This window comes from Centruroides sculpturatus, unplaced genomic scaffold (assembly GCF_000671375.1).
Source record: "Centruroides sculpturatus isolate CEXI.00-Female unplaced genomic scaffold, Cexi_2.0 scaffold1218, whole genome shotgun sequence".
Taxonomy (NCBI): domain Eukaryota; kingdom Metazoa; phylum Arthropoda; class Arachnida; order Scorpiones; family Buthidae; genus Centruroides; species Centruroides sculpturatus.
Window position 1 is genome coordinate 107770 of NW_019385458.1, and position 72089 is coordinate 179858.

General features: G+C 38.9%; 1 protein-coding gene, 1 long non-coding RNA gene and 2 pseudogenes across 2 annotated transcripts in view; 3 read left to right on the forward strand and 1 right to left on the reverse strand.

Moving 5' to 3' along the window:
- Positions 1–893, reverse strand: part of LOC111639190 (E3 ubiquitin-protein ligase Siah1-like) — a 1570-nt gene extending 677 nt beyond the window's left edge. Inside the window, exon 1 of the mRNA XM_023384990.1 lies at positions 1–893. This exon is cut by the window's left edge and continues 677 nt beyond it. Within this exon, the coding sequence (XP_023240758.1) occupies positions 1–621 (621 nt within the window). The 5' untranslated portion in view covers positions 622–893.
- A 22266-nt stretch (positions 894–23159) lies between these two features.
- On the forward strand, positions 23160–25727 carry LOC111639195 (annotated as a pseudogene).
- Positions 25728–27943: 2216 nt separating this feature from the next.
- On the forward strand, positions 27944–29774 carry LOC111639196 (annotated as a pseudogene).
- Positions 29775–61262: 31488 nt separating this feature from the next.
- LOC111639198 overlaps positions 61263–72089 on the forward strand; it is a 22031-nt gene continuing 11204 nt past the window's right edge. The window contains exon 1 of the long non-coding RNA XR_002759026.1: positions 61263–67900. This is a non-coding gene — a long non-coding RNA (uncharacterized LOC111639198). The remainder of the gene's footprint in view (positions 67901–72089) is intronic.

Below are 72089 nucleotides of genomic sequence, written 5' to 3' on the forward strand. Positions count from 1 at the left end.
TAAGGAAATGTCCCCTTTACGGAATTTAATGTTGTATTCCAGTTTGAAGGGATTAATTCGAGTGAAGTTGTGGAATTTTATAATGTAATTCGGTCTGGTAGTATGTTGCTTTCGAACAGTTATTAGCAGTTGTTGATCGTAGCATTCCATTATAGCCGCCCAAGTTACGGGAGCGGAGATTCGAGAATCAATCCCGAGGAAAAGGAAGCTGGTTTTATTTATGAGGGGAACTTGAGGGTGAGCTTGAATCAAATGGGATTTGAACTCAGAATTTCTTCCATTCCAGTTGCAATGGTCGTCAAAAAGAGGACAAGTAATAGGTCTGAAGGGACAACGTTGTTCATGTTCATGTCGTGTGTCCGTTCGCAGGGTTTTTGGACATCCCAACGATTGGTTGGAACAAGGTGTAGTCAAGGTCGAGGCAAGTTGCTCGAGGATGAAACAACGAATATATCCGAGGGGTTCACGGCATGAGTGACAAACCTCAATTTGTTCTCGGCATCTTGAACAAACAATGTGCCCGTTGGTGCACTGATACACCGGAGGCTGGACTAGAGTGAAGCAGATGGGACACGTTGAAAGGTTCACCATTGAAGGGTCGGAGGGCGTAGCAGTGGCCATGATAAAAGTTCGAATGGGTAAGCCTGTAAGAAGAGAGTTTAGTTCAAATGGGTTGGAAGCAACACAACAAAAATTTCAGAAATAAGATGAGGTTAGGATAGTCAGTTGATATGTTGATTTCCTTAGTTCGATAGTCCTTACATAATTGGGAATCGACTTATCGATGGGGTAGGTGTGGTTGATTGTTGGTGTTGTTGAGGCTCGGGAGGAATCTCGGTCAGATTTATAGTTGGATGTCGTTGGAAACTAGGTGATTGATACATTCTTCGCCAAAATCGGTAGATAACTACAGTAAACCCTATGATTCCTATAACGGAGATAATCACAATGATAATCATTTTGGTTGGAGATTGGGTACTTGGTGGATGATTTACATTAAGGTGGGTTGGAAGGAGTTGTTCCAAATCGAGTTCCATTCGAGTTAAGGAACTGTCGGCTTGTAAAATATCTTTGTCGGATTGAAGATTAGTTGAATCGGAAACGAATTTCCCCATTAATTGATTTTGGATTATTTGTAGTTCGGTTTCGTTGACAATATTCCTTATAGGAGGTATAACAAAATGATGTATATTTTTAATTTGAATAGTAGTTTTTCTTTGGAAGTGAGATGTCAATATGATTCCTGGAAGATATCCTGTACAAGTTTCTGGAAGGACTAAGATACCAGTATTGTTTATTTTACTAATAGTGATTGGAGGTTCCCTAATGTTGTTAGAGGAACACTTGGTAGTTAAAGTCATTGGGGTTGGTACAGAGTAAGCCCATGTTCCCTGGGTGTCAATTCGTCGAAAAATGGGGGAATAAGACTTGACAAGTAGTCGTGGGCATAAGCTATTAATAGATTTCTCGTTGCCTAAATACAAGGAGTATTCACAACTTTGTTTAGACGATTGCCATATAGGGATGGTCGGTGAGCATACTGTGATGGGTGTTGTTTGACATTTAGTTAAGTCGTGATGTTGTAACAACATATATGATTGTCGGTTCCTTGACAAAGCAATTATAGAATATGAATTATTGTAATAGACAAATGCTCCTATAGAGGGAAAATATACAGGTAATCGTATGATCTCATAGATATCAAAATATCCAGACGGTGTAACGAGAGGAATCTTCGCGAAAACTCGAAGTAGTTGGGGTACTGCGACTGCAGTAATAGAAGTCCACTGATAATATTTGAACATTGTTTCTAGTCGTGGAGTTTCTAAGAATGCATATCCCTCAGGTAAATGTGATTGTATTTCCTTTAAGGTTTTTAACAACATTTCCTTAGGAAGGAAGTAAGTGCTAAGTCGGCCTTGTTCTAGGGTCTCGATGGCGTTTCGAATCTCTATTATTTGTGTTCGAAATTCTCGGACGGAGAATTCTGTAGATCGAGTTGCTGATTCAAATGCCATAAGATATTGATTTTGGACTAGAGTCTCCTCTATGAGTGTTTGTTTTGCTATCAAGGATTGGATTTGTTGTCGATTGGTTTTTGCGATCCGTAAGGTATCATTGAGTAGAGTTGCCTGTGATTGAAGAAGATGTATGTACTCTTCGTTAGTTTTTGATAGTTGTGCTATATTTTCGTTAAGTATTTCGATATCCTCAGTTGTGGCAGCTCCAAAGAGGTATTTTAAAATCTTTCCTCCGGCGTCGATTAATCCGCGCTTTTCTCGAGTTATATTAAGTATAACTAAGGACTTTAATTCGTTATAGTCAGCTTCGTATTCCAGTAGTGTGGCTCTTAAAAGATTAATTTCGTTGGCAGACAAAGTCCAACGGGATGTAGGGAGGTTGACAGAATCATCCGTTCGCACTTGACGTTGTACCAAAGTGTTTAAAAGTTGTAGATGGTTTTTCAAAAGGTGTAACTGTTGGTCAAAATCTTGGAAAGATATATCCAAAACGAGGGTCCAATAGTTTGTGGTCATGAAAAAATTTCCCTGATGTACAAAAATGACACCTTTGAGCACGTTCAGAGTGGCCTTGGACTCCATTGGTGTTGATTGAAGGATGTAGAGTGCTGATACAAGTAAAGAAACTCGTAACAGGGTTCGGATATGCATAATGGCTGAAGGTTCGTCGAGGAGGAAATCCTGGGAAAAGGGTAAAAGTCATTAGACGTTGAATATAACAGAAGGCATTTAAATTATCATGTTATGAAAATGGATGTACTCTAAAAGGTCTTAAAATTTCCTTTTTAAACTTTGGTTTTTGAATAGGAGCAAGTGATTGAGGTTGTAATTATTGGGTTCCCCGTCTTGTTATTTTTGGAGGTTGACTATGATTTCTTTCTTTTGGTGGGCTGGCTTTTCGTTTAGGAATTCGACTTCGTCGTGGAGGTGGAAGGATCCAAGGTCGATCTTCCACTGGGCCTTGGCTTCTTAAAGCATATGAGTGGGAAGAAGTTGGTTGCTCTTCTTCGATAGTAGGCTCTATTCTAGTTTCCTTTTCTCCTTCTGAATCCGATTCGGATTCAGATTCAGATATGGGCTCTTATTGTTGTCGTGACATTTCTGAGAAAATGAATTCGTCCCAGGGATCTGTATTGGAAGGTGATTCTTCCGTAAAGGAAGGTTGGTGAACGGAGGTAGAAAGCAAAGGTTGATTTATAAGTTCTTTTTGTTCAAATTCTTTTCGGGCTGTGACATGTTTAAGACGATTAGCGTGAACTTGGATTCTTTTCTTGGTAGTTAGGTTTTCAATGATAAACGTAACGGGACTTAACTCCGTCACAATTCGAAATGGACCTGACCATCTTGGTGCCAGTTTTCTTTTTAGTCCTACAGGTACTGTTACTTCATTGAGAAACACTCGATCGCCCACATGATACACAGGTATCTTATGGGTTTGACGATGTCGTATTTGTCTTTCCCGAGCAGCTTGTTCGGCATGTTTTTGTGCCACTTGATGGGCTTCAGACATTCGGCATTTAAGTTCGGATGCATAATTATCTTCGATATCATATTTTGTTCGAGTAGGACTGGTTATCAGATCGAAGGGATAAGTTGGATCTCTTCCATACAATAGGAAGAATGGACTATCATTCGTCGAAGCATGTATTGTAGTGTTATAAGCGAAAAGGGCATATGGGATCCATTCATCCCAATTCCGTTGGTCCTTCGCAACATAATGTGCGATGATATCGATTAAGGTCTTGTTAAATCTTTCCACTATTCCGTTGCATGCAGGATGATAAGCTGTGGTGAGTAATCGCTTTATTTGCAGTAATTCGCACACCTCTTTAAACATTTTAGATATTAAATTGGGTGCTCGATCAGTGAGTAGTTGAACAGGGGTTGAATGTCGTAAGACGATATGTGTGACAAAAGCCTTGGCAATAGTTTTGCTTTGGGTATCCGGTAAAGGTATAGCCTCAGCATAACGGCTAAAGTGATCTATGAAAACGAGTATATATTTATTGCCATTCAAAGTGATGGGTAAAGGGCCCACTATATCCATAGCAGTTCGTTCGAATAGTCGTGTTATGGGAGGAAATAATTGTAGTTCTGCCTCCTGTCGTTTGTCCTTCCTCTTCTGTATAGCGCATTGCTGACAGCTTTGACAATAATTTTTTATGTCCTGTTTCATAGTTGGCCAATAAAATAATGATTGAAGTTTTTGTTGCATTTTCTGAGATCCCAGATGACCTCCTATAGGGGTGTCATGATGGATACGTAGAATATAAGGAATTAATATAGATGGGACAACCAATTGGTCCAGAAATTTTCCCTGTGGGGTAGCTAGTTCGTGATATAACACTCCTTCTTCATCCAAGAAATAGTGTTGAACCTTATCTGAGTTATCTTCGTTCTCTAGGAGTTGGATAATGGTATTCCACTTCTCTTCTCGTCTCTGGAATTCTCCAATTTCAGATTTTGAGTAAATTGGATCGACGTTGTCTATAGTAGTAATTTGTCGGATGGGAATTCGACTTAATGCATCGGCGTTTTTATGACAGCTTCCAGCTTTATGTCTAATATCGAAATTAAATTCTTGTAGGAAAATAACCCATCGAGCGATGCGAGAATTAGTCGTAGAGTCCTTGTTACTAATCAACCATCGTAATGGACGGTGATCTGTTATTATAGTAAACTTTTTCCCATAGAGGTATGGTTTAAAGTACTTTGTGGCCCAAACTACAGCTAAACATTCCTTTTCCGTTGTGCTATAATTTCTTTCGGGTTTCCTCAACATTCTGCTAGCATAGGCTATAGGGTTTTCTCCATTCTCGTCCTCTTGTGATAGAACCGCTCCTATTGCTTCATTTGAGGCATCTGTTGAGAGTATAAATGGCTTTGAGAAGTCTGGAGACTTCAAAAGTGGAAATGAGGTGATGATTTCCTTTAGTCGTTCAAAACTACGTTCCTGTTCCTCTCCCCATTGAAATTTGTTATCCTTTTTCAGAAGCTCAGTTAAAGGTTTTGCTATTTTAGCATAAGAGTCGATATGTCGTCTATAATATCCTGTGAGTCCTAAGAATGATTTTATATCATGTTCGTTAGTTGGTCTGGGAAAGTTCAGAACGCATTCTATTTTATCGGGATCGGGTCTTATTCCTTCCTCTGAGACATCATGTCCCAAGAATTTTATTTCTCTTTGAAGGAAGTGACACTTCTTAGGTTTGAGTTTCAATCCTGCAGCAGCGAGTCTTTGGAAGATCTGTTCTAAACGAACTAAGTGAGTTTGGAAGTCTGGACTGAAAGTCAATATGTCGTCCATATAGACTAGACAAGTTTTCCCTTTTAAGCCATGTAATATGAAGTCTGCGGCCCTTTGCCAAGACACTGGAGCCCCGCAAAGCCCCATTGCCATGCGGTTCCACTGGTAATGACCATCAGGGGTTGAGAAAGCCGACTTCTCCTTGTCGCGCAACCCTAGTTGCCAAAATCCTGATATAGTGTCCATTGTCGAGAAGTATTTTGCTTGACCTATCAAACTAAGTGCCTCCTGCACGAGGGGTAAAGGATAAGGATCCACCCATCTATTTAATTTACGATAGTCCACAACGAGACGCCATGTTTGATCACGTTTCCTAACTAATAAAGCAGGCGCTGACCATGGGGACCTCGAGTGTTCTATTATACCTTGTTCTAAAAGTCCGTCGATAATCTGATTCATCTGTTCCCGTTGTGCATAGGGTATTCGGTAGGGTGGTTAATATATAGGACCAGCATCTCCGGTATTTATTTCATGTTCTACTACCGGACAATATCCCAAATCGTAATCGTTGGCGGCAAATACATGCCTATATCTATACAGTAGGTCTAATAGAGGTTTCTTTTTATCCTTCCCTATGTTGGACCAGTCAAATAAATGACTAAATTCTTGCTTGGTTAGATTGGTAGTAGTTGAGTTTTGGATGTTAGCAGGTTCGTTTTTATTTGGATGTTCCGTGTCTTCTTCCGCCTCATGAAAAGTTCCTAAGCAGTCACCCCTACGTAGTTTTCTAGGTTGAGTAGATAGATTTTTTAATCGGACCGGAACTCGACCGTCCTTTGTTGGTTTAACTATAGAATCGACACCTACGATACCTTCTTGGTTATTGATTTCCGTTTCTACAACTCCTATTCCCCCCTTTCGTTTTATTCCAGATATCCGTGCTGTAACAATAGTCTCTGTTCTTGGAGGTAAATTACATTCTGTTGTCAAGATTACTTTCCTAACTGGTTCGTTTCTAGGAGATTTCTCTGAAGTAGGAAGGTTTGTTCTCTCACCTTGTTTGGTTGGGTGAGTAGCTAGTTGTATGGGTTTACCTCGGCGATTTCGTTTTCCACCCTTTCGGATTGGCGTTATCATCTCTACTCCTGCCTTCCGAAAATCTATTTCCTCTCCTCCTAACAGTATTATTTTTTCTCTCGCTAAATCTATCGTTAAGTTTTGAGTTTTTATTATATCTCGTCCTAATAAACCATCAAAGGGATGAGGTATTTGATTGTCAACCACGTAGCATGAGTACGAAAATTGTAAAGGTCCTATTAAGAAGCGGAACTCTATAGCTCCATACGTTCTAATTCCGTGTCCTGTGACACTTTGAAATAATACTTCCTTTTTTTTCTGCCTGAAGTCAATTTTTGTCGCCCGTTGAGCGAAAGATCGGGATAAGAGGGTTACTGTCGAACCTGTATCTATGGCCAATCGAGCTGGATAGTCATTGATTGAACAGCATAAGCTAGGTTCGAAATATTTTGCTACTATTCCTACACCTATTCGAGGTCGTGATTCTTTGTACTTTTTGTCGCCTTCTCTAGTTTTGTCCGATATAGTTGAAGATGGAACTTGCGTTCGATATGCATCAGTTCGTAAAGACGATGGGGAATGTACTCCATTAAATCGGAAGTTTCCTCTCATCCTTCGCCAACTCATTTTATTAACTCTCCCCTGTGGTGGAGATCGAGATTGAGGTTTAGTCTGTTGAGATCGAAATCGGTTCTTCGATTCATTTGATCTATCGTTTGATCTACCGCTATATGATTCAGTTCGGGAATAACCGCGTCGTTCTGACGGGGGATAGTATGATTTTCCTCTATTCGTTGATTGCATTCCTCTCCGACGCATATTTCCATTTCTAAATCTCAGTTCGTTTATTTGTCTTTGTAAGTTCGCTATATTTGCATTTAGGTTATTATTTGTATGGTCGGGATTAGCTACTGTTCTAATTATTCCTCTAGAAGAGGTTTCCGTTAATTGTATTATCGTTTCTTCACTAAGGGCCGCTTTGACTGCTTTGTCGAATGTGTCCGGTTCACGGGACAATACTCTACCCTTAATTTTAGCATTCAGACCGGTTAAAAATTGGGCGAGTAGTCTCTCGTCTCGCTCTCTAGCTTGACATCGTTTTATTATTTCAGTTTCCCGAGCATCAGCCCCTGTCTGCTCGATTATTGTTTCCGTTACTAGGCTTTGCAACCGCACTGCGTATGTTTGAACATCCTCGTCGTGTTTTTGCATGCATGCATGGAAATGTTGGAGTCTGAGAGAATAGGGTTCTCTTTCAAATCGCCGCGTCATTTGTTTTTTGAACTCATCGTACGTTTCGATAGCTCGCATCTGCATGTCTTTCCACGCGTAGTCTCTCGCTATGCCTGTTAATTTTAATTTCGCTACTCCTAAACATTGCGCCTTTGTCCATCCGGTTAGCTTCGCAATTTCGTCTAGCGAGTCGAAAAAGTCCTTAATGCGCAATCCCGATGCGTCACCCGAAAATGTGGGGATTAGGGGAATCATCCCGGATATGCCTTGGAGTGCGCTTCCTCCTGGATTACCTGCTCCACTTCCCGCGGCTCCTCCTGGATTTCCGACATTCGCCTCCATTACCGATTCTGGAGATCGTTAAGATCGTTGGGGAAATATATAAAGAGTATTTAGTTTCGAAATCGAATCAATTTCGTATCCCACTTCTGACCAACCAGTGTGAGACTAATCGGGGGTAGGATGTTTACGAGGATGTCCCTCTCCTACCACTTACTCGACTCAAGACCTTGAGGTCCGGTCTCGCTTGTCTAAAGGATGGGAAAAACGGGTTAGGAGAAAGGATCGTTAGATTCTTTCTCCTGTCTGACACCAATCTATCAATTTATCGCGGATAGATACGCGGATGGATGGGGAATTATCACGAGCGATCTCGTCGAGGACTTCGGGTTCAGTATGGAGTGGAAAATGTCGGAAGAAACGCACACCAATCCAAGTTCGTTAACAAAATACCCGTTTATTCTGTACATTTATACATGGTTAATAATTGGAATACAAATCCCTCTCGGGTTCAATCCGTATAGTTCATAAAGTAACGGCAAAGTATAAAATAGTCGCGACCCTACCCGCGAGGTTCGAATATTCGAGAGAGAGCTTACACATCATCGCGTGTAGGATAAATACCTCTGATTAGGTTGTTATAACGTTGATCCGAGGTTCGTCCTTCCAAGTTCAAAGTTCAAATCAGTCCAAAGTTCGAAGTCGAAGTTCAAAGTCTATTAAAGACGGTGGAGACGAGATGCAGGTAGATCCACGGGCACACACTCACAGTATAGAGAAAAGAACTTAATTTCCCCCTTGTGTCGTCATTGCACTTGCCTTTTATATGGGGGCTCTTTTTTCGAGATTTCCCCATGTACGTCACAGGTGATGATCTTCTTTGACCAATGATGGGCGAAGTGACAAACTTATGACACAACAGTTAACTCATCTTCTACAGGGAAGTATTGTCGTGGGAACGGAGTTTTTATGAGCGATTTTTATGAGAAAATTTGTCGGTTGATTTTTTCTTTTTGTGTTAACCCTAACTTTTAACTTAATGAATAAAAATATTCGAATCTTAAATCCGGGCCCTCACATAATGATAGCGAGAGGCAAATTGACGCACAAAAGATGATAGTGCACAGATTGGACGTAGAAGCATCGTTCGAACTTCGGATCGAATTTCTCTAGGATTTAGTGTCTAAGCTCTGGTACGTTCGAAGTACGAGGTATCACTGTATTTCATTTATAATTAAAAGTTATTTTTTCACCCATTAAGGATTATCAAACGTTAACAAGATTAAAATTGAAAGCAGTTAATTCGGTTTAAGAACAGGACACTGCACGTAGTTTACATTGTTTTCATGTGACTCACCTTCCAAGTTATACATTTCTAATGTAAAATAAATTTTAATTTTAGTTGGACTATAGCAACGTCAATAAGAAAACCCTTATAAATGAATATGTAAACTTGTTTCTTGGGACAAAATCTTTGAAGGAAAGGTACTGTGTTTTAAAGTTATTTTGATATTAAAGATATGAAAAATTTTATCTCAAACTAATTTTATGTTTCAGACAAAAAATTATCAAGAGTCCCTTTCAACCTGATATTGCCATTGCTCCTATGAATATTTGGAAACCTTTTACTTCATTCACCCCTCCCATATCTGACGTATCCACTTCATTTGTAATTAGAGCAGCCAGGCCAAGCAGTAACTTCGATTTTGTCATCAAGCCTTTTGCTGTGACAGTAAATTTTAACTATTTTTTTTTTAAAATTCATTATGATTTCGGTAATTCTTTATAACATTTTACCATTCAATATATAATTTTGGAAAATAGAAACAACAACTAAAGTTGCAAAAATACACTTCCATGTTGAATTTTTCATAAGAATACCGTACGTTAACTTTTCAGGGATGTCAAGCAATGAACTTAAACTATTTACAAACGTTAAGTACAAAGACTTAACTTTCAAGATAACATTTCATAGTTCCACAGAGATATAACGATTTTTAGTAACAAATAAACATTGCAAATAATACAAATGTGTACAAAACATTCTTAATATCACTGATAGATGCCTAGAAATATAATGTAAAACTCCTATTGCTGGTAATAACAGGAATGTTAAGCCGCCCGGATAGGTGAAGTAGCCGGATAATTGAATTTTTGCTTAAAATACAGTTCTATAAGTCTGGTATAACTCCTCCAGTTGGTAGTTTGAGATAATTATGTGATCAGTAATTTTAGCTTATGTATATGTTAATACTGTATTTCAGGTGTGGATAACTTTCGTAATCACTACTTCACTATTTGTGACGTTGGCGTATGGGATATTGAAGATAAATGCTCAAATTTCCAATAATAACTATCCAACATTCTCAAATATATGTTGGATTCTCATAAGAAGTTTTTTCAGACAAGGTTGGTATTTTTGCTTTGCTTTACTTTATTTAACTTTTGTGGTGTAACAAAATACAGATAAAGTATTTTCTGCAAGGGCATTCACTTCATCACCTTTCAAATGCTCTGTTTAGTAAATGAACAAAGGTAATAATGCTTGTTGCTGGCAAAACAGTATGCGCATTTATCTGTAATTCAATGATTAAGTTAATTTTCTTAATTGCATTTACAATGTATTGGAATGTAAGAGGGAGTAACGAGCTTTTCACATGTGTAATGTAATTTGAAAACATTTCTGAATTGTATTAGTTGTTTAGTTACCTTTTCATGCCGCAAGTACGGTTGCCTGATGTTAAAAATAAAAAGAAATAATTTGTTTATTATCTTCATGTTTTATTACCTGTGCTCCTTAATGAATAAATCTAGAACATATAGGCACTAAAAATATGTTATAAATGTTATAATTAAAAAAAAACAGCACTAAGGACACAATATTCTGTGTTCTGCTGTTTACGCGCATCCAATAAAGTTTGATTTACTTGCTATATGGAGATAATAGATTAATAAGTCGTGTATGTTTATGAAATTAGCATGTTTTTTAAAAACAGTTTATACTAATTTTTCAGATACAGAAATAGATAACTTCATTCATCAGAAATTTCGCTTTATGATGGGAAGTTGGATCCTGACGTGTCTAGTCCTTACTTCCGCTTATCTGGGAATCCTACCATCATTTTTGATTTGTCCCGAGAAGGAAACCATTCCAAAGAACTTCCTACAATTGGAACAAGCAGTAAAGGAAGGAAAATACAACATCAGCATTTTTCTTCCTTCCAACGAATTCGACATTTTCACCGTTTTATGGGTTTGTATTTCGGTTGATATTTAAGAACCGAATTTAAAAATTTGTTAAATCTTATAAGAATAATTAATCAATTTGCAAATTACCGCATGATATCATTATCACAAAATATATAATAATAAAATTGTTACATAGTATTTTAAAAACACAAATACTCCATTTGTTCATATTATTGAGACGTGATAAAATTATATATTATTCATTGAAAGAATTTTCATCTTGAATATTATAGGGATGTTATCATGATGTTAAATTTTAACTGTTTGAAAACAGAAAGATTTTCGTTAATCAGTTGTAAATGATATGACATTACAGTACATTGCCATTATTTTATCATCAATTGCATGTTGTGCAATAACCTGAAACAAATCTATTTTGTACAACAGTACGAGATAGAATTTTTTTTTATTTTGTATTTTAGTGTAAATTATAAAAACAAATTGTATATGTAATTAAAAGTAGTTTAAAAAATACAGGCTTGCCTTATTACTTCTCTAATTCAGCCACTCTCTAGCTGTAACCAGTAAGTGTATTGACACCAACATTTTTGTATAAACAATGCAAGAGGTGTGGGAAAATATTATATAGAAAAAAATTAGTTGGAAAAATTTGGCTAAATAATGCTTTGCAAGAAAAATACACGAAAAAATAAACAACGAAATACGCATTTATTCATTCCACAAGGTACAGTACATGCCGTTTGCGAGTTGTAAGTAATGTGTATGAACGAGTGTCTCATTGCACAGGTGTAATTGAATGGACAGCCTATTTTATTCTTAATTTCTAAAATAACAGATTAACGTGTCATTTTTCGTTATTTACTCTGTTTTGTTTCGGGTACTTTTTTAGTAAAGCGCTTCCTAGATGAAGTTTTCGAACTAAATTTTTTAAATGAAAACTTCTTTTCCTTGTTTTTCGCATAGTCCTTATAGAAATTTGTGTCAATCTTATTGGTTACAACTACAGAGTGCTGTGAAAGGTTACGCAAAATTTCTGAATGATTATACAGTGTATATTCCATCAAAATACAATTTTACAAAAATACAATGAAGTAAGAAATAAGGCATTTTAATGACCAATATTTAAAGTTAAATTCTTGTGAGCATTAAAATAGATAATACATTGAAAGAATGAATGACATATTGTATTAAGTCCTTCCTATTTATTTATATTTCTTTTTTATTTGTAGCCTGAGAATCCGAACGAAATGCTTCAAACATTCAGAGAAAATCTTGTCAAAAATAGTAAATATAGTATAATACAATGGAATAACGATGATGGAATGAAAAGAGTACTAGAAGGAACATATTTTATACTTGCATCGAGATTTCAGTTAGAAATGCTTATGATGAAATGGGGAAGAGAAAAATTTTTCCTGTCTTTGGATGTTCTTGTCACGAAATTTCGTTTCTTTCAGATAAACACATTGCAATTCAATTATGGTCCGGAAATTTGTAAGATGTAAGTATAAAAATTACATGAAAGTGTTTAAAAACACTATCCGATGGTGTAATTGGTTGTTAAATGCTTGGTATGGGCCTAATGAAGAGCAGGCCCATATTAGGCATTAATTTTAGCGGTAAAAACGGACTACTATATTTGTAGAAACATTACAAGTCTCCAAGTTTTCTCTAAGACTAAGAAAAACTCGATAGACCTGATGGTGTATCCCACGTTCCGCATGGGATACATCACATGATGTTGTACATTTCAGAACAATGAAACATACACTTAAATATTATTCATTTTCCAATAAATTTCCTTTTATATTTGATAAAATAAAATCATTTTGTGTATTTAAATTACTTTACTGTTTTCAGAATAAATATTCTTCAGCAAAGTGGTATTGCAGAAAAACTACAACGTGACCTTATGGAAGAAAACAGAAGATACTACGAATTCTATTTTCATAGGGATGAAAGTAATGAAAATTTTTTGAAAATGGAAGATTTTCAGCCCATAATGTACATGGTGTTTTTCGGATATGCTATTTGTTTTATAATCCTAATTGGTGAAATCTTGCTCGTGAAGATAATTAAGAAAGCAACTTGATATAAATTTTCTTGAATTTTATTAGACAAAACAGCTAAAGCACATTTACAATGATATCAAAACACAATCAATTGAACTCTTTAATGGTCACTAATCTTAAATTTCTATTACTAACTGATGTAAGTTAATAAGTACTGAATTTTCAAAGGTTAATATAATGTTTATTAATAATAAACTTCTGTAAGCACTATTCTATAGAGTTCATTAATAAAATGCTTAACACTTGGATTTTCCATGTTTTTAATACAATCATAAATATTATTTATAGTCTGTTTGCACGAAGGAACTCCATCAGAACTCTAGGTAACGTGATGACATAAGATAGAATCGTATTATAAGGAAGGTTTAAACAACAAAACATGATGACACGTTTACTATTATACTATACGTGGTACTAATTCACTTCCCGAATGTAAGTTTTGCCGACGTTAAGAAGGAACAGTTTATCTGGCGTCAGAATGAGCCTAAGAGAAACCGCGTATGTGGGCGGTGGCGAAGGAGGCAAATGAAGAACAAGTGTTGTACAAAAGAAAACCCGTTTATTTGTTCGAATTCATGCTTACATCAATATTGGACAATTCCAAAGTCTCGGTGTTCCTATGAAACGGCGAGAGTTCGGGTGATCGGTCGTAATCCGGGCGGACGAGAAGGATCGTTAGACGATGCAGATGTTCGGTGTTAAGCTGCGGCGTCCTAGGTGATCGGCGGTTGCACAACACAATAGCCAAAAGACAACTGTAGGCTTAATCCAGAGGAGACTCTTCTTTCGACCTTGAAGTTTTGAAGTTCCGATTTTTATAGTTTTTCCCCACTAATCCAATTTCGAATTGGTCCCTCGTCTCATTCCTCGCTTCTCGATTGGTCTCTCCTTTGTCTCCAGGTGCGAGATGAAACCTTTTAGGGTCGTGGGAAAGGTTCGATTCGAGGTGTCCATCCGATACCTCTTGGTCGACACTGCTCGTTGACTGTTTATAAAACAATAACACCTGCACTCATAACTCAGGCCGTTGTTTACCATTTCTTGACGTCTAAGAATTTAACGATCATTTTCATCTTTCATCTATAAAAAATTTCCGGTTTTTTGTTCGTAAAGGTTTATCTCGGCCCACATTTTATAGACACGCGAATCAAAGATCTACCTGTTTATGAGCGCTGGTGTTAGAGTTTGTCTTCCGCCAAGACCTTGACAGATAATTTGACACATACTCGAATAGTTCCGATTCTCGTTGTTTACATCTTGTGTCGCGCAAGAATGTCACGGTTTACTCGAGTTCGCACCTCGTCTGGGAACCCAAAGTGCTCGCCGCCTTTTTTTAAAATGCTGCTCGGTTTAGCAATTTAGCAGCATTTTATCTGACAGCTCCCAGAGCCTTCAGTCCGAACTCCCGTTTATCCGAGAATGACAGTACACGCGAAAGAATTTTTACTGTGAATTATATTTTAATGACAACACTTCCTTTCACATTAAAATTTTCAATATTTTCATTTATTGATAATAGTGAATAATGGGTAAAATTAACATATAGAATAACATATGGGATAATTCAACAAAATAACTAATTTATAGCAGAAAGCGAAACGATCAGCTAATAAAACCTTGGAGTGTGCTTTTGTCGCTCCATAATCCTTATTTTTCTGGATTTGTGCCCCTGATTAAGCAGGGAGTCGTTATTGAATATTTCTGGTCAGCCCTGAAGGTGTTGATTTGTTTCCGGTTCGGTCAATCGGCCTTGTTCTCGTTCTCGTAGATGTCGTAAGGTCTCTAACAATCTTTGGCCCCGCCGTACGCCCCTTTGGGGCCAGGAAAGAAGGGCTTCAACCTTTTTTTCTGTTGCCGGAAGGATTTTAGAAGGGTCCTCTCGGGTTCTTCCGCCGGTTTCCCTATTTTCATCTTTATTTGTTTTACTTTTTTCGTGGCGAGGGTTGCTATTATTTTTATTTCCTCCTGCAGATCGAGGACTGATCCGCTCCCAGAGGTAGAACGAGCAGCTCTGGATGTCGGGAATGGGAAGTAGAGATCTGGATTCGCCGAATGGCGTTTTGAATAATTTCCTGATCTACCTGAGGTACTATTCTTTTCGGCGAGGCATCCGGTTCCTCTTCGAACCGCTCGAAATCGGCTTCCCACCAAAATGCTTCTGCCATAACAAATGAGTCTACAGAAAACACAAAAGGAAGTGGTCTTAATGTTCAGAGTCTTTTGCTTAGAGTACGCATTGTTTCGGAGTCGTTTATTCAGAGTACGGTCGCGTCGTTTACTCTATAAAAGAACAGGCTACAGGAAGTTAAAGAAGTGTTCAATACCGTTACTATTATTTTCCCTCCGGTTCGTGTTCTTCTTCCAAATGTCGTTTTTTCGCGGAGTAAATTTGTACGATCACGGTTAGGATTTTCTCTTCTAACATTCACTCCAACATTTTTGAATATAAGGTCATTCAATCTCCTGTCGATGTAATATGTTGGATGCTACAGGTTACGCTTCGAGGTATTGACTCGCAGATCAGAAGTCGTCCCTTTCCTCGGATTTCAATTCTTCCACGGAAATAGGTAGCATCTTTACGACATCCTACCATTCTAACAATGACATATAGCAGAAAGGCATCTTTTTCGGTTTCCGTTTTGACCAATTGGATAACGAAATAGTGTTGATGACAGTAAAGATGGATCACCCATTTCAAGGTGTGGAGTAGTTCTAATCCTACTATATTTAATTGGACTGAGGGATGTTCAAGGGAGAGCATAGCGGAGTGGGTGTCTTTAATATGTGTTATTATTTGGTAATGTGCTCCTTCCCAGTGACAGGTTGGTTCCAACGAAGGACATGCACAGGTACGGTAGGCGCAGAACCGCTCATGGGCTTTCCTCTCACGCGAGAGTAGTATTTCCGGGCATCCGTTATCTTTGAATCAGCACGGCAATGCGACAATTTCCGCTAATTGCTCTAACACAAGATTTCGGTGGTTTCCTATGTCCCCTCGACAAGTCGGACATTTGTGCACCTTCGGTTTACACCGAGAACAAATTACATGTCCTGCGAGACATTGATATACAGGCGGAGACGTTTGATCGAAGCACACGGGACATCCGAACAAAGCCAAGAGAGCCGGATCCGTCGTTGTACTTGGGGTGCAAGACCTCTCTGTATTCGACGACTCGGCAGAAGGCGACGTTTCTGCTCCTCCATCGGTTAATCTTTGATTCTAAAGAAAGGAAAAAGAAAGCTGGTTGAGTCTCGGTTTTTTTTACTGACCGACGATTTAATAGAAAATTACACGAGTTAGGATATATAATTTCGGAGGTGCAAGATTCCTCCGCCTTATTTTCACAAACTCCTCATTTGAGTAGGAATAGTTTCGACTCCGACGGGTAGTATAACGGATTCTTCCCGTTTAGGTCTCATCAACATCGGTTGATTAACCTCTAACGTTTCTAGAGCCTTCGGAGGTGGACTTGTCTCTAAGGTTACCGGCATCAACTCAATTATTTCTAAAAAAGTCGATTCCACTCGATTTTCCTGTCGATGCACGGGATAGGTGATCGCTGGTCTTCGTTTCCTTTAACAGCTTGATCGTTTGCGACAGCTCCCAAAAATCACGAGAGCAGCAACAATGACGACAATATTGTCAGACTCCATGTAGAAAATGGATAGGTTCTTACATTTGGTGTGTTCGGAAAAACAGTTTCGGTCTTAATCGATCTTATTTCGTGACTTATATCTCGAAGTATCCGTCCAGAAAATGCCAATGACCGATCGCGTTCATTAGTTTCGAGGATGTTCGAGGTAACGTTTTTCTGGATGTATTCTCGTAAGATCTTAATCTCCGTAAGATTGAGAACATCGGTTATCGCTGGTATTACATAATGATTTTGAAGGGTGACCTTCAATATGGTCTGTGCTTGAAAGTGAGACGTAAGACGTATACCGGGTACGTGACCGATACAAGTCATGGGCAATTTAAAAATTCCTGAATTATTCAATTTGATCATTTCGACTGGTGGTTGTATGCAACTACCGAGTTGACTGCATTCTATAACTAAATTTAAAGGTGACGGGGTGAAATATATCCAAGTCCCCTCTTCATCGATGCGACGAAATATCGGTTTTGGATAAACGGTAACTCTCTACATGATTTATTAACAGTTGGCTCATCTGCCATAAACAGGGCATATTCGCATGCTCGATAAGGAAGCTTCCGTACCGCGACTTCCGGTGCGCAGATCGTTGTTAATCCTGTTTTACACTTCTGTAAGTCATGGGCTTCCAATAACATATAAAGCTGTCGGTCTCTTGACAGTGCTATATAGGGAAAATCAACTTGATAATGAGAGAATGTTTTAGAATAGGGGAAATAAGCAGGGAATTTTACTGTTTCATACAAATCGAAATATCTTTCAGGAGTGACTAATGGAAATTTTGCGAAGATTCTTAGAGTTGACGGGAGTGCTACAGCTGTAGTTGTAATCCACTGGTAATACTTAAAGACGTTGTCTTCGTTTAATGTTTCTATCAATGAGATTTCTCCAGGGAGGTGTTTGTTTACTTCTGTCAACATCTCTAACAGTTGCGACCTTGACAAAAAGTGAGAGCTGTGTCGGTGATTTTCCAACCTCTCGATAGCTTGTCTTAAACAGTGATTCGGAATTCCATTACTGCATCTTCGTCATATCGAAGTGCTGTACTAACAACAAAGGTATAACTGAACACTTGAGGCTCTCGATCTAAGTAATCCTGTCGTCGAATTGCGAAATGTTCAACGCTGACAGGAAAACACATACACGTTTTACCAATTAAACGAGTTTAATTTCGCGCTGAATTTGAAATATATATACAGAATAGGTTCGGATTCCCGCTGTTCTTCTTGAAACGGTTCCACAATCTCGAGTGACCAGGTATATCAATAGACCGGTAGTTAATTTCTCGATAACTACCTCCCGACAATTTATTTGCACGCGTAAACCTTAACCTAACTTAAACTAAAAATAGAAAAAGTATAAGGGGAAATGAGAAGAATTAAAGGACAGAAGGGTACCCAATTTTTCCAGTTGGTTCTCCACCGTTCCTCGTCTCGGCTTCTCTTTTACGTCTGTACTCCTCTTAGAACAACTCGGCTCTGTTTGGGATTTTCCTCTATATTTGTCGACTGGATTCTTCTACCGATCCGTTCTTTACGGCCTCTTTCAGCAGCGCTCCTCGATTTGCCGTTCACGTGCCTGCTGCCACTCGTCTGTCTCTCTCGGAGTCCGGCCTAAAGCCGGATGCACACATGCGGCGCGACAAGGAAAAGCGGTGTCGCAAACGCGTCTTCGCCGCGTGGCAGCGCGACCACACAAGCGGCAAACGCCAATCTCTCTACATTTCGGCGCATGCGCAAAATATTCAAGATGGCGGGTGATTCCAATTCTGCTGTTCTCTTCATGTTTACAAATTTCGTTTTGTATTTCTTTATATTCCGTTTTGTAGTAACTTTATGTTTCTAGAAGACGTCGACAAAGAAGATTTGACCGGAGATTTTGGATAAAAGACATTTTCTTAGATCGAGAGAGAACTGTTCAAAACACACGTATTCCTCGTCTAAGATCTTTCGACAAAGAATACTACTTCGAGTAAGATTAGTTTGTTTTGACTTTTGACTTAAATTATATATGATAGCTTGTGTTAAATTTATTATTTTGTTATAGTTTCCTCAGGATGTCTCCCGAAAAATTTGACGAACTATTAAATAAACTTGGACCTAAGATAAGTAGGCAAAATACGAGATGAAGAGACGCTATACTTGCTGTAACATTGAGGTAAATGTAGCAAATAAATGGCAGTTAATGTTAAATATAAATATATCTACTTACAAGTTAGTAAATTAATATTATCTTTGTGGTGTTAGTTGAGACACTATAAAATTTATGTATAACAAACATAAATTCTAATTGCAATAATATATATATATATATATATACACACAGTAGGCTATATATAAGTTTTTATTTCAAACATCTTTGAAATAAAAGAAACATTTTCTATATTTTTTATTTATACTTGACTAATATAAAAATACATTTTGCATATTTGTGTTTATTGTAATTGCTTATTTTTATCTATCATTTTTAAGTACTGTTTGTTTACATGATAGAGTACTTAATAATATTTTAAAACTTATTTCATTACACATATAATAATACTAATAGTTTATTTGACATATAATTCAATACAATATCAAAGAGGGGAAAAACAAAACAATAAATTCGCTTAACTCAAACCATTTAATTTCTTTAACATCTTGTTAAATTTTAATAAATCCACGAAACCGGAATTAAAACCACCACGCAACATTCTTAAGTATTCCCTGTACATATCATTTCCACAATTGCTAAACATATGAAAGCACCAATCACTGTAACTACAGATCTGGTTGCAAATTATACACACCAAAGAAGCACTTCTTGACATAAAACAGTTCAACCGCAGTTTCGCAATCTGTTTTTTCGTCGCAATTGAGATTCCAACATCCCTTAAATACCCTGCCATGCCAAAATCAGGTTTAACCAGTCGATAAAATCGTAGCAACCCAGAATTATTCAGCACATTCTTGATTTTCTGTAGTTCTAGTTCTATGCATCTCATAACTATAGACGGTATTCGTTCTTTCCATCTATCAATATGTTTCTCGGTAACCATTTCACCGAATCCCAGCCGTTCCAACCAATTTTTGAAATCCAGCCACCATGAATTACTCACCGTTTTCATTCACATTCTTTCGATACTAATTCTAGGTAGCTTATCCGTAGGCAATTTCAACAATCTTACATAATATTTTAGAACTGCTTTTATAAAAAGATTTTCAGTGGTACCCGCCCAGTTTTCCACAAAACAGCCACATTCGATGCGTGATATCTGAGGCCCAGCATTTTCTTCGAAAATTCTCTATGATATAATGTCAAAATTATTGGCATTAGCAAAACCCCAGACCTGAGCACCATACGACATAACGGATTGTACTGTTGAATCAAACAACCTGAAATGTGGAGCATACGAAGCTAGCCCTGGGATATTGACAATTTTAGATAATTTCACCAAAGCTCCTTTTGCTTTTCTCGCAGTAATCTCAAAGTGGTCTTTCATATTAAGATTATATTTGAACCAAAGACCCAGGTACTTATATTTTTCCACTATTTTAATCTCTTGTTTATACAGAAACCATTTAAGCTTACTTGATCTTTTGCTACCATTTTGGAAAACCCTTATCTTAGTTTCTTTATTAATCTGTAAATCCATCTCAGTTGAGAAACTCATAAGACCATCAACTGCCAGCTGTAATTCAAACGGGCTATTAGCCATAATCACCACATCATCTGCATACAACAGAACCTTGATATAGGTATTATCACCTAACCATAAGCCATTAAATCTTGATATCTCATTCAATCTATTTACCAAACCCTCGATATATAAAGAAAACAATAATGAACTTAACGGACATCCTTGCCGAACTCCTTTGTTACAGTGAAAGGATTCAGTAGTAATACCATTAACCATCAAAAATGCTGATGTATTCGTGTACATCGATCGCAATAAATTCAATATTTTATAGCTTAACCTCAAATCTGCGAGCCTCCTCCATAATTTCAGATGATTCACTGAATCGAATGCAGCCCGGAAATCCACAGAACAGGTATATACTTTTCGGCGTTTTGCGTTTTTTGACTAGTCTTTCTTTTAATAAATTCCACAAAACAAAAATATGATCCACTGTGGAATACCCTTGACGAAAACCCGCTTGCATCTCTGATATAATATGCTCTCTCTCTATCTAAAATGTCAATCTTTTACATAAGATCGTTGAAAAAATTTTGCTAACAGTATTTAATAGTGCAATTCCTCTGTAATTGCTTGTATTGCTTATATATCCTGATTTAAAAATGGAAAATATTCTCGCCCTTTTCCAATCGTCAGGGTAAATTCCGGTTGCCAAAACTTCATTAAAAATATCCAACAGCTTCTGTCGCAATCGCTCATCTACCAATTTCCAACATTCCATCGGAATACTATCCGGGCCGACTGCTTCACCTGACCTTGCCTCACTCAAAGCAGTATCTAATTCTTCGAGATCAATATGCCTGTCAAGATAAACCTACAGTTATCATCTTCAAACAAACAATTTCCTTATCTAGGTTCTCACTAAACAATAAACTTTTGAAATGTACAAATAATTTAGTTTTAATCTCCTCCGGTATACGGACTTTACTTCTACCTTTCGGTTTACGAATGCATTCCCAAAACATTTGACTCGACTTACACTTTGAAAGCAGTAGATTAAAACTGGTGAAATATTCCTGTTTCTTACATTTACATAGTATTCTGAAATTTTGTTTCGATAATAAATATTCTTCCAATCTCCAATCCTCTCCAAGTCTTCTCCATCTCCTGAGCTTATTTTTCACATCAGTCTTTTGTTCTAAACACTCAACATCAAACCACTCTGAATTATTCCCACAAAAGTGTTTAACTCCTTTTCCTCTATATATAAACTTATCCATTATATCAGACACCATCACAGTAAGATTATTTAATTTACTCATGTTATCATCAAATTGCCCGTCCGAACATATACCTTGAATTTCACTTACAAACGCCTCCTGCCATTCTTTCTTCCAGCGTCTATTAAACTGAACCGATTGCTTAGAGTAGCCCTTTTTCTTTAATCCTTTGACAGAAACTTCAAGATGCAGCATCATATGATCAGAATCAAAACAATCATCTATACTGAAGTACAGTAATTTCTCAGCTGCCAGACCGTTTATACACAGATAATCAATTACATTTTTACCCAAGTGTGAGAGAAACGTATATTTTCCCTGTTCATCCTCTTTAACAAGACTATTCACAATCATCAACCCTTTTACTTGACACAACTCCACTAACTTCAGGCCTATCTTATTGATGCATTTATCTTGCGAATTCCGATACACACTATAATCCAATAAGGGAAAAACACTACCTCCCCACTCCATTTCATTCAAATTTTCAATTCTGCCATTAAAATTACCCAAGAAACATATTTCTTCATTTTGAAAAGAGTCAAACAATGACTCAAGTAACATAAAACATTTAACATAAACTTCTACTCTAACATAAACAAAAATTAATTTCATATTTTTCCAGTGTACTTCAAACGACCAATCTTCAACGGGACGCACCACCACCTCTTTCAATTCTTTATCAATCAACAGTACCATCCCACCTCTATTTCGCCCTTTATCAAATATACTAGTAGCGTTAATCTTATAAAATTCTTATGCGTTACTTACATCTGTCGGTGGCTTTCTTGAATCTAATTCACCCAACCAGGTTTCCATCCAACAAGTGATATGAAACTTTCTCACAATGCTCCAATATTCCATTTCATATTCCCTCTTCCATCCGTTCATATTCCAACTAAGAACTTTTAATGAATTATACTTACTCCTAAAAAAGAATCACTGACACAACCGTCCTCTTCTTTATCCCTGACAGCCCTGCGAATGTTTTCACCTATCACCAATTTATCGCCTTTGAAATAAGCAATTTTCTCCTCCTTTCTGGCTTGTCTTAAATTATCCATCTGTTGTTTTCTCTTTTCTCTACATTCAACGGGCAGGTCCTCCCTTATGCGCACTGCCTTCCTCCAGTCAGAGACATCCAATTTATTACACTTACCCTTCCAGCTGGTCAATATATCTCTTTTCGCCTGCATAGAAATACAGGTAACCAAAACCTGTATTCTGGTATTTCTAGTAAGTCCAACACAGTCAACAAGGACATTCGATAAACCAACAACATCCCGGATTAACTTCGATACTGTATCAAAAAGATTTTCCCTATCACTCAGCTCCACATTAAACAGTATCAAAGTCCTTTTCCTTAGATTACTTTCAAGTGTGTTAACTCTTTTGGTTAGAGTAGTGACCATTTGCATATTGTTACATTTTCGCAATCGTACACGGATTCTAATTTATTGATTCTCTCCGACAGCATATTAATCTTATCGTTCATTTGCACGAAATTATCTTTTACTAAACGTAATTCCGTCTGTATTTTTAATTCTATAGCATCTTTCATTTCACTCAACATACGGCCGCATTTTTTATGCAGCGAAAATGTAGCGTAAATGACGTCACGAGCAGCAACCGCTGCATGTCGCTGCACGGCATTTTACAAACGCTTGTCGCTGAAGCAAAATGGACGCTGTCCCTTGTTCGCTGATTTCAGTTTTAGAAAGTAACATATTATTTAAAGAATTACAAGAGAATAAAAAAAGGAGGTATGAAAATTTAATGGTTGGCATCGCTGTTTCCAATGAACGTAAAAAATCTAAGCGACAGAAGATACGAAATTACGTTGAAGAGGTCGTACCTTCATATTCTATGGATGACTTCAAATCTCATTTTAGACTCACAAAAAGTTCAACAGAAGTAAGTTTTTAACTTAAAATAAGCTAAATTTTCTATTAATTTCTAAATTAACTGATAATGCGTTTATTTTTTATAGGAAGTTATAAAATTATTAAATTCAAAGAGAGAAATGAAAGTAAAAAAAGGACGACCTCTTATTTCTTCTACAAAGGAAGTATTATTGAGTATTTGGACTCTTGCTAACCAAGAATCATTTAGAGGTATTGGAGACAGATTTGGTGTCAATAAAGGTCATGCACACACAATCTTTATAGACTTCTGCCAAAAAATGTGTCGTATGATTGGCAAGTTTATTACATGGCCAAATGATAACTTGGAAAGAACAGTTTTTAAGTTTGAAGAATTACGTTCTGTTTCATTGCCTGGAGTAATTGGGTGTGTTGATGGAACACACATATATATAAAAGCTCCAAAGGAAGACAGCCAGAGTTATTACAACAGGAAAGGAAGGCACTCTATCCTGTTGCAAATAATTTGTGATTCTGAAATGCGAATTATTGATGCATTTGTTGGTTGGCCTGGTAGTGCCAATGATTCTCGGGTTTGGCAGCAGAGCCCTATTTATAATAGGTTTTTAAACGAATCTTCAAGGTATTTAGGAGATAAGTATTAATAAAATAAAAGACAAAACTGTCCAAAAAGGATCACCATTTATTACTTGTGTTCCAAGACTAAAACATTTGCGGTGACTGACCTTCCTTTTTAGGCTACTTGTCGCCGTAAAGTTCACAAAAAGTCCTTTTAAAAAACACAAAACATCCAATTAAAATTTTATAAAATTTCTGAAAAAGGAACTGGTGACATGCAGTTGTCTTGCTTCCATCATACTTTCTTTTGGGGTTTTCTTCTTTTTTTATCTACTAAAGAGTAGCGCTGGAAAATGTAAATTTTTAGAGAAGTTGCCCCCTGGTGACGATATATGTAGAAATTTCTTCTGTAAAAGTTTTGTCTTGGAACACAAGTAATAAATGGTGATTCTTTTTGGACAGTTTTGTCTTTTATTTTATTAAAAATAATTCTCCATCGGACGAACTTTTACAGATAAGTATTAGTTATTTGGAGATTCGGCGTATCCATTAGATACATTTTTAATTGTACCATATAAAGATTATGGTAATCTTACTGTAAAACAGAAAAATTTTAACAGAAGACAGTTCTATCAGAGTTGTGGTAGAACAAACCATAGGTCTGCTAAAAGGGCGATTCCGTCGTCTGAAATATTTGGACATGGAAAACATTTCATCAATGTCAAAAGTCGTAATGACATCATGTATATTGCACAATTTATTCATTAATCAACGTGATATTGACTGTACAGAGGATGCATTTGTTGATGATTATAATGAACCCGCAGAAGACCCAATTAGAAGAAATCGTACAGCTGCAGAAGTAAAACGTAATCAATTAGCAGATCTATTGATGCAGAATTGAAATGTTTATTAAAAATATAATTTACAATTGTCTTGTAGTTAAATTAATAAATGTAGAGAATAGTTTTATACAATCTATTGTCAGTGTTCTTAATAAGATGTTTATCACAAATTCACTCATCTATCAATTGAAGGGCTCCCTATAGAAACATTACAAACAACAAATGTCTTTTTTACCAAGAAGCTAAAAATTGTTTCATTCTTTTTCTACATTCATATTTTAAAACTCGCTTATTTACACTTGTTGACTAAGATTATTTAAATTCAAAAGTAGGGAAAACTCAATTACTTTTATTGAACATTTTTTTCCTTATTTTGGTCTAAAAACAAGTATATTCTTAGACAGAATTAGATAACCTAATAAATAGGGTATAACAATTGCAGGGCTTATCACACCAATTGTTATACCCTATTTATTAAGTCTAATTTATAGTCGTGGGTTAAAAGCATTTTTTATTATTATAAGTATATTCTTATTGAATTAAATTTTTACAGAAGTATGTAATGCGTTTGTAGTTTTACACAGAGGCCATTAAAGACAATAAATTGGGCTAAGATTCAAAATACTCAACATTATGTCATACTGATGAACAAAAGAAAATACAAAACGAGGCATTTTCTATGGCTGAATTAAAACTGGGAATCCAAGAAAAAAGTTTTAAAAAAAACAGCCAAAAATTCGTTCCAACGCGAAAAACATACTCAAATTAAAGCCAAGTAATACATTAAAAAAAATAACTGTAGTAAGGAAAACAAATGAAAAATGTGAACTAATGTAACGTCGTATGGTGAGTTTTTGTTCGTATCGTGGAGCAAAAAGATGTTCGAATTTCATGTCGTATCCTGAAAATTTCGTATGCTGGGGCGTTCGTATCCTGAGGTACCACTGTATATATATTTTTTTAACAAAAGTAGTACATTAATTTCTAGTTTACTAAAATATAGTTTCCTTTTATGTTTTATGAGTTTTAAATTAATCTCACCGACAAAATTATAAAAGACAAAAATTTAGTAGTTTGTTTCTTACTATACAGTATTCAAAAAATATCTTCATATCAATAATTATGTAAAAATCAAGTAAAATGACAAAAGTTGTTGACTGGATAACATTGAAAGATTATCTCTTAATATATTTCTCACACTAATTAAAGTGTAACTATGGTATTAAATTGAAAAGAGATAAAATTACCTGAAAGTTGAATTTAGATTTATCAAACAAAAACAACAGTGTAAGAGAATATAAACCTAAAATATCCTGAAAATTTGTTTTTAGTCAGGATATGAAGGGATTAGGGAATAGATGAGAAATTAGCAAAAGAACTAGAATTACATTAACCCTGCCTATGGAAAGTTGAAATGATTATCGTTATAATTGAGTCTGATATATAAAACCAGTTTTTAATTAAAATTTAAGACAAAAGCACATTTGATTATAAACATTTAAATTTATTCTTTTTCTTTTTGAACAATATTTAATATATTTTTTAAAATGCTCAATTTTTGAAGTTCAATTTCTTCTAATTTCTTGCAGCGTTGTTCATCCACCTCCTCTTGTTTTTTATATATTCTTGAAACCATTTGGGAGGGTCGTCTTTGGAAGAACACGCTTTTCTTCTTTTTTTTGGTTGGTGGTCCCTGTTCTTTCTCCAGGCAATTGTCTGAAGTACANCAGCGTTGTTCATCCACCTCCTCTTGTTTTTTATATATTCTTGAAACCATTTGGGAGGGTCGTCTTTGGAAGAACACGCTTTTCTTCTTTTTTTTGGTTGGTGGTCCCTGTTCTTTCTCCAGGCAATTGTCTGAAGTACAGGCATTAATTTCCTCAACATTTTCCTCAGTTGATGAGGATAATGATGATAATAATGTACCAGGAGGAGGGTTTACACTTGCTTTTGAAGCAAGGAAAGTGTCTAAATCTTCCTGAAATTCCCAAAAGGGAACTTTTCCACCTCCAGATCGTTTCATCTTTCCTCCTCCTGTACGTCAGCATTAGATTTCTCCACTTCTTATCCACCTCTACTGCTGTTATATCGATGCCTTTCTTTTTGAGATTTTGGCTTATTCGGCCCCATAATTTATCCACTTTACTTATTCAGTTCAACTGAATAATCCACTTTATTCAGTTGAACTGAATAAAGTGGATAAACGCCAAGTGTTTTAATAACAACACAGTCTTGTGTTCAATAGTAAATAAATACGAAAACACGGTTTCAAAAAACGAATCAACCCATAATTTTATTTTTTTGCAGTTTGGACTTTGAAACTGCAGGTCCATTTCTTTGCGAAGCTCTATAAGCTTTTTTATAGAGTAAGTGGTCCATGTAGTTTCCTATAAAATATTACATTTTCATTAACATGTTGATAACTATAAAGTAAGTTTCTGAAAACTTAATTAAAGAATCTATAAAGACTATTCACAAAAATATTCAAACTTAAAGTATTTTATCATAAATATGTTAAATGTATAAATTAATAAAATGAAGGGTTTTATTTCAAAATAACAGATCTTGTTTTCTTAGAAATAACTGCTTCATAATGTAAGCTATAATTTTTAAACTCATAAAATATACTACTTACAGAATCTAACTTGTTCCCACACTTCCTTGGTTCAGTAATCTGATCAGGTACAGTTTCAGAAATAGTTGAACCTGTGGTGGAAATTTTAAATTTTGAGATTTCAGTAAATATATATATATACGAAGGAGATTTTATTTACAGTTTTTATATATTTACATCGGTATTACAATTTTATCATAGTTGTCTCTAGAATGCTTTAAATGAATAATAAAACATGTCTCACCTGTGCCTTCGACATTATTTGATGAGAAGAATACTTCGCAGTACTTCTCTCGAAATGTCTCATTTGAAAAATAGCATATTTTTAAAATTAAAAATCTTAAATGTGTACAATATGATTATCACTTATTTGGTATTGTCTTTCCTTAGCTGAAATTAAAAACTGATTATATATTTCCATTTAATCATATCAGTATAACCTAATAAAAGTTAAACAATACCAATAACGGATAAATTTAAATTTATTATTTCAAGAATGTATATAAATATAAAAATATTTACCTGTACTTAATTTTTTCATTGTATTTTCATCTACAGTAACGTTCATTTGTTTTTCTCCAGAGCACAATACAACGTTAAACATTTGCGATGTGGAGGCATCCATTTTGCTTTGCTCATAAAGCGTAGTTCAAAGCTGCTTTATCTTCGCTGCAGCGACCCCTTGCAGCAAACATTTAAAAACGGTTCGCTACATTGCCGCGCTGCATTTACAAACGGGTTTCAAAGTGTTCGCTGTAAAGCGCTTCTCGAGCGCTGCATAAAAAAAACGCGGCCTACCTCTTATCTCTTCTAAGAATAATTTTTGATTCAAATTCTTTCTAGTGTCTCTCGCTTTAACAGCACTTCCCGTGGAACAGGACCGCAAACGTTTACCTAGTGGTGTTCTTAATATCCTGGCGCTCTTCTCAAAGGCTGCTTCCTTTTCTTTGGCACTATCCCGATCCGTACATTCCCCAATTTTAACAAATTTATCCATAATAAAAGCAATCACAAAAGCTTAGCCGCAACAAGTACAACTTCACTTCAAAACACGCCAACAGCCTCAGCGACTATAGCTCCCCCCCATATTTTATTACAGATATTTGGCATCAGGAGAAACGTTTCGAGGCCTTTCCTATTACTTTAGAATGGGAAGATCAACCGTGGGGAAAATTGTAAAAAGAAACTTGCATGTGTATTTGGGAAGAATTAGCTAAAGATTTTGTACATTTTCCACAACTCCAGAAGAATGGATAAATATTGCTTCTGGTTTTGAACAGAAATGGCAATTACCCCATTGCTTAGGGAAATTGTTATTATACGGGAATCATGTTATTATAGAATGCCCGTTTAACACAGGAAGCTTAAACTTTAATTATAAAAATAGCTTTAGTAAAGTTTTATTAGCACCCTGTGATGCTCACTATCGGTTTATCTTTGTGGACATCGGAAGCTATGGTAGTGAGAGTGATGGGGGAATTTTTTCTAGGTCGAGATTAGGTCAAGGTTTATGCCAAAACAAATTTTACTTACCAGAGCCTATGAAATCATCAAATGGTGTTGAACTCCCTCACTTTTTTGTGGGTGATGAAGCCTTTCCATTAACAACGTATCTTATGAGGCCTTACCCACGAAAAAAATAATTTAATGTGAAAACAAAAAATTTTTAATTACCGTCTTTCTAGAGCCAGGCGAGTGATTGAAAATTCGTTTGGAATTTTAAGTAGTAGATGGAGAATTTATAGACGACCAATTAAATTAAGTGAGGAGAACACTGACAATGTTATAAAAGCGACAGTATGATCATCTGAACCATATATTTAATTAATCTTCAGGTGAGTTTTTATGATCTTGAGAATTATTGTGGCACGAATTATGAAATAGGTTCAATTATCGATTCTGTAGTTTTTATATTCAACCATCACAGATTCTTTTATAAATTTATTATCTATTACATCCAGATTATATAGCTGATTTTTACAATCATTAAGTAGATGATATAAAAATTAGATTAAAATAATTTCACATCTATAGAAAGATTACATGGCTAAATGATATGATATCATAGACTGTAGACAAGCTTTACATATTTTATCAACTGTCATTCTATTGAAAAACATACAAAAACAAAGTGAACTTAGGAAACATGCTTTTTATTTAAACAATTTTAATACTAATACAGTAGAGCGTCGATTTTACAAAAGTCAATCATCCGAAACATCAATCATCCGAAAGAATTCCAGTCGGCAAATTTAAATTTTTGCCAGTGCTGTGGCGCTTCATTCTTTGGCTATGTCTTGGGCTACTCAAATATTTTACGTTTTTGATACTAAATTAACTACTGAAGTATAATTTTTTATTATTTTTATATTTTTCAATATATTTATTTCGTTTGTAGAAAATAAAAAAATAACTTTTAACGATACAATAGTCTTCGTTAGGCTTAACATCGACGAAAATTCAACGCGAAGCGACACGCAACGGAGAAAAATTTCAACATCGGATACGTTAAACTATTTTTTCGTACGTAAATCAGTTATCCGGACAACCCCAGTCCCCAATTGATTCGGAAAATCGATGCTCTACTGTATAATACAATACAATATAAAATTATAGTTTCATTTCTTCTTCAAAAACAAGATTTTCAATTTTATTCATTATTGAAAGCATTTTTTTTCCTATCAAATTTTTTTAGTCTCACACCAATACCAGTATTGTTGACGAAATAAAATACTTCATCGTGGTTACTTTCACTTTCTTCTATATATTTTTTTTATGCCACTAGAAGTTTCTTTTATGATCTCTGCAAGATCATCATCATCATCATTTCTTTTTCTTTTCCTAAATTATGAAATAAAAACGAACATTTTCGAGAATATTTCAAATATTAAAAAAATTAAAAAATTACAATTATGGAACTATATGTGTATAACCTTTGAGAGGACTGAAGTGGACTATGTACAAATGGTAGTGGCAATACATTTGTACTTGTGCTTGGTCCTGTTAATTCAGGCATGCTAAAAATATTAAATATATGTANAGTCAGCCATCTTGAAAAGCGACCTCTCAACGAAAGCGTTTCTTTTTTCTGCAAAACGTGACGTCAGATCGTTCAACGGAGGGACACAACGGAAAATTCACTGTGGGGTCAACCGTTGAATATAGAAACGTACGGTATATATATATAACCTTTGAGAGGACTGAAGTGGGCTATGTACAAATGGTAGTGGTGATACATTTGTACTTGTGCTTGGTCCTGTTAATTCAGGCATGCTAAAAATATTAAATATATGTAATTTATTAATAATATATTTAAGGACAGTGAAATAACACTTTGATTCAGTTTGTAATCTTTACAACTTATATATAATATAAAAATACCTATTCTGTGTGAGAAATTCTGGTAATTGATTGATTGATTCGTCTTCCAAATCAGAATTCTAAAATAAAAATTAGAAAAATTACATACACATGAATTAAAATTCAATCAGATATTAGTAACCTGAAAATTGTATTAAGTGAGACGTTTAGCATACATTTTTTATTTTTATAGCTACAATTACATGTAAACATTTGATCACCGCAACTTATTCAATATCATTATGATGTGTACAATTTATAAAGAATCATATGCATTGTCTTTAAGTTGTTGGAATTGTCTTTGTACTATTGACAAACAAAAAGAACTTCTACATCATTTTATCAGCAACTTAACCTCAAGCTAGAAATCTCAGTATTTCTTATAATTTAGCTTTTATGTGGACAAAAGACACTAAAGTTAAAAAATATATATATTCATAATACATTACCATTAATTCACATTCTGATTGAGGCATGATTTCTGGTATATTCGTGCACGTGCTACAAGATGAACAATATTTAGTTTTAATGAAAACAAAATATATTAAAATGGTGTTAACTTGTTAATACTTTCTTACTTTATGTCTTCATTTCTCAATCCGCCTCTTAGCATATTATCTAATAAGTCGAAATACTTCCAATTTGTTTTGTAAATTTCTGAAGTAGCTGCACCACTTCTTTTCGACTTATTTATATTGTTTTTTAACTTTGTGTATCTATCTTTCAAGTTTTTCCATTTTTTTATTGATTCTTCAGCTAGAAAATATAACATTGTAAACGAGTACAGTAGAGCGTCGATTTTCCGAATCAATTGGGAACTGGGTTGTTCGTATAACTGATATTTCGGATAACCGATTTATGTACGAAAAAATAGTTTAACGTATCCGATGTTGAAATTTTTCTCCGTTGCATGTCGCTTCGCGTTGAATTTTCGTTGATGTTAAGCCTAACAAAGACTATTGTATCGTTAAAAATTATTTTTTTATTTTGTACAAACAAAATAAATATATTGAAAAATATAAAAACAATAAAAAATTATACTTCAGATGTTAATTTAGTATCAAAAACGTAAAATATTTGAGTAGTCCAAGACATAGCCAAAGATTGAAGCTTCACAGCACTGGCGAAAATTTAAATTTACCGACTGGAAATCTTTCGGATAATTGACGTTTCGGATGATTGACTTTCGGAAAATCGACGTTCTACTGTATATATAAAAGTTTCTATTAAAAATTTTATGTACTTAACCGGAATATTTTTTGAAGGCCTCTTCCCGCTCTGAAAGCACCAAGAGGCCAAGAACTATCAATGAGAGATGTAAAATGTATTCTAATGTGTAATGTGAAGAAGGAGCGAAATGAATACATACCATTTAAGGGAGAGTTGCCTGCAGAGCAAGGGTGCTGTAAAGGTGTTAAGAGAAACATGCCAATATTGTTGGGGGATGATTGGGATAGGAGAGAAACAATTTAATGAGAATAGCAGAGTAATAATATACCCCTGCAGAACAATTTACTAGTCTTATGCTAATGTATTTAGAATAGAAGAACACCGACCAGAAGAGGGAGCAAATTACATTTCTTTTTTTTGCTCCAAATAGAAAGTTCTTTGAAGCGAATTCGAAGAGAATTAATGCCTTAAACAGCAAAAGAAGTAAATATATGCCGTCTGCTGCTAAAAAAAATCAGAAGACACCTATTAGGAATTGGGCTAGAAACCAGACGCAACCAATCACCTGAGAGGTGTGTACAGTGTTTGTTGGTACATACGTGAGTGCAAGTAAGCAGGAAAACTTTGGTTATTAAATGCAAAAGTGTTTCTAAGTACTGGTGCCTGGATGAAAACCAATCAATGTGACCTATCTTTAATTACTAAATAATTAATGCTTACCTTGGGAACCTGTAGGTTAGTTTTTTTTAAATAGGTGGCACTACAATCACGCTGGACACACATAAATATAACTTATTTTTAAGGGGAGGTATGGGTGGGATGGCATGTGGGACTTAAAGTCCCAGAATCCTGGTTATTTCTATCAGGTTGCTGGAGGGAGTCAATGTGGTGATTTTGCTGCTGGATGACGATTAAAATTTTTCTCGAGCTCCTGAATCAGAAAGCTTACTCCAGCCAGGCTTTGAATGGCTTTGTCTTTAAGTTCTGTCCGCATGTTGCGGGTGGCCTCTGTACACTCTTTGACGGGGAATAGTTTCTTTTTTATTCCTTCTTCTAGCTCCATGATGATATCTTGAGACTTATTCATGCTAACTCTTTAGGTATTAATTTATTGGATTAACTTTAATTTTATTTATATACTATTCCTACTATATTACTATTCCTGCTGTATTATTTTAAAACTTTACCTAACCCAGGCACCAGAATGAATAAAAACAGTTCCTCACAAAAACAGCAACACGTCTTAACAGAACACTCTCCTGAACTGGAATCTACCCGAAATATTAAAAGCAGTTCCTATTGCCATCCAATACGTGTGTTTAAAAGAAACATCTTTAAATTCGTTTCTGCTTTTGTCATATAGGAAAGGATAATATTCGACCATTCAAATAAACGCTTCCATATCGAATGCCATATCTCCTCTGTTTCTTTCGTTAGTTTTCACAATGAACTTTGTTGAATCGTCCGCCATTAAAACACCACGTGATAGTATTTTCTCACGTGACTACCAGACGAACTGTTATTGGCTGATAGAAACGCGTCTTGGCGGCGGTTGCCGCAAAAGATAAAATTCAACCAACTTTTGCGGCACGAGAAAAGCGGTACAAAATCGACTTTTGAGGTGAGAAAAAGTGACGTCACCCTTACGCTTTTCCTTGCCGCGCCGTTGTATGCATCCGGCTTAAGAATGCTTCTAGAAACTCGCCCTTTTCCCCTCCAGCCTCGTTTTTTCCTTTTGTTCTAACGCTTCCGAGAACTCGCCTCATCCCTGGCTTAGGGATGAGGCGAGTTCTCGGGAGTCCGAAACAAAGGAACAAAGAAATTGGAAAGAAAAAAATTTTAGAGTTTAAATTAAACTAAAACTATACAGACTACTAATAATAATAATAAAAACAAGCGTGTAGCCACATACGCCCCAAGGAGAAGGCTCAAAGTCCGTGATGGAGTTTGTAGTAATCTATTCTCCTCTTACGAAGGTGGTACCAGTTATTGCTTGCAGGAGCAGCTTGATGGTTGTCATCCGATTCGGGAGGATTTTCAGGTAGTGCGTCATCGTCTGGTATCCTGATGGGTGCAATCGGTTGTCTTCTGTACGGTAATGTAATCTCCTCTTCTCCATTGTCATCATCAGACATATTCGGAGGCTCATCGCTCTTGTGTCGGTAAGGGCCTCGCCCTCTACATACGGCATATGTATAATATGGTTTTAAACGATCAAAATGTACTGTACAATACAATTTCTTCCTCCGCCACCATCACCCAACTCTGCAGTTACTGGGCCTAAGATTCTCGTAATGCGGAAAGGATTCGAATACTTAGGGGAGAACTTTCCAAATTTTCTACCCTGATGTTTGCCTAACAGCCACACTCTCTTATCAACACTGAAGCCACGCCCCTTTCTTTTTGTATTACAACGCTCCCTATTTTTTAAGTTGTTTCTCCTACCCCGTGAATAAGCCAGGTTACAAACAGTGTTCAGCTTTTCTAATAATTCCCTCTGATAATCAAACAAATTATTGTAGGTGGGCTTGCCCGTCGGAAAGACCTGAGGGACCCTGGGGTCGAAACCGAAAAAGAGGAAGGCAGGAAATTCGACGGTGGATGTATGCGTGGCGTTATTATAGGCGAACACCCCCTGAGCAAGATGCTCATCCCACTTCCCGTTATCTCCATTGGAGATCCGAGCTATAATACTGCATATAGATTTATTAAAACGCTCGCAAACCGAGTTTGCACACGGACGGTATGCAGTAGTGATGTCATGTTTGATCCGGAGAACATCACACAAGTCTTGAAACGTGGAAGAAGTAAAATTAGCCCCCCCCCGATCCGAGGCAATAATCTCAGGGCAACCATACCGGCATATCACGTGTTGTAATATGGCATCAGCTACGTTCCTTGCGGTCCTTTAATAGGAACAGCTTCAGAGTATCTGGTGAAAATGTCAATTATAGATAGAATATATCGATTTCCACTAGGAGTAACCATGAGGGGGCCAACTATGTCTATAGCTATCTTTTGAAACGGACTGTCAGCTAACTCCGTTTCTTGGAAAGGTTCCTTACCCTTGTGTAAGTTGAATATCTGGCACGTCCTACAATTCCTCACTATCGATCGGGTTATCGATTGTATGCCCCGTATGTAGTAATGCCTGTCAACGGTATTACACGTCTTCTCAACGCCCAAGTGCCCCCTCAGGCCTGATTCATGAAACGCTCTAACGACTTCATCACCCATTTTCTGACCCACACATATCCGCTTCCAAATATATAAACCATACCTTCCTGGTTTATTGTGGACTCACACATCACCTTCCAACTGAAACTCTGGCTGGATACCTTTATCGGCAAAACCTTCTGCATGTCCGTTTAAGTCCTCACAAGACCTAGCTTCATCTTTTTTAAAAACTCATCTTCCCTACTATTCTACGGTAGAAACTGGGACTATGTACTGTACATCTAAGCACTGGTTGACCAAGTCAGATCTCTTTACACAATAATTTAGGCGTGACAGAAGGTTGGCTACTGGATTATTCTTACTCTTAACATGAGCAATCGTAACATCATAATTTGTCAACTCTATAGCCCATCTCATTAATCTGTCGTTATGATTATTCATACTCTTCAAGTAAGATAAAGGTTTATGATTCGAATACACCAAGACCTCATGACCTAGAACTATCAATTTAAAGTGCCGCAGAGAGAGAATGATTGCCAGGCACTCTTTTTCAATCGTTGAATATCTCAATTCCTCTCCCCTAAACTTTCTGCTATAATACCCGACTGGGACCACACCCTCATCCCGTTGCTGTCCCAACATGGCACCTAACCAACTATCAGAAGCATCGGTGTATAGCACAAACGGAGAAGAAAAATCTGGGTGTACCAAGAGGGGAGGGTTTGATAACACCTCTTTGAACTTTATAAACATAGATTGACAATCACTGTCTCGAACAAAAGGTTTTTTTTTTTTTGTTAGTTTGGTCATGGGCAGTGCTATCTCGGAAAAATTAGGAATAAAGTTGCGGAAAAAGCCGACCATTCCGAGGAAGCTGCGAACTTCCTTGACGTTGCGAGGGGTTTTGCATTTCTTAATTGCTTCGACGTTGCCGGGGTCAGGGTATATTTGTTGGGAGATTATAAATGATTCACACAACTAAAAATCAACGTTAACAAAAAGAAAGAGAGTTTACTTCTTCATCTAATCCATTCGAGGGCAGCAAAGCAAGTGGTCACCAGATGGACAAGTGCTTACTTAAAAGTCGTATGTTATGTCACCCCTCTGACACCTGACGAAAATTCAGACACTTTTGGTGATTAAGTACAGGGTAGGACAAGTTCCACAAAACTTGCTACAAACGATTGCTACAAATCCCCCCTTTTTGGGGAAGTTTCGTGGTTACATTTAATTTCATTTAATGCAATATTCATTTCACATTGATTCTATCTAAGTAAATTTTTAATTTAATCGGGTTTAATAGTTTTGTCAAAAAAATCTGCCGACATTTCTTCCGTCGGGATGTATTTAATATCAACATTACCTGATTTAACGTTTTCGTGTACATATGATATTTTTTTTACTACATGTTTCGTTTTGTAGTTAGGACTTCCGTTGTTGATTAGACTTATCGCAGCTCGATTTTTTTAATGAAAGGGGCAGAAGACCAGGACTACTCAGGGGTATCGCCTGGGTGAAAAAAAGGAAGAAGGGTAATGGATGAGGGGGTGAAAGTGTGATAGGAAAGATGATAAAGATGAGAGAAATCGTCAGCGCGAACAACACAGTAATTTAGATAGGAGGATACATGTGTGGTATGCGAAAAGAGAGAGTGTACACGTAATTATGGCGCGTTACATATGAAAGAAAATCTTTGTGGTTATAGAACAATTATAAATACCGGAGTTGAAAATGGTGATAGTTACAAACAGGTGCATGTTTCGCCGGTTATAACAAGGCCCCTGGTGTAGAGGTCAACTGTCTTGTGAAGAGTCCCTTGTCTGATTTCGGTTGGTGAAGTTTGGATTTAAAGCGCCGATTTCCCGGATAAATTCGGTAAGTCCATTGTAGGTGGCACTGTTGTTGATGAGGAGATCGGGCGTGCAGGGCCAGTTGAATCCTTCAATGAGGGCTTTGTGAATAAGTTGAGATTCTCTGTGTGTCATAGAGGTTGCATTCAAAGATGAAGTGCAGGGGATCCTCTATAGCGCCACTGTCACACTGACAGAAGGAGGTATCGCTGTGGTGGAGGAATCTATTGAGATATTGGCGAAAGTTCCCATGGCCAGTGAGGAGTTGGCTGGTGAAATAGTTGCCATTTATGTGGTTGAGAGAGAGACTGTTGGGAATGTTAGGCAAAAATTTAAAGGTAGTCCTACCAGTGTCCGCTTCTTCTCATTCCCTCTGCCACATGTGGATGAGCGTTTTTCTAATGAGATTCTTGATAGCCACCGTTGGGATGTCATCAAAGCTTGGTGTAACAGGAGAAGTGGCTGTCTCCTTAGCCAGCACATCTGCTTCCTCATTTCCTATTACACCTTGATGGGCGCGGGTCCACGAAAAGTAGACGAGGTTGCTTTTGTTTTTCTTCAGTTCGTTCATGATGAGTTGGTGGAGATAGTTACGATGGGTTTTCTTGCTTATGCTCCAGAGAGCGGCCTGGCTGTCAGAGCAGATGCAGACCTGCTTCCCGCGAAGCTGATTGGAATTGTTGATGTAGACCAATGCTTTGTAGATGGCGTACTGCTCTGCTTGCATAATAGAGCAGTAACCCGCAAGTTTAAAGCCCTTTTTGTGTCTGTACAATATCTATTTCTGTGCACGATGACAGCGCCCATACCAAAAAACGATTTTGACCCATCTGTGAAGATGGTGTTGGCATTGTTCATGTTGGAAACACTAGGATCAGTGAGAAGATTAACGGTAGGAGTAAAGCAGGATGCCTGCAATGCCTGTGAAGAGTAACTTGGGTATTCTTGTGGTTAAGCACGAAGGTTTGTTGCATATCCAGGCGGGGAAAAATGCCAATATTTAGATAACTTATTAGCTCATTCTTCGTACGATCTGAGAGTCTGAGGTTGGTGAGATACCAACTAGTTGCATTGGCCTTTACACTTAGATGTATTGGAAGGATGCCAGTAATCACCTGTAGGGCAGATGTGGGGGCAGTCCTGTAGGCCTTGGTGATCTTGAGGAGGCTGACACGTTGAGCCTTTAGAAGCTTACGCTTTACGTAAACTTTATCCACTGCGTCACCCCAAAAGGGCACACCATAAAGGATGGCCGGCTCTATGGCCAGGCGATAGATATTTGTTAAGTTCTTGCTGTTGAGGCCCCAGTTTTTTCCTGCGAGAAAGCAGAGTAGGTTCGAAAGTTTTATGGCCTTGTCACAAGAGTTTTTTATGTGAATATTCCAATTCAAGCCCTGATCGATAGTAATGCCCAAGTATTTTATGCTATCACTGTATCTTATCCTAGTAGTTCCTATTTTGATTGAGTGTGGTTTCTTGAGTTGAGTCCCTTTCGACATTAGCATGCAGGTAGTCTTATCTAGGTTAATGGATAGTTTATTAAAGTTGCTCCACTCTAAAATTTGGTTAAGAAAAGAATTGGCCTCTTGCAGCAATTTCTTACTGTTTTTATTGGACATCATAACCAAGGTATCGTCGGCATATCCCTGGGTAGCCCAGGTGTATCGCAGCTCGATTATCGCTATAAATCTTAGTTGATTTGTTAGAACTTCTTTTTCCTAATTCATATAGGATCATTTTTAACCATGTTGATTCTTTCGTAGCCTCGGTTAACGCTGTCAATTCACTTTCGCATGTCGATAACGCCGTTTGGTTCTGCTTCTTGCATTTTTACGATACGAGATTCTGTCCTAGTTGAAAAAGGTATCCGCTATTCGAACGTTGACTTACATTTCCATCTTTCCAATTAGCATCCGCGTATCCGATTAAGTTGTTGTTTTGGTTGCGTTTGTATACGATTCCCTTATTTTGGGTTCCTTTTAAGTATCGTATCAGTCGTTTCGCTGCTTGGATATGCATATCCTTAGGATTTTGTGTGTACTGTGACAGTTCGCTGATCGGCTGACACAAATCGGGTCTTGTTGTTAAACTGATATACATCACACTTCCCAAAATTTCTTGGAAAAGTTTTTTATTTCCGCATGTCGATCCTTCGCTGCAGTCTAATTTTTGGTTAGGATCCATTGTCGTGTTGACTGGTTTACAATCCTCCATTTTAAATTTTTGGAGTATTTCTTTTATTTGTCTCTGTTGCGTCAGTTTTATCGCATCTTCGAATTTCGTTATTTCGATTCCTAAAATGCATTTAGGGTCTCCTAGGTTAACCAAGTGGAAATATTCCGCGATTTTTGCCATAGCTTCGTGTTCGATTTGCTCATTCGAAGATATTGTTATCATATCGTCAACGGGTAATCCTAAGTATAGAACGTTTTCGTCTGGTTGATATTTAAATGGCATGGATCTGCTTTTAATTGTTCGAAACCGTTTTGACACAGGTGATTGGTAATCGTCTTAAACCATGCTCTTCCAGCCTGTTTTAAGCCATAGATAGAGCGATTTAGTTTGCATATTTTTGATTCGTCTCTTTTCATGGGTAGGAAGGGGTTAATTAATTAAATTAATGAATCCCTTCGTTTGTTCCATATATATGCATTCGTACAAATTGCTGTGTGGGTAGGCTGTTTTAACGTCGTATTGGCTTATTTTCCAATTCTTTTGTGTTGCCATTACTAATAAGATTCTTAGCGTTTCCAATTTCATCACAGGTGAAAATGTTTCCTTGTAATTAATTACGTACTTTTGGGAACATCCCATGGCTACCAGTCGGGCCTTTTTCGTATTTACAGATCCGTCCGGATTCTTTTTGTTTTTGTATACCCATTTTTATTTTATAACATTAGCGTTTGGTTCTCGGTCTACTAGGTCCCATACTCTGTATCTCATCAGTGATTGATATTCATCTTTCATAGCTTTCCATCACGATTTATTTTCTCCACAAGTGATTGCTTCCTTAAAGGTAGTTGGTATAAAATCTTGTGTCGAGTTTACTGCATCTGTATCACTTCACTCTTCTGTATTGAAGAAATTTTCGTCATAGTTGAATTTGATTCCTTGTTGGATTTGCTTCCTGATTCTCTGTGATCTTCTAGGTATTTGAATTTGGGTGTCGTCGCTTTGGGTAAGGTTGGGTTCTTCATTTGTGACGATTTCGTCATTATGTCTATCGTCGTTACTTATTCTTTCCGCATCTACGGGTGTGGGATCATTGTTTTCGTTCATATCGCCTAAATCCATTTCTATGCAGTAATTTGTTTGTTTTCCTCTATTAGTTTCCCCGTCTGACTTGTCTAACAATTCACTTCCTAATCGATATTCCATGAACTTAATGTCCCTGGTTTCCTCCACCTTATTTGTTTTTGGGTCGTATACCCTGTAGGCTCTTCTGATTCTCGAGTATCCTATAAATATAACTGGTCTTGATTTCGGCTCAAGTTTGTTTCGTTTTATCTTTGGAATCCACGCATACGCTAGGCATCCAAATATTCGTAAATGTGATGCTGAAGGTTTATTTCCAGAGAATAATTCCTCGGGAGATGCTTTCTTCTCTAGTTTTGCGGGTGTGCAGTCTTTCAAATATGTCGCCGTTCGTGCAGCTTCAGCCCAAAAGATTTTCGGTAGTCGGCACAAAAAAGGCACTTATTAAATAATTTCTATTTGGTTAATAACACATATACTATTTTTTCACAAAAATAAATAATTTTTGTTCATGTTTTCCAATAAAACATTAAAAATGTATAAATTTATGTAGTTTAAGAACACTTGTAGTGCTACGTGAAAAGGCATAGAACAAACACAATACGTAACCGTTCCTATTTATTTTCTATGTTTAGTTTGCATTTGGGAACTACCACGTTTACACTGGTAGAAAATAATTTTGAATGTTAAGGAAAAATATTCTGTCACTATAGCTTTTTAATATGAGCACCTGAATTATATGCTTTATAATATTTTAATATATTATTTTACTGTATGTGTAACTTGAATATAAAGAAAATAAAGTAATGCACTAAAGTACATTTTTTTCTACTAATTATAACGAGAAAAACAATTTACAAATATAAGAAATAGAATATGTAAATAGAGTAAATGAGAAGATATTTATATCGTTAACATTTTTTACTACGTCTACTGTTCGTTGCGTGCGTTCTGTTTGTTGTAAATATTCGTGTTTTATGATTTCTTTACCCAGAACATTCAAAAATCTAAATCAACATTATTTGGGTATGTGTAAATGTGTGTGTGTTCTATCATTTACTTCATTTAATGTTTCGGTCTGCGATATAGGAATGGAAAGATTGGTGGAATACAGGAATGTTATGTATCGAATCTTGAAAGATGTTAGACTTAACAAAGATAGCACTTGTTTTATGCATTTAAAATTTTCCTAAAATTCACCACTACAATCAATATTAACATTTTTTGCCAATTTATAGAGATGGACAATATCAAATTTTTATAAACATTTTTCGTAATAAATAACATCGTGTTTGGCATAGTTTGTTATTACTATTAATAGATAGGATCTCTGGAAATTAATCCGAAATTAGATGGTATAAGCACGTGGTTGACTACAGTGCGTCGGCGCATGTGCAAAAATAAGCTGTCAAGTGTTGGCTTAGGTAACTTTATGCGATTCGTTACTGTGTTGTTGCGTGACCTGTAACTGGCAGAAAATATTAGATAACGTATTCGAAGTTACCACCGAATATGTGGTTCAAGTTGTAATTCACTACTCGCAAGTAGTGAATTACAGCATGAACCACATATTCGCTGTAGGCAAAATGAAACTGAAATCCATAGGTAGAGACTGCCACGTACATAAAAAAGTTTATGAGTAAACGTTGTGTGAGGAAATTGGGGGAGACCGGGGCAAGATCGGCATGTTAAGCTTTACTTAAATTTTGTGTAATAAATACTGCTGTAAACTGAAAAAAAAGCTTTGCATATTGTCTATTGGAATGTTACCTTACTATAGAACTGGTTAAAATCAGTTTGGAAATAAAAATAATTAAAATAATTACAACTTTACAAGAAGAGAGAAATTGACGAAGTTGCCCCGGGTATAGGGGCAAGATCGGCAACTTCTCTCTTTTTGTAAAGTTGTAATTATTTTAATTATTTTTATTAAAGTTGCCCCTGGTATAGGGGCAACAGTAATGGGGCAAGATAGGCACGTATATAAAATTATGTTATTAACAATGTATAAGTTGGAATTCACTATTAAAACAAAGAAATACAAATCCAACACCCATTTAATATTATTACAACGAAATGCAAGTTCAAAGACATATATACATGAATAACAAATGCAAACATGTTTTCATTTATCATCTGTTTGATTTTTATCCTTTGCTTCTAATGTGGCTTTATGTTGCCGATCTTACCCCGCTAGTCATGATTTCGAAACATTAAGTACAACCCTGAGAACAGAATGCCAAGCCACGATCTGGCCACGTGAATAAGTTGAAGTTACATCCTTCTAACAGGAAAAGTAACTTTCGTTATCATGGAATTATAACAAAACCTGCCAATTCAATATAAATGGAAAAAAAATATTATATGGAATTGAACGAAAATGAAAATTTGCTTGATAATTCAACTACGCTTGTTGGAGAACAATAAAAACACTACACTCAACAAGCCACCAATAAAACTCAACTGCCTAACCTATAACCAAAGTCTCCTTTTAATTTGTTTTTAAAAAAAAGTGCTTGACAAACTTGCCCCGCATGCCGAAGTTGCCCCGGTCTCCCCTAAACAAAAATCTCCAGAGGGGTGAACAGACATGAATGATGAAGAGAGACAAAAAAGACAGTCTGTTATGACAGATGACCTTGTCAAGTGAACAAAATGATTCATTCGTTAGCGTTGCTTCTTTACAATTTTGGAATTATCCCATGATTTTCCTGCAGTTGGATGAACATCACACTATTGTAAGTTCGACGATTAGGGGGAGATTTATCACCTTTTGTCGGGATGGTCTAAGGCCTTCGCGTATGCGGGTGCTTTCCAGAGGCTGGAAACGTCAAGCGTTTCACAAAGAAACCGTTTATTTTACGTAAGTAAATAATGTGAACGAATTAATTTGTTCATTTCTTAACCTATTAATTAGGCAAACATACTTTATTTCATAACGAACCTGCTTGAAAAGGCCAGAAATAGTCCGTGAATGGAAATTTTACAATATTCGTTAAGAGATCAGTCGTAAAAAATACTTGCACACTTACATGGAAACAAGTTGGAGTCACTTGTCCCCAATGAAACTTTCCATTGTGTCTCTTTAATTGAAATTTGTATCTGAATTTTTCTTTGCAAATATCACAAGAAAATAATTGCTTTCCGGTATTAATTTCCATATGCATTATTGCAGAAGTGCCAGATGAATAAGGTTCAGCGCAGACCGAACATCTACGGCTTGTTACTTTCGGGTCGTTGAACGCGATCTAATTATAAATCGATTTATAAATTCACAATACATATAGGCATAAAATATAATTTGTTAAGTTGAAATGCTTTATTTATGAAAATAAATGTTTGTGAATCGTTAATTTCTACGATTTATGGTTTTGAAATTTTAAACAAAACATTTCGGTTTTAATAAAAAAAAATTAACTTTAAAAAAATTATTTTGTAAAATCGCAATAACAATTTGCTTACATCTTTTTGTTATTGATATTTGCAATTAAAACAATCGTACAATAACTATTGGATGTTTATAAAAGTCGAATTTACCGTCAAAAGTTAATAATGTATTTTGTACTTTTAATTTGCTAATAACACAGTTAGTAACAAATAACCAGGTTCTGGTGTTTTTACTTTGTAAAATGGAAGTATTAATTAGAGAAGAAAATATATTTTGTTTTTAAATACAAATATCAACTATAAAAAAAATAATTGTCGTAAAAGGTTCTTCGAATAATTTAAACTTATCGCAATTAGTGTTTTTAATTATTCACAGCATTAATTGTTAATTACACTAATGAATTCATTCTACTAATTCCGATTTCATAAAGGTTTTTAAGTTATTTGTTTTTCCATTGGAATTCTCGACAATTATTTTAATCAAAAATGCAAGCAAACTTGTTTAATTTACAATTTTCGAATAAACTTCTCAAGCGGAAAACAAGACAAAATATTCACTGAAAGTTGATAAAAAATTAAATCATTAATAAAAATTATTTATCACTTATTATTTAATAAGTGATAAATAATTTTTATGTAACGCTGGTTTCTGTAAATCAGTGCAGATTCACTGATTATTGATTGCAAAATTAATTATATATGTTATATTATTCGATACAAATAGATATTTCCTTTGTTAATTTAACCAATTTCTTCGTTTCAAATATCGAAATGTAAGAATAATAATATAGAAACTTCTAGTAATATTTACGTCAGACAAAACTTGGTTGAAATGACGAGAGAAGATATGCTGTTCCCAATTGTTGTTCTGTTTAAAACACTCTACGCAGTAAATGCACTTAATTGGTTTATCATTCGAGTGCACTCTCTTGTGTGATGTTAAATTTCCTTTTTGATAAAAGCTTTTTTCGCAAAAATTACATTTATACGGTCTTTTGCCGTTATGAATATTCATATGATTTTGCAAGTGACTTTTTCTAATAAATTTCTTTCCGCACTCGGTACATTCGTGTTTTCTATCCTTTTAAAATGATTCGTTGAATAAAAATAAATAATTAGTCACAAACTAAAATAAAAATTATTCACGATAATATAAATTATTGTTATATATTACAGTATTATGTTTATATTTTTACAATCTGTTTTCTATCTTGGATATAAAATTAAAATTCAAAGTTGATGTTATATTGTGAATTTTTAATAAAACAGTTTAAGAATTTAAAAATGTGTTATACAAGTGAAGTAAAAGATTTCACTTATCACTATGATTTTACTTTTTTTAATCTAATTATGGAATGCAGCGTTTTGATCGAAAGTCCAAATTTGAAGACTGCAACAAGAAGACAACAACGAACCGCAATAATGTAATAAATTTATTGTTTGGTTTTGGTAGCATTGAGCATGCTTAATTGTGCAAATTTCTGAAACTATTAATAATTTAAAAAAAAAAAAAAACGATATAACGAAACCTGTTGATTGTAGAACATCTAACAGCGGAAACAGAAAAGAAAATTGGTCCGTATAACGAAAAAATCTCTATCTTTATTCGATTTAACACAAATTTGCAAGAATTTTTGAAGCTTTGCGTTTAAAAATCTTAAAAAAGTCTAAAAATACACATAACCAATACAGAATAGCAAAATAATACTACTTCGTTTTATAAAAATTTAAATTAAAATTCCCCTCGATGTGGGTTCCTGTCCGTGGTGAGGGGACCTCCCAGAGATGGTTTAGTAAGTTTTCTTTACCATCCCTGGGATCTGAACACCCACCCACGTGTTTGCCGTGCGTGGTGTCCCGTATGCCGGAAAGGGGGATCCTGGTAGTTGAGGAGCAACATAACGTCCCCAATACACTGATTTGGCCCCTGCTTCGGATAAACGGGAGGCTCAAATCAGGCTCCGTTTGAGTCAATCGGCTGGTCATTAAGTCATTCTTGACCTCGGCTTGGAATCAACCGATCGATGCAGACTGGGCGGACACGTCAGACAAGATGTGCTCTTCTTGACTGCATTGTGAGGGTATAGCTCCTGGGAAACCCTGGTATGACGGTCTATGGGAGTCTCCCATGTGACGGCATCCCCTTGTTGGGCCCCATGGTGGGTGGGGTCACTAGGAGCTGAATACTTATTCTTAAATATGGATTCATTAAAACAAAAAAAATCATGTATCATTGCACCACCACCAAAGGAGGACAGTTACTCCAACCAACCAGCCTATCTCATCGTGCATGCTATGAGAGAAACAACTCTTTCTAAACGTTCCCCCTTTTTGATTCAGAAACTTTTTGAATCGACCATTGGGCATCTTAAAAAAATTCAAAAGTTGAGATCAGGAGACCTGCTCATGGAGGCAGACTCCCCTCAACGGTCTGAAAAGCTTATGAATACGAAATCTCTAGGAGACATACCAGTCACTATCACACCACACACAAGTTTGAACTCACCACGTGGTGTGATATCTGAGATCAATCTGATGTCTGAGGAGGAATCAGATATTCAGATTGGTCTCTCAGACCAAGGTGTCACTTCTGTTCGATGAATTTCGATTCGTCGAGACGGCAAGTTGATACCAACTAAACACCTTATTCTCACCTTTGGAAAACCGTCATTGCCATCTTTTGTTACAGCAGGATATTTGCGTTGTTCAATTCGCCCATATAATCCAAACCCACTGCGTTGCTTTAAATGCGAGCGGTTTGGACATTCCCAAACATCCTGCCGAGGTAAAAGCTTATGTGCACAGTGTAAAATTGAAGGCCACCAGAGTACTGAGTGCACCAGTACTCCATGCTGTGTAAACTGCAACGATGCCCATCCTGCCTACTCTCGGAAATGCTCTGCATGGCAGAGAGAGAAAGAGATTCAGCGGGTGAAAACTGTAAATAANACGATTTTAGCCCCTGCTCGACGTCTTTCCCTCAAAATGATGAGAGATTCTGGAATAAAAGTTATAAACCTCGCGAAGTTAACCAAATTATCCCAGAGTCTCTCATATATATACTACTCTTGTTGTCAATGATCCATGATTTTGTTATTGATGTACAGTACCTGTGGATGTGGCTTAGAGGAAGTTTGCTGAAGGTAGTCGACAGTACCGCGTTGCTGCTGCCCTTTTAGCAAGCTCGTCCGCTCGTTCGTTACCTGGATGGCCAGAATGCCTGGGGGTCCATCTGAAATTGGTGGGCCTGAGTTTGTTTAAATGTCTCGCTAGGTGTTGGATTTTAATCCCTGTTTCAGTCTGCTTCTTGCCCCCTTGTATGCTCCTTAGTACGTTGCGGCCGTCCGTAATGAAGTTTATCGTGCCATTCATTTTTTTGATATTTCTGTTGACGTAGGAGATGGCCCTTTCCATTGCCCAGAGCTCAGCCTGATTGCTTAAGCAGAAATCAGCCAATCTATAATATTCCTCGTGTGCAGTGGAATTTAGACGGTTATTATAAACCACAAAGGCCGCCCCTATACCCTTATCGCTGCTGGCCCCATCTGTGTAAACATGCCAGTTGTAGTTGGAGTGGTCAATTTCATTAATGTGCGTGAGTATGGCGTCCATCTCTGCTGGGTGGTTATGATTGGCAGTACCGGTTTTGTAGTAGTCCACACCGTAGGCCTTAATTTAGTCCATTACATCAGCGTCCTCTTGTGAGATGTTGTTTCTGTAGGTAATTATTTGGTTGTCTTCCTCGTTGAGGCGACTATTTTCCTTTTTAAGTATCCTGGACCAGACCATACTGTTGATTTTTATGTGAATTTGTTCAAAATTTGCGATGGCGAGGAAGGCATCTGTAGGTGCTGTGCGGTAGGCTTGGCAAATTCTGATGGCGAACGATCTTTGGACCGAGAGTAGTTTCCTTTTATTGTGCACGATGTTAGCTCTGTTGCCCCAGATTTGATCAGCGTACAGGAGCGCCGGCTCAATTGCTTCTTTATATATTAGTCTGCAGTTTTTCGTGCTGATCCCCCAAGAGTTTTTCTGGCGATGTGATATAGCATGTTTGCTCTCTGATTTACCTTTTTACAGAGCTCCTCGATATGGGTCTTGTAGTTCAGAGTAGGGTCGAGTAGTATTCTCAAGTATTTTAAGTCTGTAGTTATCTTGATTTTTTGATTATTGATGTAAAGGCTGAACAGCCTTTGTAGTTGTTTCCTGTTTGATTTTTTGGTGCAAACCAAGGCTTCACATTTCTGGAAGTTAATCGTTAATTTGTTTTCCTTACTCCAACGGTTTAAGATTTTGAGGGTATCGTTTCCAGTCTTCTGGAGGACATCATGGTTCTGGTGCCTCACCATCAATATCGTGTCATCTGCGAAGCCTTGGATTTGAGCGTCAGTTGTTTTTGGGATGTTATTCAGAAGGTCGTTATGGACAAGATTCCAGAGGCCGGGTCCACAGCGAGATCCCTGGGAGTAACCCCTGTCTACCTCTTTGATGGTGTTTATATTATTATGGAAAAAGCCTGCTTTTCTCCTTGTCAAATAGTTCTTTGTTAGATTTTACACATTCCTGGGGCAGTGGACTTTTTTAGGTTCTTTAGGATGGCAGGCCACCATAGGTGGTCGAAGGCTTTTCTATAGTCAATACTGACCAAGAGAGACTGTTTATTCTTATCCCAAGCTTCTTTTATAAATTCAGTAACTTTTTCGATTGTGTAAGTTCGCCGATTTTGGGGGCAATACGTTAATTGCGCGTCAGGAAAACCTAGGGTCAAACCGTATGTGGGTGGTGGCGGTAGGAGACAGAGATGCCAAGTGACTTACACGAAAACTGTTTATTTTGACATGAAGTTAACTTACATATTATGAATAACAAAAATTGGGACTGTTGGCCGGCAGGTGCTGTTGAGTGCCCCGGGGCTTCCTTGAAGAAGAGTCCGACGGAGAACGGGCGATGTCCGGTGTTCGGATATACTCTTCCTTCCTCTGAGTGTGCGGAGAAGCTTGGACGGTCGTGTACGGACGACCTGGCGTCTTCTTGGCACTCGTCTTTGGGGAGAATCGCCGCCCTGTCCTTGAGATTCGGGGNTATCCAGAGGCTCGACGCATGGTCAACTCAAGCGCTCCTTTGAAACAGAAGAGTTATGCAGCTGCATTGAAGTCTACAAAGACAATTGGGGTTCAAACAGATATTTCTGTTTCTTCAAAGGAATCTCTTACTTGCCATGCAAAATGTTTAGTACTCCCATCACAAGAAACACCAGCAAAGGAGAGTACAAAAGCAAAAACACTCCTACCTAAACCAGGGGTAATAACGAGAAACTTGGGCTCCAAAAGAGCAAGCAAGAACCCGTTAAACAAACAGAGAGTTAAAGCTGCTCTCTGTAAATCTAAAAAATCAGAGGCACAATCTATGAGTGAGCTCTCTGACTTCTCTGAAGAAGAGACTCACAAGGAGGTTACAAAACAAATATCACCTCCAAAAGAGAAACCCCCTATTAAATTAAAGAGGGATACCCTTGCAAAGAATGCTGCCTCAAACACATAATGGATTATAAAATAATTCAATGGAACTGTCGTGGTTTCCGCAATAACTTCTCTGACATTAAACACTTGACGTCATCTACCTCATCTCTCTGTGTGGCACTCCAGGAGACTCATTTGAAACCTGGAGAAAATATTTCTTTTAAAGGATTCAATGTCTACCGGAAGGATGATGATAGCCACAACTGTGCCAGTGGAGGTGTGGCTATTGTAGTTTCAAATCACATCCCATCCTTGCCAGTACAAATAACATCTGATTTGCAAGCTGTGGCAGTCAGAATTTCTATTGGAGTAACTGTCACAGTTTGTTCTATATACTTGCCACCAGATGTCAGAGTCAATGAGGATGAATTGGATGCTTTGGTTGAACAGCTGTCTACTCCATTCCTTTTACTGGGTGATTTTAATGGCCATAATGCAATGTGGGGCAGTCCGGACATCAACCGGCAAGGCAGAGCCATTGAAAGATTAATAGGCAATCAGCAACTATATTTATTTAATACAGGAGAAGTGACATACTTCCACGCCCCAACAAGAACATTCACTGCCATTGATCTATCCTTAGCAAGTCCAAACCTGTTTTCAGCATTTACATGGGAGGTTGGATGTAATCCACTCTCTAGTGACCACTTCCCAATATTTCTAAAATACAGAGGCAGAGAAAGCTGTGAAACAGCTTGTCCACCACGCTGGAAACTGGAAACGGCAGATCGGCCTGCATTTTCCTCTTTGGCTAACATCACTGAGGAAATGGTCAATACTGCTGATATCAATGATGCAGTTGAAGTTGACACTTCTAGTATCATTCACGCAGCTGAGAAAACAATGAGAAAATCATCAACAAGATACCCAAAGCATCCGAAAGCATAGTGGAACCAGAATTGCGAGGCAGCATTTAAAGCACAAAAGAAAGCATGGGGGATTTTTAGAAGATTCCCCACTGCTGAAAATTTGATAGCTTTTAAAAAAGCAAAGCAAATGCCAGAAGAGTTAGAAGGCAAAGCCAAAGGGATTCTTGGAGGAAGTATGTTTCTAGCATAACATCTTCCACTAGCTCAAAAGCAGTCTGGGATAAAATTCATAAAATCAATGGGAAATATGCTTCTCACTCTCTGTCTATGCTGGAAAATAATGGCACAATAATCAGCGATATACAAGGTATTGCTGATACGTTGGGTGAAACGTTTTCCACTTCATCTAGCAATATTATGTATCCAAGAAATTTTCAGGCTTATAAAACCCAAAGTGAAAAACAGTGTTTAAACTTTCACTCCTCATTAATGAGGAATATAATGTGCCATTCACCAGCATAGAACTACATACAGCGATCTCTCGCTCGGGGAATAGTGTTGTAGGCCCGGATAAAATCCACTACAGCATGATTAAAAATCTGTCAAAGAATTTCCTTTCTAATCTCCTGTGTCTGTTTAACAGAATATGGACAGAACATACTTTTCCTGACTCCTGGAGGCTATCTATCATTATTTTCATTCCCAAGCCTGGTAAAAACCACAAGAATCCCTCTAATTACAGACCAATCTCTCTGACAAGTTGCCTGTGTAAACTCTTTGAGAGGATGGTAAACAGACGTCTGACGTATCTCTTAGAAAAAAATGAATACTTTTCACCACATCAGAGTGGTTTTCGTAGGAACAGAAGTACCAGTGATAACTTAGTAAACCTTGAAACAAGTATACGCGAGGCGTTTGTTAGACGACAACACTTATGTAAGTTTGCCGATTTTGGGGGCAATACGTTAATTGCGCGTCAGGAAAACCTAGGGTCAAACCGTATATGGGTGGTGGCGGTAGGAGACAGAGATGACAAGTGTCTTACACGAAAACCGTTTATTTTGACATGAAGTTAACTTACATATTATGAATAACAAAAATTGGAACTGTTGGCCGGCAGGTGCTGTTGAGTGCCCCGGGGCTTCCTTGAAGAAGAGTCCGACGGAGAACGGGCGATGTCCGGTGTTCGGATATACTCTTCCTTTCTCTGAGTATGCGGAGAAGCATGGACGGTCGTGTACCAATGACCTGGCGTCTTCTTGGCACTCGTCTTTGGGGAGAATCACCGTCGTGTCCTTGAGATTCGGGGGTTTTATAAGATTTTCCCCGAATCTCACCCTTTTTATTGGTCCCTTTCACCCTTCCCCTTACCCCGATTGGTCATTCCTTTGTTTCTAGGCGAAATCCGAGACCGATTCGGGTCGGGAAAAGGTCGGAGAGGGGATGACGGTCCTTTAACGTTCGCGCTCGTATTTTACTCCGTTATGTCCCTTTTCTCTGTCATCTTTGAACCCAAACGGTCCACCAGATGTTCTTGTGGCCATTTTATCCTCTACCGCGTTCTTACTTAACAGATATCCCTTTTGTTCTTAGACCCCCCTTTCTCCCGCTTGCTTCGACCCGATATTTGTTCGCNTGCCCCGGGGCTTCCTTGAAGAAGAGTCCGACGGAGAACGGGCGATGTCCGGTGTTCGGATATACTCTTCCTTCCTCTGAGTGTGCGGAGAAGCTTGGACGGTCGTGTACGGACGACCTGGCGTCTTCTTGGCACTCGTCTTTGGGGAGAATCGCCGCCCTGTCCTTGAGATTCGGGGTTTTTATAAGATTTTCCCCGAATCTCACCCCTTTGATTTGTCCCTTTCACCCTCTCCCTTACCCCGATTGGCCATTCCTTTGTTTCTAGGCGAAACCCGAGACCGTTTCGGGTCAGGAAAAGGTCGGAAAGGTGATGACGGTCCTTTAACGTTCGCGCACGTATTTTACTCCGTTATGTCCCTTTTCTCTGTCATCTTTGAACGGTCCACCAGATGTTCTTGTGGCCATTTTATCCCCTACCGCGTTCTCACTTAACAGATATCCCTTTTGTTCTTAGACCCCCCTTTCTCCCGCTTGCTTCAACCAGCTATTTGTTCGCGCGCATCTCGACAAAGCTCTCTCTCTCTCTGTCGACATCCCCCCCTGTTATTTATCGTCGTGTCGCGTTTGTTTTACAATTCGAGAAAGTTTTCGTCTCATCTGGGCTTTGTCACTAACACATCCCCTTGACCCGATTCTGTCTTTGAAACTTTCTGACGTTAAAGTTTGTAATTAGTCGAAATTTCTACGCGCTTTTACGACCCTCACAGGGCTCCCCGCCATTTAAAAATGTCGTTCGGAGGTTAGCGACATTTTACCTGGCGACTCGGGTTGCCAGTCCGACCGCGGTATCGCGCTATCAGGGGACTCGTTTTCCCTCTCCTCATGGGGAAAAACTCGTTGCCTGACTAGCGTTTTTCGCTCGCGACGGATCAGTTTCCGAACAAATTGTCAAATTAACATAGTATGATTAGAATATTTAATAAAAAGATACAGATATAAGGCAAAATAAAATAAAAATAATAACAAAATGATAACATATACAAATTTAAAATATATATAAAAATGGATTACAGAATATAAGTTGTGAAATACAAAAATATCCTCTTTTTTTCAAAGGTTTCCCCTCTTGTCCTAATGGGGGTACCACCTCCTTGCTCGTCCCGCCGCCACGAACATCCTCTCCCGTTCCTGCTTCTGCAGGCTTCTTCTTAAGTGTTCCAAAATGGCCTGCCCTTGTCCTACTCCTCTCTGGGGTGGAGAGGCGAAGACTCCGTGGTCTCCTTGGTCCGGTGGTTGTACCTTTTTCTCCCCTTGGCAGGATTCCTTTTCTTTTAGGAGGCGACTTCCCCACTCTATGGCGAGAGCCACTGCTTCCTCCACCTCCCTCCATAATTCCGGATCCACATCCCTGCCGTGGGGTAAGATAATAAGTTCCGGATGTCCCGGTCGGGGATTCCGGGTCGCTCGTAGAAGAGCAGCCCTCACGACGGCGGGGTTTACCTCCATTCTCCGGCCCTCTCCTCCTCTATGGTTGAGAGCCTCTGCCATGGTTTCTCTGTTGAATATAAGAGAGAAAAATTGTAATTAAATGACCAGAAGCGTATATATCTGGTTCTCCTCTCCCCCTTTTTTTTCGTTTTTGAGGAGGAGAACCTTGTTCATTTCCGAATCGCCTATTAGTCCTCCGTATCCGGTTCGGGCTCCTCAACAGTCCCTCGGTTTCTTACGGGGATGATGGTTACGACTACCGTTAAAACATGATTTTCGAGCATTCGCTCTAACATTCTTATACTCAAGGTCATGCAATCCCTCATTCGTATGATGAATTTTAAATCGCCGGTTACGCTTCGGGGAATAGATTCCCATTGTATCACTTTGCCTCTTCCGCGAACTTTGATTCTTCCGCGGAAGCGTCCCGAATCCTTACGGTTCCTTACGTTCTGCAGAATGATAAGGCACAATTTTCATCGATGGTTTCCATCTTAATAACTTGGATGAAAAAATCTCTCGCCAGTAGCAGTGGAGACACGTTATCCACGTGAGAGGTAGTGCCACGTTTATCCCTATGATAGACATCCGAACTGAGTCATGATTCAAACAATAGATGTAAGAATGGTTCTCGGTCAGATGCGGGATTATTTGTTGATATACTCATTCCCAGTCACAGGCCTCGTCCAAGGAAGGGCAAGAGCACGTTCGAAAAGAGCAATGCAATTCGTGAACCTTTCGGTCTTTAAGAAGTCTCTTTTCTGGGCATCCGTTTTCTTTATAGATACATGGCAAAGCGATAATTTCGGCTAATTTCTCTAAGGTTAAATTTCGAAAATTTCTTAATTCTCCCCGGCAGACCAGGCATTGTCTGACGGGTTTTACAACGGGAACAGATTGTATGTCCCTCTGGACATTGGAAAGTAGGGGCTGTCATGTAGTCATAACAGACCGGACACTCGAACAAGGCCATTAGAGCGGGTTTTGGAAGGGATTCTCCGGTCAAAGCCTGTTCTGCAGATGTCCCAGCTCGGTGTTCTTTCATTTTCGTCTCTATATAAAAAGGAAAAGAAAATTTTGTTGAGTCTCTGTTTTCTAACTAAAAGATTAATACATAAGGCTACCGCTTTGGGAGGTTAAATTCTCTCGCGCCACTTTATAATCGTCTCATTTGCGAGGGAATTGTTTCAAAGCCGACGGGAAGTGTCACGGATTCCTCCCGTTTAGGTAGGGTTACTGGCTCCCGCTCATCCTCTCTTTCCTCCGGGATGTTGGGAAGCGGTCTAGCTTTCACCGTAATCGGTAACCGTTCGGTCATCTCTGTTATGTCGGGTTCTATTCGCTCTTCTCTTTTGAAGGATGGGCTCGTTGATCTTTGTCTTCCCAGGCAGCGTAGCCGCCTGCGACATCTCCAAACCATCAGAAGCGTCACTATTATGACAACAGGAGCTATAAGACTTAAATTCCACATAGAAAATGGATGATTTAACACGTCTGGTGTCGACGGGGAAATATCTGTTTTTACTGATTTGATCTCTTGATCTATTTCTTGTAACATTCGCTTCGAAAATTCTATCGACCAGTCATTTTCTCTGGGCTGGAGGACGTCTGGAGTGATATTTCCTTGGATGTATTCCCGCAGAATTTTTACTTTTGTAAGATTGAGAACGTCCGGTATCGCGGGTATTACGTAATGGTTTCGAAGCGCAACTTTACAGGAAGTTCGTGATTGAAAATGTGCATTGAGTCGCGCGCCGGGCACATGGACGGTGCAAGTCATTGGCAATTTAAATATTCCTGTGTTGTTCAACTTAATCATCTTGACTAGTGAACGTTGTAGGTCTCTTTCTAGATTGCATTCGATAACCAAATTCAAAGGTGATGGAGTGGAATATATCCAAGTTCCTTCCTCGTCGATGCGACGGAACATTGGTTTTGGATTGATTGACACTTTTCTTTTACATAGTTTGTTTACCGCTGGTTTACGTTGGTTCGTCCGCTATGAATAAAGCGTATTCACATGATTGATACGGAAGTCTCCAGACGGCGACTTCCGGCGCACAAATCGTGGTCAGTCCGGACCTACATTTTTGTAAGTCATGGGCTTCTAGTAACATGTAAAGTTGTCGATTCCTCGATAAGGCGATGTACGGATATTCAGTCTGGTAATGAGAAAATGTGTTCGAAATGGGGAATTATGCGGGGAACTCCACTACTTCATATAAGTCAAAATATCCTTCCGGTGTGATTAATGGAAACTTTGCAAAAATTCTCAGTGTTGAAGGAAGTGCTACTGCTGTGGTAGTTATCCACTGATAGTATTTAAAGACGTTGTCATCGTTTAGAGTCTCAATCAGCGAAATTCCGCTGGGTAAATGTTTGTTTACTTCCGTAAGCGCTTCTAACAGCTGTGACCTTGGCAGGAAGTATGAGCTAAGTCTGTCGTTTTCTAACATCTCCACTGCCTGTCTTAAATTCGTGACGCCGATTCTTAATTCTGTAACGGCGTTTTCCACGTATCTAAGTGCTGTACTTACGACGAACGTATAAACGACGAATGAATAACTGAACACCTGGAGTTGTTCCTCTAAATAGTTCTGTCGTCGGATCATCATGTCGATATACTTCCGGTTGTCCTTGACCGCTTGTAGGGTTTGGTTCATGACGGTTGCTTGGGCTTCTAAAATGTGCACAAATTTTTGTTGATTTCGGGATAATTTGTCTATCTGGCTATTCATCGCTTCGACTTCCTCTGATGTAGCTGTACCGAAGAGAAATTTTAAGATTTTCCCTCCAACGTCGATTAATCCTCGTTTCGTTCGAGAGGGATTTCCTATAGTTACGGTAGATTTTAATTCTTTATATTCTGCCTCCAAATCGGCGAGGGATCGTTGTAGGTTTGTCAGTTCTGCGTCAGCTAAAGTCCATAACGGTTGCATGGGGTCATCTTCTCTCTGTTTTCCTTTCTTAACAACGGGAGTTAGGGCGGCCAGGTGACGATGCACACCACGGAGGTATTTATCGTATTCTTCGAACGATATTTCTATAACCATAGTCCATTGGCTTGTGGTCATAAGGAAATTTCCTTGATGCAGGAATATGATACCTTTGGTTAAGGCAGGTACAATCGTCGATACGTCGCTTACAGTGCGACTCAGCAATATGAACAAATAGATTATTATAAATTTTCCCATCGTTATCTACCAAAAAGGGAGTTTACATTATTATTAGTTTGATTTCGCGACAATTGATTTAGATGCGCACGCGTATTTACAATAGACCTCGCTCCATTTGGAAGATGATACCCTCCCTTTCATAAGAAAGAGAAGCTACCATTTACAATCAGCGAACAATCCAGTTGGAGTAGGGTGTGGCAGCCGCGGGAGGCCTTCACTCCGCTGAGTGATCTCGTTGACCTCCGCGTCCCGTAACACTCCCACCTTTGGTTGTACAATTCCCGAAGATTTAGGAAGGACCCAGGGATACTCTCTTACCGGTCCTTGACTTCGGAGAGCATAGTTGTGTGTAGGTTGCGACGAAGTCACGGGTGGTTCAACTTCCGTGTCTCCGGCGGTGTTTGTGGTATCTAACTGACTTTGTTGCAGTGACTCTAAAACAATTTCATCCCAGGGGTCAACCTGTTCTGTCTGAGGTTGTTCCTCTGTTAGGGGTGACGGATCGGCGTTTCTCGCATCTGGGTTTCCTTCTCCTGCATCGGGTGGTACGAATTCCAACCTAGCGATTGCAGGTTTTAACCTATTAGCATGCGTATGCAATTTCTTTCCGGATTGGATGTGTTGGACTATAAAATCTACAGGACTCGTTTCCGCGATTATTCTATAGGGACCGTGCCATCGCGGGGCTAATTTTCGCTTCACTCCCGCGGGTATAGCTACCTCATTAACGAAAACTCTGTCTCCAATTGAGAATTTATATGGCTTATGCTTACGTTGATGATAGGTATTCCTATCGTACGCAGCCTTTTCTGCGTGTTTCTGGGCTAATTTGTGAGCTGAGGCCATCCTCGCTCTCAATTCGCTCGCGTAATTTTCACTTAGATCATATCGAGGTCGATTAGGTTCAATAACGATGTCAAAGGGGTAAGTCGGATCGCGTCCATACAAAAGGAAAAAGGGCGTTTCATTCGTGCTCGAATGCACAGTAGTATTGTACGCGAAAAGAGCATAAGGGATCATTTCATCCCAATTGCGCTGATCCGCGTCAACATAATGAGTTAAAATATCTATCAGGGTCTTATTAAGGCGTTCTACCATTCCGTTACACTGGGGGTGATATGCTGTAGTAAGAAGTCTTTCTACTTTTAATAACTCGCATACCTCCTTCATGACTTTGGAAACAAAATTGGATCCTCTATCTGTTAATAACTGCTTCGGGACCGAATGTCTGAGAATAATTTGCGTGACAAACGCTTTTGCCACCGTTTTTGCCGTAATGTCGGGTAACGGGATTGCCTCGGCCCATCTAGAAAAATGATCGATAAAGACTAATAGATATTTGTTGCCGTTACTAGTGATAGGAAGGGGACCCTGGATATCCAGTGCAGTGCGCTCGAAGAGTCTTGACACTCGTGGGAACGTCTGCAGTGGAGCTTGATGTCCGTGTTGGGGCCTTTTCCTCATCGCACACTCTTGACAACTATCGCAATAATGGGCTATGTTTTTATTCATTTCTGGCCAAAAGAACTGTGTCTGTAGTTTCTTTCGCATCTTTTTCTTGCCTACATGTCCTGAACTGGGGATATCATGGAACATTTTTAGAACATAATCTATCATAACCTTAGGTACGACTATTCTATCCCATTTTTCCTTTCTCTCGGGATTTTCTTTTCTATTATAGAGTATTTCGTCTGCATCTAAATAATAATCTGTATCTAGGTTTGTTTCCTGGGAGGACGGATCTCCCATTAACTGTTGTCTAATTCGCCTACAAAAAGGATCCTTTAACTGTTGTTCCTTTATCTGTGCCTTGCTGTATATGGGTTGCATCTCGCAGATCGTCGCTATTGGTATTCGGCTTAACGCATCTGCATTTGTGTGAGCTTTACCCGGTTTATGGATTATCTCGAATTGATACTCTTGTAACGCCAAATTCCATCGACTAAGTCTCGAACTTTCATCTTTAACATTAATAAGCCATCTAAGGGGTCTATGATCTGTGATAATGGTGAATTTTCTCCCGTAAAGATAGGGTCTAAAGTGTTTAATTGACCAAATCACGGCTAAACATTCCTTTTCTGTGGTACTGTAATTTTTCTCAGCTTGTTTTAACAATCTACTCGCATATGCTACAGGAAGTTCTCCTCTCTCATCCTTTTGTGACAACACTGCACCTATCGCTGTGTTGGAAGCATCTGTTGCTAATATAAAAGGACTGTTAAAATCTGGGGATCTGAGCAAGGGTGCTGTAGTCAAAATTCCCTTTAATTTCTCGAACGCGGTTTCATGTTCCTGGTTCCAATGGAACTTTACATCGTTCTTTAACAAATCCGAAAGGGGTTTCGAAATTTTTGCATATTGGAAAATGTGTCTCCTATAATATCCTGTCAATCCCAAGAATGCCCTAACATCTCGCTCATTCTGGGGTTGAGGAAAATTCCTAACACACTCTATCTTAGACGGATCGGGTCGGATACCATCCTCTGACACTTCATGCCCTAAAAACTTTATTTGTCGCCTTAGCATCTGACACTTTCGGGGCTTTAGCTTCAATCCAGCTGCAGCTAAGCGCTGGAGCACCAACTCCAATCTCTCCAAGTGTGATTCGAAATCTGGGCTAAATACCAATATGTCGTCCATGTAAACAAGGCAAATCTTGTTTTTCAGGCCGCTTAATACCAAATCCGCCATTTTTTGAAAAGTTGCTGGAGCGGAAGCGATCCCCATTGGGAGACGATTGTATTGATAATGCCCCGACGGAGTACTGAACCCCGTCTTCTCCTTGGATTCTGGGCTCAAGGGTATCTGCCAAAATCCACTTAGGGTGTCCATGGAAGAAAAATATCGCGCTCTTCCCAACAAACTCAGTGATTCTTGGATATGGGGCAATGGATAAGGGTCTAATTGGGTAATTTTATTTAATTGACGATAATCCACCACCATTCTGTACGACGAATCAGATTTACGGACCATCAATGCTGGAAATGCCCATGGGGAGCTAGAAGGTTCTACTACCCCACTTTTAATCATTTTATCCACTAACTCATCCATTATCTCTCTCTGGGCATAAGGAATTCGATATGGGGCACGACATATCGGGGGATTATTCCCGGTATCTATATTATGCTCTACTAAGTCACAATAACCTAAATCAAAATCGTCTTTCGCGAATACTTGCTTATATTTATATAATAAATCTAATAAAGGGGTCAGCTTATCCTTTCCTACTTCGCTAAAATTAAACAAATTCGCAAATTGCTCTCTAGTTAAATCGTTTTCGTTCGATCGCGTCATTTTATTTTGTTCCGCGCTTTCTTTTGTTTCCTCTTCGGCTAAGAGAAAAGTTCCTAACTTACTTCCTCTGACCAATTTAACTGGTTGTGTTTTTACATTCATTATTCTAATAGGTACTCGACCATGCCTTTGTGTTTTGACTAATGTACAGGCAATAAACACTCCCTCTCTCTTGGGAGGTGTCGGTTCAACAACTCCTAATTGACCTGTTAACGGGGAATAAACTTTCCCTTCTACAATGACCTCTGACCGCGGAGGGATGACGTAATCGTTGGCTAACGTCACCTCCTTAGGAGAGTCGTTTCCTCCCTGCTCTAGGCTATTAATAGTTGTTTGTTTTGACTTCTCTCGTTTCGTTTTTCGCTTTTTATTTCGCGCGCGTTTATTTTTCTTTTTCATCTCCGCGTTTTCTATAATTTTGTTTTCGTTATCGCTAATTAAGGTTAAATTCAAATTATCTTTCGACGATACGCGTTTCTTTTCGCTAGTTTTCTCGCGATTATTCTCAACGTTTTCATTTAATTCTGAACTAACTCCGTTTTCTTTTATTTCGGCTAGTCCCCAAAAGGTCACTGTGTCTCCTGAGGGGAAACTAAGGGTCGCGTTCTTAACCGAGATTGTAACGTCATATTTTTGAATAATATCCCTACCTAAGATTCCATCGTTAGGCGTAGTGATCTCGGGGTGCACTAAATAACAATCATGGAAAAAGGTCAAACGTCCGATTTGGAATTTTAATTTAAACTTTCCGAATGTCTCGATAACGTGTCCGGTAACACTTATTAATTCTACTATTCTAGTTTCAGCTCGCGGCAATCGCGCTGTATCGGGAAATAACTCTCTAGAAATTAAAGTAACAGCTGCGCCTGTGTCTATCGTCAGCTGAACCTTCCTATTTTCTATCTCGCAAACCATTGTACAAGGAGGTAATTCTCTACTTTTCGATCTACTGATTCCTGCCAATTGGGGTGTCTCTGGACCTATCGATGGTCGATTTAATTCCCCATTTGGTTCTCTAAACGTGACCGATGTGACTCTGTCCGAGTCTCGCGTTTGTTTATTGTCTTCGGACCTATTTTGCGGTGCGGGCAACGCTAAAAATCGAGGGGCGGCTACGTTGTTCGGTGCGCGCTCCGTATCGAAGCTGCTTCCGGGCCAACCTAAACCGTAACGCGGGGGATAAAAGGGCAATGGAATACCTTGTCCATTGTCAAATTGTCTAAATCGCGCAGGGGAAAAGGGTATCTGTTCTGACTGACTAACTCTAAAGGGGTTCGGCAACTTTCTAACGGGGATCTGCCATTGGGGAGCTTCTTGATTCACTCCCCACCTTCCGGGATACTGAGAAAAAGCGTTTCCTCCGTACCAATCGAGAGGCGTCGGCATATAATCTCCGTATTCTGAATAATTAGGATTCGTAGCGTGAAATCTAGGCGATCTATCTCCATTCTTTCTCCAAGGGGGTATCGGACCTTGTTTCGAAAAGGGACCGTAGTAAGGATATCGCGCGCGGGGTTGTCCTTGCGGATTAGCGGGCTGAGATCGCGGGGAAAATTGTTGCGGTGGGCGTCGCTGCGGGCTCGGGGGATGCTGCGGGTTTCGCATTCGGTCATTCGCTCTATCAGTTTCTTGTATCCGATTTGTTCGCGAGGGTTCTCCCCTTTGGAAATTGTTTATTGGCTTAGGCGCGGGCGGTTGATCTAGTCTTTTTCCTAATGTCGCTAATTGTTTCGAAATTTGCGCGATTTTTGCGTCGAGGGCCGATTCTCTCCGCGAATTGGATTCTTCCGCCAGTGTGTCGCGATCCTCTACTGCATCATTGATGCCGGCAACTAAATTTCGCGTTTTTCCCGCCAATTGATCTATCGTTTCTTCACGGATAGCTATCTTAAGTGCTTCGGCAAAAGTCGCGGGGTCATGCGTCATAACCCGTCTTTTTAGCCTGTCCGTTAGACCATGCAGAAATTGGACGCGTAATTTTTCGTCTAGTTCTCGCTGTTGACAGCGTTTGATAATTGCGTTCTCCTCTTCGTTCGCGCCTGTCTGTTCTATGCTTGTCGCGCTAGCGAGGGATTGCAAGCGGACCGCGAATTCCTGAACCATCTCATCTCGTTTTTGAGTACATGTATGGAACTTCTGGACACGTAAGGAGTATGGTTCTTGGTCGAAACGCTGAATCATCAGCTTCCGAAAAGTTTCGAACTCCGTTACACTCTTCATGCTGAGGTCGCGCCATGCAAAATCTCGGGCTACACCTGTGAGCTTGCACTTGGCTATGCTCAGGCACTGCCGAGGGGTCCATCCCGCCAGACTAGCGATCTCTCCCAACGTGTCAAAGAAATCGGTGACACGCCCTGTTTCACCCGAAAACGTTGGGATCAATCCTCCAAACGCGGAAAAGGAGGGAAGAGAGCCGCTACTGCCACCGTCACGAGGTCGCGTCGGGACACTTGCATCTGCCTCCATCGCTCGACCCACTTTTTAGAAAAACTCTTTGTCGGCGTAACTTACAAAAATTTTTGTGTGGGACTATTAAATCCCGAGCTTCTGACACAACTGTAAGGTCAGAACTGGTATAAATTGGGCATAAAATCCCACTTCTGACACCACTGTAAGTTCGCCGATTTTGGGGGCAATACGTTAATTGCGCGTCAGGAAAACCTAGGGTCAAACCGTATGTGGGTGGTGGCGGTAGGAGACAAAGATGACAAGTGTCTTACACGAAAACCGTTTATTTTGACATGAAGTTAACTTACACAACAGGAATAACAAAATAAGTTCGTTGGCCGGCTGAGGTTTCGCTTCTTCTGTGCCCCGGGGCTCAATGAGGTAGCTACTGACGATCTTGCGTCCTTGATGCGAGTTCAGGTGTCCGATGATGCGGCGGTGCTCGGCGGTTATGGCGTTCTGGATGCTGGGGGGTCCAGTGCACGGCTGAGACTCGGCTATCCTGACCTCTTGAGTATGTGTCCGTGTGCTGCGGGCCTGGCGTCTTGGAGAGAATCTGCCCCGTGTCCTTGAGATTCGGGGGTTTTATAAGATTTTCCCCGAATCTCACCCTTTTGATTGGTCCCTTTCACCCTCTCCCTTACTCCGATTGGTCATTCCTTTGTTTCTAGGCGAAACCCGAGACCGATTCGGGTCGGGAAAAGGTCGGAGAGGTGATGACGGTCCTTTAACGTTCGCGCTCGTATTTTACTCCGTTATGTCCCTTTTCTCTGTCATCTTTGAACCCAAACGGTCCACCAGATGTTCTTGTGACCATTTTATCCCCTACCGCGTTCTCACTTAACAGATATTCCTTTTGTTCTTAGACCCCCTTTCTCCCGCTTGCTTCAACCAGCTATTTGTTCGCGCGCATCTCGACAAAGCTCTCCCTTTCTCTGTCGACATTCCCCCCTGTTATTTATCGTCGCGTCGCGTTTGTTTTACAATTCGAGAAAGTTTTCGTCTCATCTGGGCTTTGTCACTAACACATTCCCTTGACCCGATTCTGTCTTTGAAACTTTCTGACGTTAAAGTTTGTAATTAGTCGAAATTTCTACGCGCTTTTACGACCCTCACAATTGCATCGATTGTGGATTTTTCCGGCCTGAATCCATACTGCCCATCATTCATATGACCCTTGCTTATTAGGTGCCAGTTAATCCTTCCTACGATGAGGCCATCCAGCACCTTAACCAAAACCTGAAGAAGGCTTATTGGTCTGTATTTTTTTTCCGCTGTAGGATTGACTGTCTTAGGAATGAATTTAATGCATGCTAACTTCCAGGTATCCGGTAAGCAGCCTTGATGGAGGCAATCGTTGTAGAGGACAACGAAGGCAATGGGGATCGCCTCGAAGACCTTCTTAACCATCTCTGCTGTTATCTTGTCATGCCCCGGCGCCTTTTTATTTGCCAGAGTATTGATAGCTTGGCGGACCTCCCCGAAAGTAAACCATCTGTCATCTTCCCCATCTGCCTCCTCTAATAATTCAGAGCAAATACGCCTGTGGCTGCGTTTATCCTTTATCGGGTCGTCGGCCAGAAAATGGAAGTCAAGGAGTTTTGTTATGTTCCTACTTATGTGATAATTACTACTGTTTGTGTTACCAGGGGATGTGAAGATATTCGAAATTGCTGCCCCTTTCTTTTTCTTAAATGTAATCCTATATGGTTCACCCCATAGGTCGTTAGTTGGGTCTTTACAGAACTTGCGCCAGCCATTTGACCTGGTTTTATTTATGTTATTTTTATATGCTTTTAAGGCCTCCGTGTATTCTTTTCCTCTTTGTTCCTTTCGTGCACCATTGCTTTCCCTAAGCAACTTCTTCCTGAGTTTCCTCACTCTCTTTTTATCGTTTTCAAAGTTCTCATCCCACCAATGAGTGCGGGACTCTACTTTTCAGCTTCGATGATTGACTGTGGGCATAGGTGATTGAGTAAGTGATGTGGTTAACATAGTGATCGATGTCTTCTTGGTTTCTGTTTTCTGTAAATCGATATTCCCTCCACTGTCTAGCGAAGATTTCTTGAAATAGATTTCTGTTGGTAATTTTGCTATAGTATTTATTTGTCTGAGCCCCTTGCTGGTAGTCATTTTTAATTGTTGTCAGAATATATCAGTAGTCACTTGCGGAGTCTTTGAGGAGGGTATTGCAACTTATGATATTACTTCCCACCCCAGTGGGCGCCAGACAGACGTCCGTCCAGCCCTTTGCCCTTGCAGTCTGAAAGGTGGGGATATCAGAAGTGTTGAGGGAGATATCATCTATTTCATTTAACAGGTCTTGCAACAGCCTCCTCTGTTATCTTTTATCTCATGATACTATATGAGAAATTTTGCATTGCATAATATACGTATTCTTTTCTAGTTTCCTCAAAACCGAGGCTAGCTCCTCAACACAATCTTCGTCACTGTCGAAGGGTGAGAAATATATGCTTAATATGTAGTCCACGGGTCCTTGGTGGAGTGCCGCTGTGGTAATCCGGTTGGAGCTGAGCTCGGGTATTAATGCAATGCTGACTTGGTTGTTCCTGACAATTATTCCACGTTTCGGCCTTTCACCATCAGTATTTTTGTACAAAACTTGCCAAGTACCGAACCTTACAATTTGATCCTTTATGGTGTAAGGTTCTTGGATGAGGACAATGTCCGCGTTCAAGTCGTTTGCCGATTTTATAACAAGTGAAGAGGCTGCCTGGCTCTTTTGAGTGTTTATTTGTAAGATTTTAAAGTTACCGTTATCCATGATGTTGTGACTTTGTCTAGTTGTAGAGGGAATAGTATTTGTTTTATTCATAATTGGTTTGTTTCACCAGTAATTTCTTGTAAGATTTTAAGACTGGACAGAACGGCGAGAAGGCATTATGGTTTGTATCGTATATGTGATCGTTTTGTTGCCCTTTATTTGCTTTCACACAATTGATACATGTAGGTGTATCTTGTTGGTTTCCACAGTCCTTAAACTTATGGCGCTTGGTGCAATGACTACAGCGCTCTCTGTGGTCGCAGGATGCCGCCATATGCCTGAATCCAGTACATCGGTAGAACCTGACTATGGGGATATAGTCGTCGACCACCAGAGTGCCCCATTCATAGCTTACCCGTCTCATATTAATTAGTATATTACGCAGTGCTGGGTGCACTGACATCATCACGTGTCTGTATCCTGGTTTTGTCTTGGAGTTTATCCCATGCGTAATTTTTATTTCTTGCTCAAAAGCCTCTTCAGAATATTTGTTCCGTATTTCCTCGTTCTGTTCGTATAGTTTTTTAATTAGCGCCTCTTTTCCCTTCACAGCCGGTACGTTTAAGAAAATCACTCTAGGTCTTCTTCGTTCGAGCCTAGTCATCCTTACCCTCTCGTTCAGCTCTGGTAATTTCTCAATTGCCTCTTGCAGGTTTTTTGCATCCCTTTCCGTTTTAACCCGGAACTTAATTCCCTTGCCAGGAACAGCCGATACTTGCCTCATGCTTATGCCTAGACTTGCTGGGTCTATCGTTTCACTTATAACATTCATCATCTCCTCTAGACATAGATCTTTCCCTTCTTTTGTCACTGTTGACACTATCATTAAGTCTTGTGTCTTCTCCTTTTACTGGGATGTAGCAGTAGTGTCAGTTATTATATTTGTGGTACGGCTTCCTCTATGAGAGGTGGACCCCCTTTTTGCCACTTCCGCGTAGCTGCTGTTACCCTCTCCTGCACCTTTTTTGGTCCTTAGGTCTAGCACAATACCGTAGATACTATTAGCGGCAGCGTGCATATCGAACGCTGCTCGCCTGATGGCTTTCCTATTGCTCACTGATACCGAGCCATGGTAGTTCGCCGGTAAAGCTTGCATAATTATATCGAGTCCCTGGGTGATTGTCTCTAAGAAATCCATCTCTGGGCGATCCATCATCAAAGATTCGTCGTGAAGACACGGAAAAAATACAAAAACAGCCCGACAATATACAAACTCGGGTAACCTAGGACGATGTGACCAGCGAGACCCGAAAAACGAGACGAACACCCACTGAATTAGGGTCGGTTAGGGTACTTGACCCGGCCACGTGCAGAGGTCAACGACCATTGACTCCTTTGTCTGGTACAGATTTAAGATCGCTCGTTATTTTAAGACTAATATACATGGACACATGAAATTTAGTACACAGGTAGTTAATACATAGATAAAGGAACTGCCCGAATAAGAAAGAGAACGGTGGCCCGAGAAGCCCGCACGACGGCTCGAACCGTGACTACTTTCGGTCGTTGTAGAGCGTGAACAAAACGTCGGAGCGAAAAACCAATGACGGCGTTGGAAAGCCCGTAAAAAGCCGAGAAAAATGGTTTATTACACTACCTCTTACCGGCGGAATTCGCCCGGAAATGGCGGACGGAAAACACAAAAATTCCGGGGGTCCTAACTACTGAACCGTTGGTCCGATCCGGAAAAATCCGAAGTCGTTCGACAGCTCGTGAAGAGACGAATCCGGCGATATAAGTTAATCCACTAATTGATCAAAAGTAACACCGATGCGGCGATCCAAAAACGGAGCACATCCACTCACTGCCTAACTAATAATCCAGCGCGACTAGAAAGTTTATACCGGTCTTGCATCGAGAGTAAATCATATGGCCTGCCTGACACTGGAACATTGGGGCGACATGTATTCATAACACACTGGACACTCGAACAGGACGACCAGTGCGGGGTCCGAAAGGAAACGTTGAGAGGCTCCCGGTCTGTTGTTGTTTGTCTCCGAGAACGTCGTTGCTGTCTGTCTTTCCATGGTTCATTCTAAATAAAGGAAAAGAAAGATAGTTGAGTCTTAGTCTTTTCTCTGGTGAAACTGTACACGAGATTATCGCTAAGGAGATACAGATGCTTCTTCGCGATTTTATAAACGTCTCATTTGAGTAGGAATAGTTTCGACTCCAGCGGGAAGTGTGACGGACTCTTTCCGATTGGGTCTCATCAGCATTTGTTGATTGACTTCTAACACCTCTAAAGTCCTTGAAGGTGGACTCGTCTCCACGGCTACTGGCGCCAATTCGATCATTTCCCTTGAAGCAGACTCCGCTCGTTTTTCCTGACAGGGAAGGAGATATGTGATCGCTGGTTTTCGTTCTTTTCGACAGCTTGATCGTTTAAAACAGCTCCAATCACGAGAGCAACTACGATGACAACAATAGGGATTATGAATGTCAAACTCCATGTGGAGAATGGATAAGTCCATACATTTGATGGTTTTGAAAACGTGGTATCGATCTTCATTTATCTTATCTTTTGACTTATATCTCGAAGCATTCGACCAGAAAATTCCAGAGTCCAATCGCGTTCATTAGAGTGTAGAACGCTTGAGGTAACGTTTTTCTGGATGTATTCTTGTAGGATCTTAATTTCTGTAAAATTGTTAACATCCGTTATCGCTGGTATTACGTAATGGTTTCGAAGGGCAATCTTCAATGTGATCTGTGCTTGAAAGTGAGACATAAGACGTATGCCGGGTACGTGGCCAACACAAGTCATAGGTAATTTTAAAAAATTCCTGTATTGTTTAATTTGATCATTTTAACTTGTGGTTGCATTGAGCTACTCATTTGGTTACATTCCATAACTAAATTTAAAGGTGACGGGGTGGAATATATCCAAGTCCCTTCCTTGTCGATGCGACGAAATAATGGCTTTGGATACACGGTAACGTTTCTCTTACATAATTTATTAACAGTCGGTTCATCTGCCATGAACAAGGCGTATTCACTCCCTTGCTATCGGGAGGTGTCGGTTCAACGACTCCCACTTTATTAGTCACCAGAGAGTGGACTTTCCCCTCCACTATGACCTCTGACCGCGGGGGAATGACGTAATCGTCAGCTAACGTCACTTCCTTAGGAGAGTCGTTCTCTCCCTGCACTAAGCTATTAAAGGTTGTTTGTTTTCCTTCTCTCCTTTTATTTTTCGCTTATTATTTCCAGCGCGTTTGTTTTTCTTTTTCGTTTCCCCGTTTTTTCTAGTTTTATTCTTGTCTTCGTTAGTTAAAGTTATATTTAAATCGTCTCTTTTTGTATCAATTTGCTTCAGACTGTTTTCGATAGATTCCTTTGTACTACGATGTTTGTCTGTTTCTCTTATCTCGGCTAAACCCAAAAAAATACAATATCGCCCGAGGGAAAACTAAGTGTTGCGTTTCTAACAGAAATCGTGACGTCGTACAATTCAATGATGTCTCTACCAAAAATTTCCTCGTCTGGCTCGGTGATTTTGGGCCTTACCAAATAACAATCATGATAAAAGACTAATCCTCCGATACTAAATTTTAATCTAAACTTTCCGATTGTCTGTATAACGTGACCGGTAACACTAACTAATTCTACCGTTTTCGTTTCGGCTCGCGGTAATTGTTCTATGTTGGGGAAAAGTGTTCGAGATATTAGGGTAATCGCTGCGCCCGTGTCTATTGTCAACCATACCTCTCTATCCTCGATTTTTCGCAAATCATCGCACAGGGAGGCAAATTTCTACCTTTCGATTCGTTTATTCCCGCTAATGGGATTGAACTGAGCCTTCTGGTGGTCGTTCTACATCGCGACTTCGTTCTCGAAATTGTACCGATGTGACTCTATCTGATTCTCGCGATTGTTTATTTCCTGACGAGCTACATTCAGGGGCAGGTAATGCTAAAAATTTAGAAAAGGTCGCGAGGGGTGGCGTTCGTTCAGCATCGAAGCCACGTCCTGTAATCCCTTGACTATAACGCGGTGGATAAAATGGAAAGGGCGCAAAACTCCCGCAACTTTCAGGTTCGAATTGCCTGAATCGTGCCTGATAAAAGGGTATCTGTTTTAATTGATTGGTTTGAAAGGGGTTGGCACGTTTCGTATGGGGACTACCTATTCGGGAGCGTCGCGCTTTGCTCCCCACCTTTCCTGATATGGTGGAGGGACATTTCTTCCATACCATTTGGAGGGTAATGGAGCGTACTCTAATGGATTCAAATTCGGCGAAAAAGTTTGTAAGTATCGATCTCCGTTTGCTCTCCATGGGGAAATTGAGCCATGTTCCGTATATTAAATATAAAAGGGGTATTGCGCGCGGAGTTGTCATTGCAGGAAGGCGGCAGTGATCGCTAGGAAAATTGTTGGGTGGACGACGCTTCAGGCTCGGGGCATAACGTGGGTTTCGCATACCATTGTTCGCCCTTTCAGCTTCTTTAGTTCGATTTGTTCACGAGCTTTTTTCTCGTCAGAAGCCGTTTGTTTGCTTTGGCGCAGGCTGTTGATCTAATCTTTTCCCTAATGTCTCTAATTGCCTCGAAAGTTGTGCAATATTTATGTCGAGAGCCGATGTAAGTTTGCCGACATCCTGGGGGGAATCGTTAATCCCGTGTCAGAATGATCTAGGGTCGTACGCGTGTGGGTGTGGCGGAGGAGACACAGAGGACAAGAATCTCACAAAAACCTGTTTATTTTAAACATAAAATTAAACTCACACTAAGGAACAAATATTGTCCAGATACAATCGGCTGTTTGGATGTCGATAGCATCGATGCTCCTGTAGTAGTTTATTGCTTAGGCGGCCTCGAGGCAGTGATGTTTTCGGGTTAGTGAGACTCCGTTGGTCGGCGACAGCAGGATTTTGGTATCGGCACCCAGACGAAAAAGATTCATCTCCAGTTTTTATTTGACACAGCANAATCGTCGATACGTCGCTTACAGTGCGACTCAGCAATATGAACAAATAGATTACTATAAATTTTCCCATCGTTATGTACCAAAAAGGGAGTTTACATTATTATTAGATTGATTTCGCGACAATTGATTTAGATGAGCACGCGTATTTACAATAGACCTCGCTCCATTTGGAAGATGATACCCTCTCTCTCTCATAAGAAAGAGAAGCTACCATTTACAATCAGCGAACAATCCAGTTGGAGTAGGGTGTGGCAGCCGCGGGAGGTCTTCACTCTGCTGAGTGATTTCGCTGACCTCTGCGTCTCTTAACACTCCCACCTGTGGTGGTACAATTCCCGAAGATTTAGGAAAGACCCAGGGATACTCGCTTACTGGTCCTTGACTTCGGAAAGCATAGTTGTGTGTAGGTTGCGACGAAGTCACGGGTGGTTTAACTTTTGTGTCTCCGGCAGTGTTTGTGGTATCTAACTGACTTTGTTGCAGTGACTCTAAAACAATTTCATCCCAGGGGTCAACCTGTTCTGTCTGAGGTTGTTCCTCTGTTAGGGGTGAAGGATCGGCGTTTCTCGCATCTAGGTTTTTTTCTCCTGCATCTGGTGGTACGAATTCCAACCTAGCGATTGCAGTTTTTATCCTATTAGCATGTGTACGCAATTTCTTTTTGGATTGGATGTGTTGGACTATAAAATCTACAGGACTCGTTTCCGTGATTATTCTATAGGGACCGTGCCATCGCGGGGCTAATTTTCACTTTACTCCCGCGGGTATAGCTTCCTCATTAACGAAAACTCTGTTTCTGATTGAGAATTTATATGGCTTATGCTTACGTTGGTGATATGTATTCCTATCGTACGCAGCCTTTTCTGCGTGTTTCTGGGCTAATTTGTGAGCTGAGGCCATCCTCGCTCTCAATTCGCTCGCGTAATTTTCACTTAGATCATATCGAGGTCGATTAGGTTCAATAACGATGTCAAAGGGGTAAGTTGGATCGCGTTTATACAAAAGGAAAAAGGGCGTTTCATTCGTGCTCGAATGCACAGTAGTATTGTACGCGAAAAGAGCATAAAGGATCATTTCATCCCAATTGCGCTGATCCGCGTCAACATAATGAGTCAAAATATCTATTAGGGTCTTATTAAGGCGTTCTACCATTCCGTTACACTGGGGGTGATATGCTGTAGTAAGAAGTCTCTCTACTTTTAATAACTCGCATACCTTTTTCATGACTTTGGAAACAAAATTGGATCTTCTATCTGTTAACAACTGCTTCGGGACCGAATGTCTGAGAATAATTTGCATGACAAACGCTTTTCCCGTTACCCGTAATATCGGGTAATGGGATTGCCTCGGCCCATCTAGAAAAATGATTGATAAAGACTAATAGATATTTGTTGCCGTTACTAGTGATAGGAAGGGGGCCCTGGATATCCAGTGCAGTGCGCTCGAAGAGTCTTGACACTCGCGGGAACGTCTGCAGTGGAGCTTGATGTCTGTGTTGGGGCCTTTTCCTCATTGCACATTGTTGATAGCTATCGCAATAATAGGCTATGTTTTTATTCATTTCCGGCCAAAAAAACTGTGTCTGTAATTTCTTTCGCATCTTTTTCATGGGGCAACGGATAAGGGTCTAATTGGGTAATTTTATTTAATTGATGATAATCCACCACCATTCTATACGACGAATCAGATTTACGGACCATTAATGCTGGAAATGCCCATGGGGAGCTAGAAGGTTCTACTACCCCACTTTTAATCATTTAACCACTAACTCATCCATTATTTTTCTCTGGGCATATGGAATTCGATATGGGGCACGACATATCGGGGGATTATTCCCGGTATCTATCTTATGCTCTACTAAGTCACAATAACCTAAATCAAAATCGTCTTTTTTCGCGAATACATGCTTATATTCATATAATAAATCTAATAAAGGGGTCAGCTTATCCTTTTCTACTTCGCTAAAATTAAACAAATTCGCAAATTGCTCTCTAGTTAAATCGTTTTCGTTTAATCGCGTCATTTTATTTTGTTCCGCGCTTTCTTTTGTTTCTTTTTCCGCTAAGAGAAAAGTTCTTAACTTACTTCCTCTGACCAATTTAACTGGTTGTGTTTTTACATTCATTATTCTAATAGGTACTTGACCATGCCTTTGTGTTTTGACTAACATACAGGCAATAAACATCCCTCTCGCTTGGGAGGTGTCGGTTCAACAACTCCTAATTGACCTGTTAACTGGGAATAAACTTTCCCTTCTACAATGACCTCTGACCGTG